At 45.4% G+C, this 68,787-nt stretch overlaps 2 protein-coding genes and 1 non-coding gene across 3 annotated transcripts; all 3 read right to left on the reverse strand.

The window, feature by feature from the left end:
• Positions 1–2,767: 2,767 nt before the first annotated feature.
• On the reverse strand, positions 2,768–11,163 carry ZNF594 (zinc finger protein 594). The gene is made up of 2 exons (XM_060133763.1): positions 11,051–11,163; positions 2,768–4,370 (listed from the first exon to the last, which is right to left on the reverse strand). Exon 2 carries the CDS (start codon positions 4,348–4,350, stop codon positions 2,869–2,871), a length of 1,482 nt encoding a protein of 493 aa, XP_059989746.1. The 5' UTR covers positions 4,351–4,370; positions 11,051–11,163; the 3' UTR covers positions 2,768–2,868.
• Positions 11,164–27,069: 15,906 nt separating this feature from the next.
• On the reverse strand, positions 27,070–42,933 carry SCIMP (SLP adaptor and CSK interacting membrane protein). Its single transcript, XM_060134662.1, has 5 exons — positions 42,802–42,933; positions 33,524–33,647; positions 31,466–31,529; positions 29,056–29,129; positions 27,070–27,245 (listed from the first exon to the last, which is right to left on the reverse strand). The coding sequence occupies exons 2-5, from the start codon at positions 33,639–33,641 to the stop codon at positions 27,070–27,072; spliced, it is 432 nt and encodes a 143-aa protein (XP_059990645.1). The 5' UTR covers positions 33,642–33,647; positions 42,802–42,933.
• Positions 42,934–51,968: 9,035 nt separating this feature from the next.
• Positions 51,969–52,094, reverse strand: LOC132512459 (U6atac minor spliceosomal RNA). The gene has a single exon (XR_009538186.1). It is a non-coding gene; the product is annotated as a U6atac minor spliceosomal RNA (small nuclear RNA).
• Positions 52,095–68,787: the final 16,693 nt, after the last annotated feature.

Raw genomic sequence — 68,787 nt, forward strand, 5'->3', positions numbered from 1 at the left:
TGTGTAGTCTTCCTGGTGGAGGGGACTGGTGCCTGTGTTCTGGTGGATGTGGCTGGATCTTGTCTTTCTGGTGGGCAGGACCACGTCCGGTCGTGTGTTTTGGGGTGTCTGTGAACTTATTATGATTTTAGGCAGCCTCACTGCTAATGAGTGGGGCTGTGTTCCTGTCTTGCTAGTTGTTTGGCATAGGGTGTCCAGCACTGTAGCTTGCTGGTCATTGAGTGGAGCTGGGTCTTAGCGTTGAGATGGAGATCTCTGGGAGAGCTGTTGCCATTTGCTATTATGTAGTGGCTGGAGGTCTCTGGTGGACCAATGCCCTGAACTTGGCTCTCCCACCTCTGAGGCTCAAGCCTGACACCCGGCCTGAGCACCAAGACCCTGTCAGCCACATAGCTCAGAAGAAAAGGGAGAAAAAGAAAGAAAGGAAGGAAGGAAGGAAGGGAGGGAGGGAGGAAGGGGAGGAAGGGAGGGAGGAAAGAAGGAAGGAAGGAAGGAAGGATAAAATAAAGTTATTAAAATAGAAAAAATTATTAAAATAAAAAATTTAAAAAGTAATTAAAAAAAAAGAGAAGGAAAGAAAAGAACAACCAAACCAAAAAACAAATCCACCAATGATAAAAGTGCTAAAAACTATACAAAAGAAACAAAACAAAACAAATAAGAAAACCCAGACAGTCAGAACTCTAAGACCCTAGGACAAATGGCAAAAGCAAAGCTATACAGACAAAATCACACAAAGAAGCATACATATACACACTCACAAAAAGAGAAAAAGGAAAAAAAAATATATATGTAAAATAAAAAAGGAAGAGGGCAACCAAATCAATAAACAAATGTACCAATGATAATAAGCTCTAAATACTAAACTAAGATTAACATAAAACCAGAAACAAATTAGATGCAGAAAGCAAACCCCAAGTCTACAGTTGCTCCCAAAGTCTACCACCTCAATTTTGGGATGATTTGTTGTCTATTCAGATATTCCAGAGATGTAGGGTACATCAGTTTGATTGTGGAGATTTAATCTGCTGCTCCTGAAGCTGCTGGGAGGGATTTCCCTTTCTCTTCTTTGTTCGCACAACTCCTGGGGTTCAACTTTGGATTTGGCCCCACCTCTGTGTGCAGGTCACCTGAGGGCATCTTTTGGGAAGTCTGAGGTCTTCTGCCAGTGTTCAGTAGATGTTCTGTAGGAGTTGTTCCACATGTAGATGTAGTTTTGATGTATTTGTGGGGAGGAAGGTGATCTCCACGTCTTACTTCTCTGCCATCTTGAAGGCAACCCCCACTGATCTCTTTCAGAGTTCTACTTAGACTCTCCAGTTCTCAAATAATTACAAAGCTCTGGTTCAAGATAAAACTACTCTCCTCTAATCACCTGACCTTTCACAGTTGTTGCTTTCTTCTAATTCCCAGAAACTCAGGTCACCTAAATGCTCTTCCCTGGTGCTCAGTCTAATCCTATTCCCAACACCCACTGTCCTTTCTTTGCTCTTTCATTTCCTGATACTCCTAATCATCACCATTCTTTTTCTGGGGAATACCTCACTTGGCTCTTGTGTCCTGGCCTTCAGCTCTTCTGTTGTCAAGTCATTTCTTTATTTTTTTCTTTCCTCTAAATTAATGTGGTGGTCCCCAACCTTCTTGGCACCAGGGACCGGTTTTGTGGAAAACAGTTTATCCATGGATCAGGGGTGGAGGGGGAGGAGGATGGTTCAGGAGGTAATGCGAGTGATGGGGAGCAGCAGATGAAGCTTCAATTGCTTGCCCGATGCTCACCTCCTGCTGTGCGGTCTGGTTCCTTACAGGCCTCAGCCCAGTACCCATCCATTGCCTGGAGGTTGGGGACCCCTGAATTAATGGATCATTCTAATTAGTATTATCACATATGCATAAGCATATTTTTATAAGGAGATAAAAGGGGAATATGTATAAAATATATATCTAACGGGAAGAACTCATCCCAGACAAAGATTTAATCACTCTAGAGTACCTAAAACAGATTTATACTTGTCACTGGACTAGGTAGTTGAGATTGAAATGGCTCCTTCCATGAAGAATTTAGATTGGGGGTTGGTGACAAAGTGATTTCTAATGATTTTATTAACAATGGAAGTCCCCTAAAACATTCTCAATTAATTTTATCCTGGGGACCATACTCCAGTGTCAACTCTGAGGCAGAAAAAAAGGCGATTATGTCCAAGAGCTTTCCCACATTACACTTATATGTTTTCCATCCAGTAGGCTCTTCTAATGTTTTCCTACCTTCAAAGAGTTTTCAGCAATAAAAACCTTCTATTGTGCAATATGATGTGGTCTCCATCAGGCTTTTCCTACGTTCATTAGATCTCTGTTACCTATTAGAATAAGTCCTGTTTGTGGACTCTCTTGTGTTCCCCAAGCTCCTTTCCAGTATGAAGTTTCTGATGTTTAAGAAAAGCTGTGCGCCCACTGAAGGCCTTCCCACAGTTGCTACATTCAAAGGGTTTCTCTCCAGTGTGAATTCTCTGGTGACTAACAAGGTGTGAGTTCTGACTGAAGGCCTTCCCACATTCAGGGCATTCATAGGGTTTCTCTCCAGTATGAACACGGTGGTGTTTAATGAGATCTGAGCTGCCCCTGAAAGATTTCCCACATTTATTGCACATATAAGGTTTTTCTCCACTATGAATTCTGTGATGTCTCATAAGGTCTGAGCTCTGATTGAAAGTTTTCCCACATTCTTTACATTCATAGGATTTCTCTCCTGAATGAGTTACCTGATGTCGGATGAGGTCTGAGCTGCCTCGGAAAGTTCTACCACACTGATTGCACTGATAAGCTTTCACTTCTTGGCGAATTCTCCGCTCTTCTCTAAGCAACTCTTCCTTGCTAAATGTTTTTTTCACCTTCCACAAGTTTCTCTCCAGTATGAAGTCTCTTATGTTTGAGAAAAGCCGTGTGCCAGATGAAGGCTTTTCTGCATTCCTTACATTCATAGGGTTTCTCACCACTGTGGATTCTGTTATGCTGGACAAGGAGTGAACGCTGCCGGAAGGCTTTCCCACATTCATTGCACTGATAGGGTTTCTCTCCAGTGTGAATTTTCTGATGTGTAACAAGGTGTGACCTCTGGCTAAAGGCTTTCCCACATTCATTACATTCATAGGGTTTCTCTCCAGTGTGAGTTATCCAATGCCGAATTAGATCTGAACTTCCCCGGAAAGTTTTTCCACACTCAGTACATTCATAAGGTTTTTCTTCCCTGTGAATTCTCTGTTGTTGGATAAGAGCTAAGTCAGAAGTGCAGGCTTTTTCACATTCAAGTTCCTTTACAGTATGTAGTCTCTGATGTTTAAGAAAGGCTGTGCGCCCACTGAAGGATTTCCCACATTTGTGACATTCATGGGGTCTCTCCCCACTGTGGAGTCTCTGGTGTTCTGTGAGGCGTGAACGCTGCCTGAAGGCCTTTTCACAGGTGTTGCACTTGAAGGGTTTCTCTCCAGTATGAATTCTCTGATGTGTGACAAGGTGTGAACTCTGACTGAAGGTTTGTCCACATTCATAACATTCATAGGGTTTCTCTCCAGTGTGAATTCTGTGATGGATAATAAGATCTGAACTTTGATTGAAGGCCTTCCCGCACTCATTACATACATATGGCTTCCCTCCACTGTGAATTCTCTGGTGCAGGACAAGGTTCGAGCTTCCCTTGAAGGCCTTTCCACAGTCTTTACATTCATAGGGATTCTCATCGTTATGTATTCTCTTATGTCGGGCCAGGTTAGAGCTCTGATTGAAGTCTTTTCCACATTCATGACATATATAAGGTTTCTTTCCTGTATGAATTCTCTGATGTATAATAAGATTTGAACTTTGATTAAAGTCTTTTCCACATTCACTACATACATATGGTTTCTTCCCTGTATGAATTCTCTGATGTACAATCAGGTTTGAGCTCCGATTGAAAGTTTTTCCACATTCCTTACATTCATAGGTTTTCTTTATATTACCAGTTTTCTGATGTTCAGTTACTTCTGACTTCTGTTTGAAGCTCTGGCCACAGACTTCATGTCTGTGGGGTCTTTCTCCTGCAGAAAGTATTTTTTCTCTTTCCTTACATCCATGGACTCTCTCTCCTGCAATGGCTTTCTTGGGGATCAGATTCACTTCCCTGATACCTCTCTCTTGGGAAGGGGGATATCCCACTGCATCCTCTAAGGGGCTTACCCAATACCTCAATAACCTGTCCTCAGGATCACCAGTTTCAACTAACCCCCATTCCTGGGAGATCTGTCTTTGGAGTCTTTCTGATACAGCCCTTGCTGAATCTTTTTCTTCAGAAATTTCCATCTTTGTCTTCCAATCTTTCATCTTATTTTTGGTCTCAGAATCTGAAATAATAAGTAGAACATTCTATAATTCCTAAAATACAAATTTTCACCTCTTTCCTACACTGGGAAGTCTCAGTGGGAGGAACAAGGAACTTGGAAGAAGACTCTTCCCTTCTGGAGCTGAGATTCAGACGTTTTTCAGAGGGATTATGGCTACCACAGGAACACACACCCTATTGGTGGAGAAGAAACTTGCCAGGGTGCAGGCTGGAGCTGGTGTGTGTGGGTGGCCTGCAGGGTGGTGGAAGAATTCACTGGAGGTGGGCAGTCTGGAGCTGGAAGTGGCCTGTTTGATGGGGTAGGAACCTGCTGGGCCCTGAGGCCAGGCCAGAATGGGTTCACAGGAAGCAACTCACTAGGGTGATTGCCACCAGGCCTCCCACAAGTTGATCTGCTGGCAGCCACACCAATAAATAAGATAAAATAGCACACCAGCACCAGGAAAAGAAGTTCCTTCCTTTTCCTATGGCCTTGTATTTCCCTCCAGCATCCTCTATTGACAAAATCTAAATGTTGTACCAGCTGGCAAAGGAGAAATCGTCCAGATCCAGTAACTTAAGCAAAGCAAAGAAGGGTAGATTTGGAGTTGAGATATGATAAATTAATAACTGATCCACTAACCATTCCTCCAAATATATCATGACAGTTAAACAAATATGAAACTATGCCTCAGAATAAAAATGCTTGGCTGCCATTTTAATAGAAATCAATTCTCCCTTTCTCAGACCTGGCATTTTTCTTTCTGGTATTCTGGTGGAACTGCCTCCTTTGTATGGCAATTTTGTATCCTCCTGCAACTGGAAGACAGATGAGTTTATTGCTTTTGAGTGTTCATGTCATCAAATCCCTGACCTTGCCCAGTCACAAAAACACATTTCTGAGCTCCCTGAGAGAGCCATTTCACCTTGGCCCGGGGGATTGGAATGCTCTAGTCAGTAATCTTTTTGCAATGAATAAGAGGAAACACAGCATAGAGATTAAGAGTGTGGATTCTTAACTGACTGTCGGACAAAATGCCTGGGTTTGAATCCTATCTCCATCACTTACTGACTGTGTGACGTTAGGCAAGTTGCTGCAACTCTCTGTGCCTGTTTCCTCATCTCTAAAATGGAGATAATAATAGTATTTACCTCATAGAGTTGTTATGAGAATTAAATATATGTAAAACATTTAGAACCATGCTTGGCATATAGAAAGCACTATGTAAGTGTCAGCTGCTGTTACTATTACTACTATTATCATTAATCATTACCCTTTATGCCCAAGAATTATCATTAAGTAATGTGTCCCTAGCACAAACCTCCATATCTAGGCTGGATTTTATTTATTTAACATTCAAATAAAATACTGGAAAGAATTGGGTTTGTCATAATTTTCCCTTAAAGTGATTTTTTTGGGGGTTTGTTTGATATATAGTGTTCAAAATTTAGAAACAGTTTAAAAGATGGAAAAGGCATTTCTCAAAACCCACTGAAAACAGTTAAAAGAATGACAAATGAGGTAAACTCCATCTTCAAAAAAAGGGTCATATACAGATGTCTCCCAAAGTCTCATATCCTGAAAGGCATGGTCAGTGATCTTCTAATTAGAGTGAAGAGATCTAGAGCCATGGTGGGAAGGCAGGTGACAGAAGCAGGGACTGTTCCATAGAGATCTAGTCTGACATATCAGAGTGGCAGGGGAAGATGCTAAAGAAGAAATGGTGCCGGCAGATCATTTAGGTTGTCTTCCACCTGGTACCTGGTTGAGGAACACTGGCAGCCGTGGACCAAGATGAAGAAAGGAGATGAGTGTGACTGTCAGACTGTGCTACAAAAGTCCAGTGATCTACAGGGCTTTTTCTGTGCCATGTTGATCTCCTGGAAACCAAAAGCTGAAGGGAGATAATGCCTGTAGATTTGATAAGGTGTTTGTGGCAGCAGATCTGTATGAAGGCTTTGAGGTGCCCTTGCTCAATTCCCTCTGCCTCTTCCCTCTTTCATAGAGAACCTGCTTCATGCACTGTTGAGTAGTAATCATTCAGGTAACTTTGTGGGATGTGTGCTTGAAAACAGGGGGTTGTTGCTTTAGGAAAGAAAGCAACATGAGTAACAGAGGGATTAGGAGCATACACCCAAGAGGAACAGCAAAGGAATTAATAGGACGACGCATCCAGCAGAGCTCTCCACTATCTCAAAGAAATTATAGACAAAACCACTGTTTAAATGAAAACTCAAAGAAGACATATAAGAGCTCAAAATAGAGTGTAGATTATAAAAGAATAAAAAGAAGTGAGAAGTAATCTGGCAGAGCTGAAGGAAAAAAGTGGAAGGGAAAACTAAATGCATTACGTAGATGAAACTCATCAAAGAAAAAAGAAAAATAATCATGATGAGGACATGATGAGGCCTGGAGAGATGACACAGAATGCAGTGGATATAAATATGATTATAGAGAAAACAAGTTGCTACAGAAAGATATTCAAATATATATATAATTAGTGTTCCTAAAGAAGAGAAAAGAACAAACAGAAGGAAAAAAAAAACATTCAAACATAACAGAAGGAAATGTGGCTGAAATAAAGACTTGAATCTATTGGAAGGATACAGTGTAGTCCATAGAAAGTTGATATACAACAGTCCACACCAAGGCATAGCCTGGTGAAGTAAGTAAATTTCAGGAATAAATGAACATATGAAGATCTGAGGCAGAGGAGCAAGTGATGGGCAAGAGGGAATTTCAGGCTGAGTTTATACTCCTCCGTGTTACACTCATGCCAGTGTATAGTAATGCCTGTAAAGTTCTGAAGAGACACAAAGTGTGACTTGATCATTTTTTACCTGGCAAGCTGTTCCCTCATATTAAAACAGGCAAATGTTCTCAAGTAGGTAGAAACTCAGGGAGTATGACAGGCAGCCCTTTTTGAAAAGAACTGCTGGGCAATGAGATATAGCCAGTGAAGAAGTGAGTGAGAATAAACACTCAGGACCTCAGAGAACATTGTAAAACAATGGATGAGGAGTGTTGAATAAATTTAAATATGGAACTGACATTAAACAATTGGAAATTATTTTTGTAGAATAGAGGAGGAGAGGTAGTGGGCGTTAAGTATAAATTGTGCTAATTTGCTTGTCTGTCATGACAGGGATCAAGAGATAGCATCTCAAGTAGAAATACATAATTTTAAAAGAAGATCCAAACCTTAATATGTTTCATGATCAGTTTTCCCCCATAATTTTAAAGGAATAATATTTCAAAATTACAGAGAAACAGACTTCCCTGCTGGTCCCGTGGTTAAGACTCTGAGCAGTGGTTAAGACTCTGCGCTTCCACTGCGGTGGGTGAGGGTTTGATCCCTGGTCGGGGAACTAAGATCCCACATGTCACACATAGCGCAGCCAAAAATAAAATAAAATAAAATTACAGAGAAACACTTCTTTTTTTTTTTGGCTGTGCCTCGTGGCATGCAGGATCCTAATTCCCCGACCAGGGATCAAACCTGTGCCCCCTGCAACCCGCGCCCCCTGCATTGGAAGTGCAGAGTCAACCACTGGACTGCCAGGGGAGTTCCCACTATTTCTATTTTTGATAAAAATACTACATGCTCATTATAGGAAAAACCAAGAGTAGAGAAGAGCACAGAGAAGAAACTAAAGATACCCAATATTTTGTTGTATATTCTCCCAGTCTTATTTCTGGGCATAAATTTTTTTCTGATACAAAAATGGGATCACAGTATACATGCCCTTATTGTCCTCTTTGCCCTACTTGTGATACTGGAGCTGGACCCTGGAAACAGTTCGCTTTTGTTGGCTGGCTTTGTCAATAGAGGGTGCTGGAGGAACACTGTAAGCCACACAAAGAGAAAGGGGTTTCTCTTGGTACTTTTGAGCTGTTTTGTCTTTTGGTGGGGCCCCCAAATCAACATAAGGGAGGCTTGAGGGGGTAGACCAACCAGCTCTGGCCTACCCAACCCTCCAGTGAGTTTTTCCACTACCCAGCGGGCCTTTCCTATGGATTACCTCTAGCCTGCCTGCACCCTTCAGTGAATTTCTCTGTCATTTGGCAGGCCGTGCCGACAGACATGCCCTCTGACAAATTTCTTTACACCAGCAGGCTGTGTTTCTTTGGCAACCACACCCCATCCAAAAAAGTCTGAATCTCTGCTTTGGGGTGGGGGGGGAGCCCTCTTCTAAATTTGTGGTTCCTTCCTTATTTACTTCTCCTTAGTCCTAGAGGTAAGACGGCTTCCTGCATTATCTATTTCTATACTCCTTAGTGTTTTCTTTAGATCCTTTTAGTAGTTAGCTACCTTTACCGGTTTCAAATATTCTTTATATTAAATGTCCGTTGTTTAAACTACTGGTATAGTTTTTGTCTCCTGACTGGATCCTGACCAATACAGATACATATTATCATTTCATTTTAGATCTAGAACAAAGTGAAGATGATACAAGAAGAATAGGAAGGGGGCTAAGAAAGAGGAAACAAAAATTTGTTTAGAAATAGTGCTAAAAGGACTCCTCTCTGTAAGAATAATTAGGGTCAACCTTTACCACAAGCATAGGTATGGTAAAGTACCCAGTCCTTAGTCCCACACAGCATTCCCTGCAGAGATGAATGGCATTCTCTGCTCAACATTTTCATCCAATTCCATAGGTGAAAGGAATAGGGAATAATTTAAGGAACTCTTTGCCTCAGAGGATGTCTGGAGAAGGGTACAGTATCTGAAACATAGGCTTGATCAGAGATGAGTCCTCCTCTACAATCCAATCCAGCTGAACTCAGAGCTTCTTGGAAAAGGGCATTGTTATTTCATATCATTCACTGATGTGTTCACCTAACTTACATTAACTAAGCACCCACCATATTCCAGACACTGTACTAGGTACTGGCAATACAAAGGTGAACATCCCTGCCCTCAAGGAACTTACAGTTCAATGAAGGGAGATATATGTGTAAATGGACAAGAAGATAGTGTGGCCAGTGCTGGAATAAGGTGAGCACTGTCCAGTATGGGAGAACCTGAATCAACGAAACATGGTAACTGCAAGTGGGGGAAGAAAGGAGTCAAGAATGACTTTCAGTTTTCTGGCTTAGGCAATGGGTGGGATATGGTGCTGTTTATGAAGACAGGGGTCAGAGAAGGAAGAGTAGGTTTGGAGGGTGGGATACTAGGTCCAAAGATCTGAAGATGAGTTGAGTTTTTTGTCATCTCTTGGTTTCTAACAGGAACCGAGCTCAGGGAGAGGCAAGGAGTTGTCAACTCCACAGATTAGGCTACACGCCCTTCAACAAAGAGCAGAAGCATCTTATCTTGTCTCCAAGAGTCAAAGCCATTGGGAATCCTTAATCCTCCAATTCCACTGAGCTCTTTAAAACCTTTTCTTGTTTTTTTGCTTTTCAACCGAAACTCAGAGAATTCGGGGTGTATAGAGTCTAAGTTAGAGGACAGAGCCCCTACTCGGTGAGACCAGCTCTGTCTCTTCCTCTAGTATCTCTGCCATGCAGGGATTCCACTGAGTGTGGACCTGAGGCCCAGCATCCTTTTGCGATTCATTCACAGCCACATCCTGCAACATCTTGAATTCCTGAAACAGAAGTTCCTGTTCTGCAACTACCCAATAAGGAGTTGGCAGCAGATACTCCATAGCTTCCCTTTCCTTTTTAAATCTCTACTACTTCCTGCATTCCCTTGGTCTCAGTAGATAATCTTGCCCCTCGCTTTAAAAATATGTGAGACCATGTGTAAAAATCACCTCACGTTCCTCTTTTTTTTCAATGACTCCTCATCTTTACTGTATTTTGTCTCTTCCATTCTCTAGTATTTATTGCTCTTTAACTGAGCCCCTATGATGGGCCAAGCACCACGCTAGGTGGTTAGAATATAATAATGAGGACAGAGTCCCTGCCCTTGACTAGTGTGTGGTGTCAATTAAATGTGTTAAATACACAATAAGGGTAAGTGTGGGTGCCGTGGGACCTCATGAGAAGAGCACAACCTGAGGGGGGTGGGATGGGTAAGGAAACTTCCTGAAGGAAGCAGCTTCTAAGGTGAAGCCTGAAAGACAATTTGAGATAACTAGACTAAAAGAAGAAGGAAGGGCTTTTCAAATTGAGGCTGAAGCATGTGCAAAGGCCAGGAGGTGAGAGAAGCTACGATGTGTTCATGGATGCACCATATGACTGAAGCCCAGAATACAGACAGTAAACGATGAAGCTGGGGGAGCGGCGGTCAAACCACGGAGGGCCATGTATCCCAGGCTAAGAAGCTTGGACTTTCTCCTGAAGGCAGTGGGGAACCCCGGAAGGGGTTAAAGCAGGAGAATGACATAATTAGATTTATCTTTTTAAAAGACTGCTCTGACAGCTTTATGGAGAACAGACTAAAGGGTGCAAGGCTGAAAGCTGGGATATTGCTTAGGAAACTACAGCAGAATCTATGATGGAGACAGTGAGGGCCTCATCACTGACAGTGAGTTACTGGGACTGGAGACATTTTAAAGTATATTAAAGAAGCAAAAACAGGGAGAATCGGTGCTGTCCTGAATGGAAGGTGTGAGGGAAAACAGAAGGCATTAAGGATGACACCCAAGTTTCTAGCTCGGACAACTGCCTAAGCTGGGTAGTGGGACCGAAAGAGTGGTGGTGAGGGGGAGGAGGTGGTGAATTCCACTTCAGACACGTTATATTTGACATACCTGTGTGGCATCCAGGAGAAAACTTCTGAGAAGCCAATGAATCAGTGGGTCAGGAACCCAGGAGGAAAATCTAGAATGGACACACAGATTTTGGAATCATCAGCATATAATTAGTATCTAAAGCAGAAAAGTGGCGATTACAGCTGGCGATTACAGCTTGGAGGCAGCTTAGAGTTCTGAACACAACAGGGCTTTGGAAGCAAGCAGAACCAAATTAGAATCCCAGCTTCTTAATCTCCCCCAACTATCATTTCTGCATATGTAAAGCAGAAATACCACTGATTCCAAAGTGTTATTGTACACATTTTAAAAAACCCACCCCGGGAATTCCCTGGTGGTCCAGTGGTTAGCACTCGGCACTTCCACTGCCGTGGCCTGGGCTGGGGAGCTAAGATCCGAAAGCCACGCGGCACGGCAAAAACAAACAACAACAACAAAAAACAACCCCCCCAAAAAAAAACCCCACCCCAATGTATATAAAGCCACACACCTCTACAGTGTAAGCCTCCCAAGAGTGTAAGCTCTGTGGGGATGGGGGTCTTTGTTCTGTACAGTGTTGGAACAGTACCTGGACCATAGTGGGTGCTCAATTAAAGATCATTGAATAGGGGCTTTCCTGGTGGCACAGTGGTTAAGAATCCGCCTGCCAGTGCAGGGGACATGGGTTCGAGTCCTGGTCCATGAAGTTCCCACATGCTGCGGAGCAACTAAGCCCGTGCGCCACAACTACTGAGCCCGAGCTCTAGAGCCCACGAGCCACAACTACTGAAGCCCGCATGCCTAGAGCCCATGCTCCGCAACAAGAGAAGCCACCGCAATGAGAAGCCTGCGCACCGCAACAGAGAGTAGCCCCTGCTCACCGCAACTAGAGAAAGCCTGCGCATAGCAACAAAGACCCAACTCAGCCATAAGTAAATAAATAAATAAATTTATTTTTTTTAAAAAATCACTGAATAAATGAATAGTAGGTTAACTCTCTTCCCTCTTTCCCTTGACTAATCCCTGAAATTCTTTTCTCCCTTGGCTTCCATAATGCATGATACTCCACCCACTCTACTTTTTTTATTGTCTTTACCCTTTCAGCTTTTCCTTCCTTCTAGTCCTCTCCTTTTATATTCAGTATCTCAATGACCATATCACCTCTGGCTTCAGTGATCACCTTTGTCCAGAATGAACCATAAATTTAAAACTCCTATTCCTCACCTACATTGTAGTCTATATTCACAATGCATCTCCAGTCCAACGTCTTATTGACAGTCAAGAAGGCTCAAATGCATGAAAATGAACTCAACATTTTGCTTCTAAATGTATTCCCCCTTCTTACTGTTTCTGCCCAAATGACCAGTTTTCATTGAACAAATATTTAACATGAGCCTATAGTGTCCAGGCACTGTTCTAGGCCCTGGGATACTCTGGTGAAGAAGCCCCTAATGGGGCTTGTATTCTAGGGCTTTCTAAGCCAGAAATGCAGTAGTTTTGTTTTGTTTTTAATTAAAAATACTTTACTGCTAAAAAATTCTAACCATCACCTGAGTCTTTAGTTAGTCATTATCTTTTTTCAACAGTAACATCAAAGATCACCAGTCACCATAACAAATATAATCATAATGAAATAGCTTGAAATATTGCAAGAATTGCCAAAATGTGACACAAACATGAAGTGAGCAAGTGGTGTTGGAAAAATGACACTGATAGACATGCTCAACGCAGGCTTGCCGCAAACCTTCAATTTGTAAAAAATGCAATATCCATGAAGCACAATAAAGCAAAACACAATAAATTGAGGCATGCCTATACTATTGTAGAATTATCTATTTCTCCTTTCAGTTCTGTCAACTTTTGCTTCATATACTTTGCAGTTCTGTTGTTAGATGTGTATACATTTATAAGTCTTACATTTTCTGGTTACTGCCACCTAAAATGTGATCCACACACCGGCCACAGTAGCCTCACCGAGGAGCCTGATGAAATGCAAATTCTCAAGCACCACCCAGACCTACTGAGTCAGTCTGTGTGGGAGGGGCCCAGCAATCTCTGCTTACCCAGCTCACGCTCCAGGTGATTCTCAGCTTGCTACAATCTGAGAAGCACCGCTCTGGGAGGCAAGTCATCTTGGACTCCTCTCTCTCTATCCCTTCTATCCGTACCTACTAACTCTGAAAACTGTTCCAACTCCATCTTAACCTAGAACCTTCTCACCCCATGCTTGGATTCTCGTAAAATCTCCGAACGTTTTCTGGCTCCAATCAATGCTGATAACACTGTCGGATGAAATAATTTTCTAAAGCACTGCTGACACCAATGATCAAAAATCTACCATGGGGCTTCCCTGGTGGCACAGTGGTTGAGAGTCCGCCTGCCGATGCAGGAGACACGGGTTCGTGCCCCGGTCCGGGAAGATCCCACATGCCTCAGAGCGGCTGGGCCCGTGAGCCATGGCCACTAAGCCTGCGCGTCCGGAGCCTGTGCTCCGCAACGGGAGAGGCCACAACAGTGAGAGGCCAGCGTACCGCAAAAAAAAAAAAAAAAAAATCTACCATGACTTTTCTATCACCCATTAAAGGAAATAATAGCTTCTTTTTGACTCACAGAACTGTAATATATCCTAGGGCTGCCATGACAAAATACCACAAACTGGGTGACTTAAAACAACAGGAATTTATTCTCTCACAGTTCTGGAGGTTAGAAGTCTGAAATGAAGGTTTTGGCTGGGTGGCTTCCTTCTGCAGGCTCCTAGGGATAACTGTTCCATGCCTCTCTCCTAGCTTCTAGTGACATCTGGCAATCCTTGTGTTCCTTGCTTTGTAGATGCAGTACTTCAGCCTCTGCCTCCACCTTCACATGGCATTCTCGCTGTCTCTGTCTCTTCACCTGGCCATCTTCTTATAAGGACACCAGTCATATTGAATTAGGGGCCCATTCTACTCCAGTATGACCTCATCTTACCTAGTTACATCTGCAATGACCCTATTTCCAAATAAGGTCACATTCTGAGGCACTGGGGGCTAAGACCTCAACATATCCTTGTTGGGGGACAAATTCAACCCATAACAATAGCCCCATTCTATGATTCACGAAAGAGCAAACCTTTGCTCTCGGATTCTCCCTAAATTCCCATATACTAGGCTTCTTCCCATTCTGTCCCTTTGCCCATGACTCTCCTACTTGTGATGTCCTTCCTACTCTCCTTCATCTACATCAATATCAAATGCAGCAAGAGGCCAGGCAGTTAATCAGAATGGGTGAAGCAGACAAGGTGATAAATGACAACTGATACTTTGCTGCTGTGTCCGGGAGGCAATGATTACTGGGGACTGGGGATCTGCAAATTTTGTACTGAGTCTAAAGGAGGGAGCTGCTACTCAGTTCCTCCCAATTGCACCATGCAGACATGTGTGCACTATTTGGCCACATCTTCTGATTGTCCAAGAGATGCTGAAAATCCAGATTTTTGAGTGAGTGGACGTGAAAGAAATTTTCTGATTTTAAAATGTTGGCCACTAATTAAAGTAAAAACAAACAGCATGAGTCAGGAAAATGTGTCTACAGGGAATTCCCTGGCAGTCCAGTGGTTAGTTAGGACTCTGCGCTTTCACTGCGGTGGCGGGGTTCAATCCCTGGTTAGGGAACTAAGATCCCCAGAAGCTGCAGGGAGCGGCCAAAAAAAAGAAAAAAAAGTGTCTACAGTCTACTCTGGCCCAGGGGCCATACTTTTACAACCTCTGGCTTACACAAATTCCTCCCACTGTTTCAGGCTCACCTTAGTTAGTACCTTCTAACTATTTCAATCCTTTTAATTCATATTCATGTGCATGCATTAGTTGATGCTACACAAGATGGAGTCCCTGCCTAGGGGCCTGGAAGACTTAGATAAACAGACACACACAGAACCAGGTAGTAAGTGTTTGTGAAGTAGACGCCAAACAAGCTAAAAAAAGATGAAAAGCTTAAAGAGGGAGGAAGGGAGGTGGCAATCCTGGAAGGCTTCCCAAAGAAAATGACTTTAGAAGCTACCCCTAAAAGAATATGCAGACGTTTACAAAGAAGAGACCAGACCAAATCCCTCCCTCCTCCGAACTCCCAACAGTACGAACATTTTAGATGAGGTATTACAACATGTCTAAACCATACAGTTCATCCCTGTGGTTCAGTCTAGTCTTCCCAAAGGGTCTGTCAGTTACTCCTGGAGCGCTCTAGGCGCCTGAGACGGCATTGTGCAAGGAACAGGGTCAATTCATGCCCTGGGTTTGATTCTGGGCCTGGGGGAGATACGGTTTGCAGTACTCACAGGAGGGAACTGGAACAGACTGGAAAAGGGGGACGCGGCGCGGGGGGGTGGGGGTAGGGGTGTGTGGTGTGTGTGGAGATGGGCGGGATACGCCGAGAACCAGGAGAGGGCCAAGGTCATAGAAGGCCTGGCCGCGCGCACCCGGCGCCTAAGTCCCGGAGGCCGCAGCCTCTCCCCGTTCGGAGAAATGAGGGGTCAGCGCCCACCTCCGAAGATCTGCTCTCCACCCCGCTTCCCCAGGGGACCCAGGCGCTGGGGCCCCCAGTTCTGCGATCGCAGCGGGGTCTCACCTCCAGGCCACCCCTAGCCTCCCGCACGACCGTGGCCCCCTGCACGGCCGCCAGCGCTCAGCCCCAGCTCCTCCCTCGGGCGCGGTGCCACCTCCCTGGACACCGTGCCCGCAGCGGCCGGCCACTTCCGGCGTGCTCCCCCAGGCGGCCGTCCCCCGCCCCGACGCCGGACCCGGCTGTGCCAGCCAATCCGCGGGCGCACCCCCAAGCCTCCTCCCACCCGCTCAAGGGTCTTCCCTGCGCAGGTTCGGCGTCGTTCTCTCGGTCTCGCGCGAGCACAGTTCTGTGGGTCCAGCGCCGCGCAGGTTGGTGCACCTGCAGGCGCCAAGTAACGTATGCGAGGCCACCACCGAGACGCAAGTCCTCCAAGGGGTCCTAGACTCGCCCACGGCTGGCTTCGGGCCAGTCGGCCTGGGTGGGGGACCCTGTCAGATAACCACGCTTTTGTTCTAATTTTTAATTTTTTTTTTTCCCTGCGTGCTTTTGTGGTCTCATTCATTGATGCCTTCTGTTTGCAGTGCCCTCTCAAAGGCTTGGTAGTACAGAGATGGACAAGGATAGCGAAATGTTTAAAAGGGCAAGTTCTGAAGTGAGAACATCAAGACACTCAGAAAGTCAGACAAAATCGCTGACCCACCATTTATGGGCTGTGTGACTTTGGGCAAATTACCTAACCTCTCTGAGTCCAATTTAATGGATTATCCTACTTTTCCTCACTGATTTTTGTTTATTTTACTTTTATCTATTTTTGGCTCCACTGTGTCTTTGTTGCTGGCTGTGGGCTTTCTCTAGTTGCTGGGAGCGGGAGCTACTCTTCCTTGCGGTGCACGGGCTTCTCATTGAGGTGGCTTTGGCTTCTCATTGCGGTGGCTTCTCTTGTTGCAGAGCACGGGCTGTAGGCACACAGGCTCAGTAGTTGTGGCACAAGGGCTTAGTTGCTCCGCGGCATGTGGGATCTTCCCGGGCCAGGGCTCGAACCTGTGTCCCCTAAGTTGGCAGGCGGATTCTTAACTACCGTGCCACCAGGAGGTCCCTCCTCACTGATTTTTAAATGCTGTTTTTATCATTAACTAAATTCACACATGTACTTGGTTATGTATTTGAAGTACTTTCTGTCTGCTTATCTGTTTCTCTCTCTCTGCTTTGATAATAAACTGTTATAATTATTGTGAGCTTTTAAATATGTTTTAAAATCTGGTAGTAGTCCTCTCTTCATTTACTCTTCTTTTTTCAGAAAAAAATTGTAACCCTGAATGTTTTCTTGTATTTCTTATATTACTTTTAAAAGAACAAAATAGTGTTTTTGTTTTTTTGTTTTGTTTCAAGAACCAAAATCTGCTTAAGCCAGAAGAATGAAAATGGAGGAGAGAGGGAAGAACAGTAGATACATTTTTGTTGTGAAATGTAAAGTCGTTGAGGGTGGTTTGCTTTGGCTTTTTAGTCATTTTTTAAAAAGAACAAAAAACTGTCTGATCTCATCTGGGTTTAACATGCTGCGCCTGTCAGCAGTGTGAATTCATTATGTAATTCATTTGCTCTACAAATACGTATGGCGTGCTCGCTCTCTGCCAGACGCTGGTGATGCAATGAATGTTGAGCAGACCCAAGGCTGTCTCATGGAACTTAACGTCATGAAGAGGAGATATTTAAACAATTCCATGAATAAATATAAAATGTTAACTGTAGTGAGTGCTATTCTGGAGAGTACAAAGTGCTGTAAGTGTTTATAAAAGAAGATTTGACATACACAGGAAGGTCTGTGAAAGCTTCCTGGAATCAGGCTCTCCCTGAAGAGTTAGGCAGATGAAGGACAAGAAAGTAACAGAAACCCACCTCTACTTAAACATATGTGACAGGAAAAAACAAAAAAAACACACACAAAAAACCATATGTGACAGGAAAGTCTAGGGTGTTGACTGGCTTCAACAAAGGCCAGAATTCAAGGATTTAAGCACTGTCATCAGGACTCTTTTCTCTCTATTTCTTGATTTCACTTTTCTCTCTGTTAACTTCATAGATTTTTCCCCCCACATGGAGATAGGTTTCAGTGCCCAGGATTGCAGAAGGGCATCTATAGAAATTACAGAAAAAGGACTCTGATAGGTTCTTCTTGGATCACATGTCCAACACTGGATCAATCACTGTATCCAGTAGATAAGGTACTTTGGTGGATCAGCTTGGGTTACACGTTGGGATAGGGAAAGGGAGCCATGTTACTGCTAGACCCATCGGGGGATGGAAAGAAAATCAGTTTTTTGGTTTCTTTTTGTTTTTATCAGAAAAATGAGACAGTTCTTAAGACAGGCAAAGTAGCAGATGTCTACTGTGGGAGGCTGCAGGGGAGAGCATTACAGGCAGCAGGAACTATCTATGTAAGGCCCTGTGGCAGTGTCTGAGAAGCTGGAGGCCAGTGAGTGGATGGTGAGAATGAGGTGAGCTTGGAAAGACTGGGCCACAGAGTGTCTGGAAAGCCACATGTAGGCTTCTTGGCTTTATCCTAAGGGTAACAGAGACCTATTAGGGGTTCAACAGGGCAGGGTACCTGGGTGTGAGATGGGGGAGCCACCATCCCACTGCACCTGCATGAAAGACCTGGAGCGGGAACTACCCAGCCCAGCCCAGCCCCTTATGAATTCCTGACCATAGAAACTGCGAGAGAGAATGAGAGGTTGTTGTTGTTTTAAGCCAGTTGTTTTAAGCCAGAATTTGGGCGCGATTTGTTAAGCAGCAATAGATAACCAGAATGTGAAGCATCTGTCACTATCATGTAATTTTCTTTGTATCAATTTTCTTTGCTATATTCTCATTCGTTAGTGGTGTTGCTTGTGATTCAAGTCATTTCCCCCATCACTCTTATGTACTTTGTGCAATGCTTCTTCTTTTGTTTGTTTTGTTTTGGTTTTGGTTTTGCGGTACGCGGGCCTCTCACTGTTGTGGCCTCTCCCGTTGAGGCGCACAGGCTCCAGACGCGCATGCTCAGCGGCCATGGTTCACGGGCCCAGCCGCTCCGCGGCAAGTGGGATCCTCCAGGACCAGGGCACGAACCCGTGTCCCCCGCATCGGCAGGCGGACTCTCAACCACTGCGCCACCAGGGAAGCCCAATGCTTCTTTTGTTGGAAGATTTGTAATTTTACTTTGTAATAAATTTTCATTGTACAGTATTTTAATTTTATTATACAATGTTTACATCACCTGAGGGACAAGATGTTAACTAGATAGGTGGGAACAGACATGGATATTAAGTCAGGAGGGATGTTTGCAAGGGGACTAACTGGAAGTTGGGTGAATATTTTCCTGTTTTGACGAATTTTCCCTACCCAGATTCATAACTGTGGATATTTAGATAGTGAGTATTTGAAAAATTAGGACTCCCTGGTTATCATCTTTGGGGCAGGGCTGTTTCGTTGGTGATGAAGGGTAAGGACCCCTGAATCCCTATATTGGAAGGATTTTTGATTGCCTTTGAAATCTTCATAATTCACCATGACTTCTTTGACATAGTTACTAACATTCAAGAATCATAGAGATGGAAGACACTCTGGAGATTATAGCCTTCTATCTCTTTTTTTGAGCATAATCAACCTTCCTTCCTCCCTTTCATCTTCTCTCCTTCCCTCCCCACCTTCCTTCCACAATATTTATTGAGATCCCTTATGTGCTAGCCATTGAGGATACAAAAGTGAACAAAAACGGGTATTGAAAAAAGGCCATGGGACTTCCTTGGTGGGACGGTGGTTAAGAATCTGCCTGCCAATGCAGGGCACACGGGTTCGAGCCCTGGTCTGGGAAGATCCCACATGCCACGGAGCAACTAAGCCCATGCACCACAACTACTGAGTCTGCACTCTAGAGCCCATGAGCCACAACTACTGAAGCCCGGACGCCTAGAGCCCGTGCTCTGCAACAAGAGAAGCCACCGCAATGAGAAGCCTGCGCACAAGGAAGAGTAGCCCGGGCTCGCGGTAACTAGAGAAAGCCCCTGCACAGTGACGAAGACCCAACGCAGCCAAAAATAAATAAATAAATTTATTTTAAAAAGAAAAAAAGGCCATGGATGTTTGTGTTTTCTTTATCATGAGCAAACGTTTATTGGGCCGTTACTATGGACTGCTGTTTTTTTTCTGCATGCAGTTTAAAAGAATCTCTCACTATGTAAATCAGAGACCAAGTAAAAGCAAGAAAAGAGGAGAGAAAGGAAGATATCTTTAAGTGAAGACAATAATCTATTAATTTGTTTTAACCATTGATTTTGCTGTTTGGTCTGAGAAATGTTAACAAATTTATCTAAATTATCTTAAGAAATTCCTCCAATTTCTTACATGCAAATTACAGGGGTAACAAAGAGATCTACATTAATTGTCTCATTTCTAAAAAGATATTTAAGTAAATAATTCAATTTTCTGTCTGAATTACAGAATACCTCCAAACAAAATCTGGGCAAAATATTCAGTTATTTTTTTCTTAACACCAAAGGCCATTTTGCCCATAACGTGTGGACTTCTTAATGCACCAGTAGGTGGCAGTAGTTTGCAGCCCGTGGTTATTAACAGATTAAAACACCTTAAATACACTTTTATTTTTAGACAATAGAAAGCCTCCTAGTCTCCTACAAGAATCATATGGCTTTTGGCTATTCCTACCCTGTGAACTAAAAGTCTACATCGGTGAAAAATGTCCACGAAATACAGTACAGTTAAATTTTAAAGCAAGTACCACGGTTAGGACTGAGTACTTTCACTGAGGAGGGCACAGATAATATTTGCACTTTCTCCCTCAGTATCTCTGTCACTTCCTTCACTCCTTACACAAATACTTACTGAGCACCCACCATGTGGGTCACTGGAAATACGGGGGTGAGTAAAGCAGCAATAGTACAGCCCCCATGGACCTTGTAGTCCCCTGCAGATGGACAGATATGTAAGTTCCACTTTCATATTACAACAAACAATACTAGAAAGGACATTTTTATACATGTTCTTGAGTTTCTCTTGGGCAGTGGTTCTCAAAGTGTGGTCTGAGCCATGAGAGCGAAACTATCTTTTTTTTAATTTATTTTTGGCTGTGTTGGGTCTTCGTTGCTGCATACGGGCTTTCTCTAGTTGCGGTGAACGGGGGCTACTCTTCGTTGCAGTGCGTGGGCTTCCCATTGCAGTGGCTTCTCTTGCTGCGAAGCACGGGCTCTAGGTGTACGGGCTTCAGTAGTTGCAGCTCGCAGGCTCTAGAGCACAGGCTCAGTAGTTGTGGCACACGGGCTTAGTTGCTCCGCGGCATGTGGGATCTTCCTGGGCCAGGGCTCAAACTCGTGTTCCCGGCATTGGCAGGTGGATTCTTAACCACTGTGCCACCAGGGAAGCCCAAGAGAGCGAAACTATCTTTATAAATAATATTAAGATGTTATTTGCCCTCACTTATGCTTGCTGTCTCATGAATGTACCATGGAGCCTTCCAGAGGATACATGATGTTGATTTGCAACACACTGACTAAAGAATCAGATATGAGAATCTGGATATTTTTTATTAAGCCAGACATTAAAGAGATTCACAAAAAACATAACACAATGCCACTCTTCTCACTAATTTTTTTTTTTGGTTTGGGAAAATGTAATTATTTTAATTAAATTTTATTTACATTAATATGAAAGAATTGTTATTTTAAATGAATTTATAAGTATCTGAAGTCTTTCTCACTTTTACTTTCCAATAAGGTAAATATCAATAGGTATCTTCCGCATAAATGGAATCTCTTTGGTGTCCTCAGTCATTTTATTTATTTATTTATTTTTTTTGTGCGGGCCTCTCACTGTTGTGGCCTCTCCTGTTGCGGAGCACAGGCTCCGGACACACAGGCCCAGCGGCCATGGCTCACGGGCCCAGCCGCTCCACAGCATGTGGGATCTTCCCGGACCGGAGCACGAACCCGTGTCCCCTGCATCGGCAGGCAGACTCTCAACCACGGCACCACCAGGGAAGCCCCCTCAGTCATTTTTAAGAGTATGAGGGAGACCTGGTACCAAAAAGTTCAAAAGCCACCGTTCTAGGGTGTGCATTCTGAAGTAGGGTTGCTGGGTCATATAGGATGTCCACAATTTCAATTTTGCTAGATGTTGCCAAATTGCTCTCCAAAGTGGCTAAAGCTGACCTTTTTAAAAAATCCATATACAGTTGTTGTTTTTGTTTTCAGGCAAATATGAAACTGTAAAGAATTATAGAATTGTTATTGAGCTAGGCTAATGATACAATAGAGATTTGATATATGAAATATTGAATATTTTTTCTAAACAACAGTGAGAGATTCAGGGTAATTTTATTTTTAGTGTACTTAGAGGAAGAAACTTTTCTTGGCCACTGAGAATAGTGTTGTAGAGTGCCAACATTAAAAGTATCGAAAATTTATTTTTGTTTGGCACCTCATGGGAGGTAGATGTGTACAAGTTATGCAAATAAACCTTTTTTTTTTTTTTTACCATCAGGGGAATTTCAATTTTCTTAAATACTACCTTCTGCAGTTTTAGTTAAAACCTAAGCCATATTCCACTGACACTCAATTTGTAAAAAAAATACTGAGGCATCTAATATTAGAAAAGTAATAATTCAAAAGCTGTTAGTTCATGGGTCATTTTGTGAGAGTTTATTTTAAGCAATTCAGGGTGCTTTTTTGATGTAGAATATTCAAATTGTACAAGCATAGTTGATCTAATACTTTAACTGCCTTAAATTTTGGCAATGAGATGTGGGTAAGTATACAAACTGACTTTTACAGTTGAAGGACCAAGATGCAACAATATTAATTGGTTGTTTCTTACAATGGTTTTGCAGGTAGTGATTTGTACACTCCACTCTAGTAAAATGCACTGTGACCACAGTCAGCTGCTACCTACCTGTCTATTTATGGTGGAAGGTTTTCAGCAACCAAGAGTTAACCTAGGTGGGATTTCATTCTGCCACACGGCCATGACAGAGCATACAGAGAAGGTGGATGGGCTAGGTTAGAAACTGAAGCACAATTCAGGAGACATGTCTGAGCAGTAATAATACTGTTGATGCAATGCACATCACAAGAGCAAATGGAAATTGGTTTTTTGTCTGTTGTTAGGAGATTATCCAGCTACTAGTGCGGCTACCTGAGGGTACTGTGTCTTCAGCTGAGAAGAAGATCTGCTGTATCTATTTGTGTCAATAGCCAGACTCACAGCAGGTAATGGTCTCTAGAGTTGTTGATCCAGGTGTGAATATGTTTGAAGGTGTAATTCTATGTGGCGTGTCCTTTCAAGGGGAAGATAAACTAAATCTGCTGGTTTTAGACTTTTGGATTACTGACTTTATCTGAATGACTGCAAGTAGTAAAGAACTTAGAAATCATCTAATTCAGCTATTTTTCTGATAGAAGAAAATGAGACCTAGGGAGGGTTGCACATTCATTTGAAAGATGTCTTTTTAACACTCACTCTGTTGAGGGCAGACACTGACCTGATCATGAATAAGTAGAGTGAATGTGTAATTTATCATCCAAGCCAGGACCCATTTTTTTTTTTTTTTTTTGCGGTACGCGGGCCTCTCACTGTTGTGGCCTCTCCTGTTGTGGAGCACAGGCTCTGGACGCGCAGGCTCAGCGGCCATGGCTCACGGGCCCAGCGGCTCCACAGCATGTGGGATCTTCCCGGACCGGGGCACAAACCCATGTCCCCTGCATCGGCAGGTGGACTCCCAACCACTGCGCCACCAGGGAAGCCCCAACCAGGACACTTTTGAGAGTGAAATGGGGTGCTATTAATAATTATGGCAAGGCATTAAACAAAAGCCAAAACTCCTGGGCAGGGTCTTCCCTGGTGGCGCAGTGGTTAAGAATCCGCCTGCCAATGCAGCCCTGGTTCGGGAAGATCCCACATGCCACGGAGCAACTAAGCCCGTGTGCTGCAACTACCGAGCCTATGCTCTACAGCCTGCAAGCCACAACTACTGAGCCCGTGTGCCACAACTACTGAAGCCCAGGTGCCTAGAGCCCATGCTCCGAAACAAGAGAAGCCACCACAATTAGAAGCCTGCGCACCGGGATGAAGAGTAGCTCCTGCTCGCCGCAACTAGAGAAAGCCCATGCACAGCAACAAAGACCCAACGTGGCCAAAAATAAAAATAAATAAATTTATTAAAAAAAAAAAAAAGGGTTCAATCCCTAGTCAGGGAACTAGATCCCACATGCATGACACAACTAAGAATATGCCACAACTAAGGAGCCGGTGAGCCACAACTAAGGAGCCCTGGAGCCGCAACTAAGGAGCCTGTGTGATGCAACTAAGACCTGGTGCAACCAAATAAATAACTAAATAAATATTAAAAAAGAAAGATCCTGTGAAATCCTGATATATCTAATTATATCATCCAAACTGGAAACAACTTTGTTGGCAGAAAACATGGTTTTATTACAGGTGCCCTGTAAAACATCGCAACCAAGTTACACACACCCAGAGGAAAATAATTTGTTTTTGTCAGACTGGTAGGTTTTCCATCAATGATAAACATTCAATAAATATTTATTAAGTGCCTACTATGTACCAGGGTTTGAGATGGACACTGGGAATATAGCAGTGAGCCAGATAGCTTCCACCCCAAAGAACCCCCAGATTAGGAAGGAGGATGGAAAAGTAACTAGGCAATTATAATGCAGAGCTAGAAGTGTTTCTTTAGGGCCAAGTACAGGGGGAGCAGTGGGATCCCAGAGGAGTTCATTCATTCATTCAGTTGATCATCATTCAGCATATTTATTGAGCATCTACAATGTTCCTGGGCACTGTGCTAGGAACAGAGAAACAGTGGGGAAAAGAGAGACACAGCCCCTGTCCTCATGTTGCTTTCAGTCTGGTGGAGAGAAAAGACAGGTAAACAGGTAGCTACAGCTAATGCTATGAGAAGGGAGCCTCTAAGAGGGCACTAAACCCAAATTCGGGGTGGTGAGGTAAGGCTCTAAGCAGAGATGGGAAGGATCATAAGGTGGGGAAGAATGTTCCAGACCAAAGGGACAGTACTGTGCATAGTCACAGGGGCAAGAGAGGCCACGGACAAAGTCATTTTAAGTGGATGGAGCAAAAAGCTGGTGGAGTGCAGTTGCAAGGTGGTGGGAAAGGAGAGCATTGGCAGGAAATAACCAGTGACCAGAGCCTGACAAATCTTGTAACCCAAGAGTTAAGGAGTTTGGGCTTTTTCTGATGATAATGTGTAAAGAAGAGATTTAAGCAGGGGAACGAAGTGGTCAGATGTTCACTTAAGAAAGTCACTGGCTGCCATGTAGAAAGGGGATTGGAGGGTGAGACGCCAGGGGCAGGAGACCAATTGGGAGGCTGTTGAAGTTCATTGGCAAATGCTGGCAATGACCTAGGAACATCCAAGGAGAACATGGACTGATCAGAGAGCTACTTGAGAGGCACAATCAACAGAAAGTGGGGAACGCTGGAGAGAAGGACTCCAGACATATGCTAGTTTCTGACTTCAACAATGAAGAAGATAGCAGAGCACCAGAAGTTTGGAAGTGGGGATAGGTAATCAGTTCTTTTCAACGTATGTTGACTGTGCAGGGCCTATGGGAGAGGCATCCGGAGATGTCCTGGGGGCCACTTGGTCTGGAACTGAGGAGAGAGCGCAGCTGGAGCCTGCGACTGGAAGTCTTCATAATAGAGGGGAAACTGAGCCCCTGGGTGTCAGTGAGGTCACTCATGAATGTGTGGAGCGAGATGAGGGTGGGGACGGGGACAGGACCCTGAGAAAGACTGGCATTGAAGAGAGGCTTCAGAGGAGGCAGGCTCGCAAATAAGGCGGAGAAAAGGCCAGTCAGGCAGGAGGAGAACCAGGTGATGGCGGTGGCCAGAAACCAAGAAGGAATTAACACGTATCTGGTATTTACTTTTACCTTTTGGCATAGATGTGGATGGTTTACAGACAATTTACAAGGGGAAAGCATACATGTGAAACCCTTCTATCCTTTAGCCTTTTTTTTTTTTTTTCTGTAATTTAAGAAACGAGTCCTCTCTTTGGCTCACGGAATACCAGAGTTCCCTAAGGCCATAGTTAGAGAACCACTGGCCTAAAAGGAGGTATTATAAGACGCTGGAAGTTTCCTTGGAGTCTAGAAAGAGAGAACTGGGGAGGAAGGACACGTCCCCACTGCTCCTGCAGTGGTTGAGGGCAGAAGCTTAAATATGGCAGGAACATACTTTCCATCTCTTGAGGAGGAGCTCAGTCCAAGGGTCACCTTTTCACCATTCATAGTGCTCTCCCTGCAAGCCTGTTAGCTGGATTTCCCAGGGGTCGCTTAGAAGTCAGCATCTTGTGAGTTTGGTTAGAAAGAAGTGTCAAGTCCTCGGGCTCTAGCAGATCAACCTGAAGGGACCAATGATGTTCAGGGCCTCCAAAGCTGACATGGGCCTTGGCGACCCCTTAGGACGCTTGTTTAGCAGGACAACAGCCCAGCTCCCCGGACATGTCATTAGATGCAGCATATTGTATTGGAGTTTCTGCTTCCCGGCTGCTTGGGGACAGGGATCTGGCAGGGAGGGTCTTGACGCTGTTTGCCTTGAACTCTACACAAGGGAGGAAACAGTAATGAAAATATCGGAGGAGGGTATTTAGCCCCCTGAACTCTCATCTTGAATCTGCCACGTAATCACCCCTTTCTTTCCTGTTCCCCATGATTTTTCCTGGGGAAACCTACTTTCCCTGTAGCTCCCCCAATATACAAAATGAACACCTCTATGGGTAACTTCTGTCCTGTGGTCTGCAAGGTGACTTCTGTTCTTTGTTGATTGTTATGGTGCAGCTGGCGAGCAGTGGAAAAACCCTGGCTGGGAACTTGGGTCTCTGTGGTCAGTTTGGCTGACATCATAGCGAGGCCCTGGGGTTTGGGATTGTGTAGGTGGTGAGGGTCCACAAGAACAAAAACACTCCCCCACCCCTGAAGGACACACAAGGCGCGACGGGTGGCTTGCGCACAAGAGCGCTTAGCTGTAACTACCACCCGTAGCCGCTCAGTGTGGGAGATGGGGCGTGGGGGGGCAAGACATGTGCTTGGTGAGGGCTGTGCTGGGGATAGGAGCCTGGGAGGCTCTGTACAATCAAACACCAAGTTTTAAGATCACTTAGAACCACACAAACAGGGGAAGAGTGCCGGGAACTGAGTGTCTCCTCACGGGTGGGGACGGCGGAACCCAGTGGTCCCCCGCCTGGAACCTCACTCAGCAGAAGCTCAAGGACTGACTCCTCAGAGCTGAGCATGGGCGTCTTTCCTCTGGCTGCGATTATCTGATCACTGATGCTTCTTCATCTACGATTCAGGAAGTGCTTATCTTACAGAGCTCGTACCATTACCACTGGCTTTCGGACCCGGATACCTACTGAAGTTCGACCATTCTTGACGGTTTAAAATAAGCTGTGTGAACGAACCCTCTTCTGCTTGTCAAAAAGAAGAAGCGGTTGTTTCAAGATGATGGTTTTCCATATGTGCAGGGTTATCAACGTCATCATAGTCATCTTCAGGCTCAATATAGCTTGGGACGGCCATTGTCTTCTTATTTCTAACTTTAGGTACTGATGCGTATGCAGCTGGTGGCCGACTTGGGGTTTCCTGTGGGGCTAGAATACACAAAAAGGTATTAAATGCAAAGCTATTGTGTGTTTATATATTTTTGACCAAGTGGCTCTGCATGATTTTCATGGGTTTCGGTGATCCTCCCACTTCTTGGTGGACCAGATCCCCATTTTACAGAGAAAACTAAAGCCCAGACATGACACAGTCTCAGGCTCACCCAAGTGAGTAAGTGGCAAAAATTGGTCAGACATCTTGACTCCCGTGTCTCTTTGCCTGACTGCACTGCAGTAGGAACCATGAAACAAGTTTAGACAAGAAGCTGACCAGAGCTAGTAGCCAAATGAGTAGTGTTGTGTTTATAGATACTAATTCTCATAAGGAAGTGATACAAACCGTATTTCCTTTTGGGCACATCCCTCACAGTGACTTACACTGCTTTCCATAACTATCTATAATTGCTCATGTCCACAATCCCTCTGCTAAGAAGGAGGTGGGCAGTGGTGTTTTCAAAAGGTGGAATTAGTGGAGGATGGGTACATAGCAAATGGACTAAAGTGGTAGGAAAAAGATAGTGAAACAGCTCAGCTCCACCTTTGGTGGGGCCTGGAACTGCCTCACCGCAATCTCATCTTTTCCTAAGAGAACCTGAAAAACAAGCACCATTTCATTTCACACAAAGTTCTGCAGTTAGATCCAAGTTCATCTTCAGGGTCCAGCAGTCACTAGCTGTGTGGCCATGAGTAGGTCGCTTAACTTCTCTGTGCCTCAGTGTCCTCTTCTGTCAGAGGGACATAATAATGTACCTGCCTCATAGAGGTGTTGAGAGGATTAAATGAGATAGTACCTATAAAGTGCCTAGCATGGGACCTGACACACAGTGCCTGATCAATAAATGTTAGCTAATATTATTATTTATCCATTCAGTTAAAACATTTTCATCCATTATCTACTAAGCTCCAGGCACTGTTCTTAGTGGTGAGTAAACAGTGGTGAACAAGACAAGAAAGGTACCTATTTCCTAGAGTTTATATTATAATGGAGGAGATAGATAATGAACAAATGAAGGATAACTAAATAAGCCCATTTAGGATTATTGCCATAAGCCTCATAAGGAGAATTAGCAGGATTTCTTTATATAGGGTGGTCAGGAATGGCCTCTCTGAGGTGGTGACATTTGAACTGACACCTGAAAGGTGTGGTAAAGCCAGCTCTGTATACAGCTTAAGGAAGAACACTCCAGTCAAGGGAACCAGGCAGAGTTTTTCTGATAGGACATCTGAGAGGCCCAGTGTTCCTTTATACCCATGCTGCAGGCTGGAATTTGAATATGAACTCACACATTGAATACTGGAAGCATTGGTACTTATTCTGCCCCCTTAAAACTTAGTTCATCTCTTTAAAACAGGTTGCTGCCATCTGCAAATTCCAGTGTTATAGACTGAATGTGTGTGTCCCCACAAAATTCATATGGTGAAGCTCTAACAACAAGTGTGGTTGTATTTAGAGATGGGGCCTCTAAGGAAGTAATTAAGGTTAAATAAGGTCATAAGGGTGTGGCCCTGATCCAATAGTATTAGTGTCCTTATAAGAAGAGACACCAGAGAGCTCTCTCCCCTCCATGTGAGGACACAGGGAGAAGGCAGCCATCTGCAAGCCTGGAAGAGTCCTCACCAGAAACCAGATTGGCTGGCACCTTGATCTTGGACTTCTAGCCTCCAGAACTGTGAGAAAATTACTGTTGTTTAAGCCACATTGTCCATGTTATTGTTTTATGGGCAGCCCAAGCTGACTAAACACCAAGATAAATTTATTATTCTACCCTGAATGAGACTGTTATCAGCAAAATACACTCACAGGCAACTTCTGGAGAAAGCACACCCCTGGGTGGCAGAGGGGGTAATTGAACTGAGAATTGATTGGTAACATTCCTGGAAGAGAGGAAGAAGAGAAGTCAGTGTTTGGTTTTGATCATGCCTACTGATTTAAAAGAAAACGTCAAGGAAAGTGGATAGAGTTGAACATTCAAATCTTGGTCCCTGAAAACTGGAAGCATTTCCTTCCCTTTCTAGGTCTTGTATCCCATTTGTAACTGGCACTCTAAAGAAACCATTTCCTTTAGCCCAGGGACCAGCTGGATTTGAGGGAAGGGAGTTGAAGTACTATAACTTAGAGCTCATCTTCCTGTGTTCATCTGAGCTGGATTAGAAGGGGGAGGTAAGCACCAGGTGTATTTTGATTTGAAAAACAAATGTACTCCTAACGCTAAATGTACACACACCATGTGACAGCAATACTGGGTATATATCCTGCTGATCACCAAAAGATACGTTATAGAATGTTCATCGCAGAGTTATTCATAACAGCCCCAAACTGCACGCTACCCAAATGCCCATCAGCAGTAGAATGGATAAATTCATCATGGTTCACTCCCACAGTGGAATACTCTATGGCAATAAGAATGAACAATCTAGGGCTTCCCTGGTGGCGCAGTGGTTGAGAGTCCGCCTGCCGATGCAGGGGACACGGGTTCGTGCCCCGGTCCGGGAAGATCCCACATGCTGTGGCACGGCTGGACCCGTGAGCCATGGCCGCTGAGCCTGCACGTCCGGAGCCTGTGCTCTGCGACGGGAGAGGCCACAGCAGTGAGAGGCCTGCGTACCGCAAAAAAAAAAAAAAAAAAGGAACAATCTGCGACTACACACAATGAATCTCACAAAAAAAGGCTGAGCAGAAGAAGCTAAACACCAATAACACATACTGTCTAATTCCATGTATATGAAGCATAAAAAACAAGGAAAAACGAGCCTATACTATTTCAGGTAGTGGTTATCCTTGGGGTTTAATGGCTGAAAGGGAATATATGGGGCTGAAGAGCTGGTAATTTTGTTTCTTGATCTGGGTGTCACCTACCGGCTCTGTTCAGTTTGTGGAAATTCATTGAGTTGTACCCTTAGCATGTGTACTTTTCTGTTTATATTATACTTCAGTAAGAAGTTTTAATAAAAAGATAGAGTCCAAGAAAGCTTCCTTACCCAGACCCCCCATCCACTCTCTGTACTCTGATTTCCAAACTGGTACTAGATTCTTCTGAGTTTTGGCCTCCTGTATGTGCTTAAGTCCCCTGGAATGCAGAAGCGTTGCTGGAGTGAGTGGAGAAGGGGACATGTGGCTAGAGCGCCATCAGTGACCTCACTCCACCCCTCCGTGGCTCTTCCCGGGAGAGGAGGGACATTTACCTGACTTGGGGAAAAATCTAGCTTCTCCCACTTTCTCCTCTAGAGCCGGCCTGACTGCCTAAAGTATAGATTCTGCTTGAGTCTTTGCCATTCAGAGAAAGGGCCCTGCCCTGTAGGGGAGACCTGAGGCTGTCCAGGGCTGCCTATGTACCATGCAGGAAAGTCTGCCTGGTTTTGAATTAGGAAGCAAACTTGGCCATGGAGAAGAGCCACATTCTGCAATGTCAGTTTTATCCTCAATAAAGGCAATACTTTGGTTACCTAACTGCAGGATACATTTGTCTGACTCCTCAAGGGGATCAGAATTGGAGGGGAAGAGATCTATTATTTGCTGAATCCCTTGAGCCTCAACGAAAGTCACTTTAGAATGACTTTATATTTTTGTTTTTTAATTTATTTGTATTTTTAAGAAACATTATTTATTTATTTTAATTTTTACTTAAAATTTTTTTTGGCCACACCATGTGGCTTGCAGGATCTTAGTTCCCTGACCAGAGATTGAATCCAGGCCCTCGGCAGTGAAAGTGCAGAGTCCCAACCACTGGACCGCCATCAAATTCCCTGTGCCTATGTTTTAAAGGACTGGCCCTTGACCAGCTTCTGGGAGATAATCTCTAAACCCTTGGAATATCCTGCCTGATAAGAGTGTCTTTGTATTAAGGGGCCTTGGGCTAGCCAGATAGTTTATGCTAACAATGTGACTGATGGTGAATGCCTGCTGTGTTTGCCAGGGACCCCGGGTATTTCTGTATCAGTTTGGCCTCAGGAGACTGAATTAGCCAGAACACAGCGCTGGACCTGTGACCTCTATCAAACTAGACGAGACTTGGGAGGACTTGGAGAGCAGAGAGAGCCAGGTGGTGCCCTGCACCCCCAAAGCCCTGAGGTCTCTCCCCTTACAGTGGGGAGAGTTGGCAGACACAATATTTCCCTGGAATTTAAGGCACACATTCTTAGCGCGGGCGCAAGAATGGAAGTGAACAGGTGGTTCTTGAAATTAAAAAGCAGAAGTGTTCCCCCCCACTTACTCATACATCGTTTCTTCATCTCTCTGCTTTTGTTTCAAGGGCTTGGCAATTTCGCGTTTCTTGCCTAAGGAAACAAATAAGCATATTCATTTAGGAAGAATTATCAAAAGTTGTGATTTTTAGAGTTTAGAAGAGATCAGAGACCCGGCAGGTTCAGGACATATGGGAGAAGAACCATTCAGAGGAAACAGACTTAGGGACACAGAGCTCATAAGTGATAGAGCCAGAATTTTTTTTTATAGATGTAGTTACATTTTGTTTTATTTTATTTTATTTTGGCTGCGCTGGGTCTTCGTTGCTGCATGCGGGCTTTCTCTAGTTGCGACAAGGGGGAGCTACTCTTTGTTGTAGTGCGTGGGCTTCTCTTCGTGGTGGCTTCTTTTTTGGCGGAGCACAGGCTCTAGGCGCGCAGGCTTCAGTAGTTGCATCATGCGGGCTCAGTAGTTGTGGCTTGCGGGCTTAGTTGCCCACAGCATGTGGGATCTTCCCGGAACAGGGATCAAACCCGTGTCCCCTGCAAATGGCAGGTGGATTCTTAACCACTGGACCACCAGGGAAGTCCTAGAGCCAGAATTTTACACAGGCCGTCTGACCACAGAGTCTAGGTAATATCCATTGTGGGCTGTGCCTGTTTCCTCATTGCCTAGTACTATATCTACCTAGCGCATAGCTGGCATTCAGAAATACTGGTCGAGTGAATAGCCAAAAGTATGGTTGGGAGGAAATGAGATAAAGAATGGGAAAAGCAGTTTGTAAACTGTGATATGCTGGACATGTAAGTTATTATTAATTATAACCTGCTTGTTAATAGGAGTGGGTCAAGTTAAAAGAGAATAGGTAAAGATTTTGTTCAGGATCATATTTTTGTCCATATCTAAAAATGAAATGTTTAAAAAATGTATAGAGAACAATAGGGGCTAGAATACACTTTTTGTATTAAAAAAGACTAATTACCATCAAGGGGTGGAGGGGAAAGGACATTGAACAGGCAGCCCAGTGAACCTGCGTTCTGGTTCCAACTCTGCTACCAATTCCTAGGAGACCTCAACCAAGGATCTGCCTGTCTCTGAACCTTAATTTTCTTATCTCTAAAAAGAGATTGAGAAGAATGACAAAAAGTTTTCACTTCTTGAACAGCCCTGACCTTTCAGCACTGGTTCCGCAGGATTCTGAGGCTGTGCCCAGATGCAATGGGAGGACAGTGCCTTGATCATGGAGGGGTGCCTGCCCAGGTTGCCCCAGGGCAAGATGGCTGTACCTCTCAGTGTATTTACCATCCCCAGGTATACTCCAGGCCTAGGTCATTATGTAAAGGGATAGGATCTCAAGAAAACACACCATTGAATCAAGGGTTTCATGTTTCTGGAGATGAATGGTAAAGTAGAAACCCACTTGTAGATCATCTAAAGTTACATTTATCCTCCAATAAGCTGCTTATTTATGTCCAAGAATGCTAAGAACCTCTATCCGAGGCAGATGTAATACCAGAAAATTCAGAGTGTGGTCTTAGAGTAGGCAATCATAGTGGTCAAACATGTTGATCATGGAATGAATCCATTTTTCATGCCTCAAGACATTTTTTAGACCACTTTATTGGGGAATGATTGCCATACAAAAAGCTGTACGTATTTCATGTATGCAACATGTATACAACTTGACGTGGTTGGAATCAAGACAGTTTTTGACATTCCATGGACTTGTACTCCCTTTCAAGTCCCAGAGGTAGGATGCTGTGATTGGCAGCCACACTGAAGAGAGATAGCATTAGTGCACAGTGTGCCCTGAAACAGACTCTGCTTTCACCCAAACTGATGGAGCTGGAAGAGTTCTTGGAGATTAGATAACCTCCCTCCCTTCACTATGCAGAGGGGGAAACTGAGGCCCAGAGACACAAATTAGTGGCAGGGCTAGGACTCAAACACAGAATGCATGATGCTAAATCCAGAGTTCAGCCTATGCAGGCCCAGAACTAATCTTTTGCCCTGAAGAAGCCCTAATACGCTGATAACCACCTCTCCCCTCCCCTACCTCCACCTGCCCAAATGAGATGGTCATTACCTTGTCTAAACAGACACCTACAGACACAGAACAGGAAGATGCTCAGGCCCACGCAGACAACGATGATGGCCACAGCCAAGATGATCCAGAAATTGTCCCTCCACCAATCCATTGCCATGGGATCCTGAGAAGAATGGAGAGAGAGGAGTGAGGCATGAGTGAAAGGCTTCCTGGGGTGGTGGGGGCAGTTATCTACCACGTTGTGCAGCTGCATCTGCTTAGGGGCCAGGCAGGCGCTGGTTCACAGTCAAACCCTGCTGATTAGCAGCTGGGAGACCTCAGGCAAGTGACTTAACCTTCTCCAAGCTTCAGTGTCCTCATCTGAAATATGGGAGTGATATTGTCTACTACCTTGCAGGGAATTTACAAAGATTAGAGGTAAGACATGTACTTATTAGTTACTCCAGAAACTGTAGACATAGTCACTGTTCTTTCTTATACTGTTAAACATGCAGCAGGAAGGGAAATGCCATTTAAAGCAATAACTCTCTGCAGTTGTTTTTATATTGAAGGGGCAACATAGACTTAATTCATAAAAGGGGAGATAGAATTTTGAGAGCTTTTTTGTTTTTTGAGGTGGGGGTTAGAAAAATAACCTTGATGGGTCTCTTTGAGTGAGGCACGATCAGAGGGAGAAGGTAAAGATGCAAAGCAAACTGAATTAGTAACAGGAACTTGGGGGCTAAAGCCTGACTGACTAGAGAGGAGGAGAGACTGGGAAGAGGGTCAGAGCAGAGGGAGAGGTCACGAAGAGAGTAGGTCTTAAATGTTCTCCCCACAAGAAAGAAAGAGTAATTGTGTGATGTGATGGAGGTGTTGGCTATAACACTATGGGGGTAATCATTATACAATATGTAAGTGTATCAAATCAACAGGTAGTTCGCCTTCAAGTTATGCAATGTTATGTGTCAATTGGAGGTGTTAGCTAACACTATGGGGGTAATCATTATACAGCATGTAAGTGTATCAAATCAACAGGTAGTACATCTTTAAGTTATGCAATGTTATGTGTCAATTACATCTCAATAAAGCTAGGGAAAAAAAAAGAAGAGAGCAGAAAGTTGGAGCATCAGTAGAAAGTCCCCTTGGTGGAAAATGACCCATGCGTTTGTAGGAAAGTTACATCTAATATTCAGTCTTCAATTGTTGCCTGTAAAATGCTGTGCTGTGATTGTCTTTTCCCATCAAATCTTCAATAAAATTAGACAACAGAAGCTTGTATGAACAGAACCTGGGGAGAAATGACATGTGTGCAGTGGTTTTTCAAGCCGGGGTGACACACGGGCAAGTAGAACAGCAGCTGCCAGGCTCCGAGTGACGGTGGGGAGCAGGCTGCAGGATGGACTCCTAGGAGGGACCTCCAGGAATTCAGGGAGAGCTGGGGGCGGGGCTGGGCTCCGCTCATCTGTGGAATGGACACTTTGCTAGTTCATGTGGATGTTAAAATAAAAATGATTCTTGGGGTTTCCCTGGTGGTGTGGTTAAGAATCCGCCTGCCAATGCAGGGGACATGGGTTCGAGCCCTGGTCCGGGAAGATCCCACGTGCCGCGGAACAACTAAGCTCGTGTGCCACAACTACTGAGCCTATACTCTAGAGACCGCGAGCCACAACTACTGAGCCCACGAGCCACAACTACTGAAGCCCAGGCACCTAGAGCCCGTGCTCCGCAACAGGAGAAGCCACTGCAATGAGAAGCCCACGCACCGCAACAAAGAGCAGCCCCCACTCGCCGCAAATAGAGAAAGCCCACGCATAGCAATGAAGACCCAACACAGACAAAAAAAAAAAAAGATTCTTGAGGCCTGGGAGATATCCAGACGTGTCCTGGTTAAATGAGAATCACCTTCCTGTGTCACCATTTAGCCAATGGAAACTCACCCATGCATGTTCATGTACTGCCATTTCTGATTCATGCTTTTGAGCTATTATTAACATCAGTGGGGATCCAGGCAGGGGGGCCAAGGAACAGGGGCCAAATTAGGCTGCTGCTAAAGCCATTATTACTACAAAGACCTAATGACTTGGCTTACTATTTAAACATGTGTTTGTATTCCTGGCATAGTGTTTTCATTTATTAAGTTGTTATGTAACGATTTGGATTTTTAGTTGCAAACATCTTTTCTTTTGTGAAGGTTTGGTTTGATCAATATAATGTTCTTTGGCTATTCAGAAAGTTATATATGGCAAACCAATCACATGTAACTAGTACTCTTCTATAAACATGATTCTGCAGCTTACTTTTTTGTTCAACATTATGTTTTTGTCATTTATTGATGTTGGTAGACGTGCTGGGGATTCACTCTTAAGGGAGAGAAGTGTCATCTACCGGGGGTATCACCCCCACAAAGCATGCACTCAGCAGATGTTTTCTTGTAGATCACCTTCTCAGGGTGCACAAAAGAAAGGAAGAGAGGAAGAAGACTAAAGGGAAAAAGGAAGACCGTGGAGAATGGAACCTTGGCTCTCAGCACGGGCCTGTGAAATTTGGTTGTGCAGAGCCCAGTGTGGTTAAAGGGCACTGGACTTAAGAAGATGCCACATATCAGAAGGCAGCCTCTTTGTTCTTCAAACCTAAATTGGAATCTCACCTTCTTTAGCTCTAGGGAACCAGTTAGATAAATAGATACATAGAGGGCTTCCCTGGTGACGCAGTGGGTGAGAGTCTGCCTGCCAATGCAGGGGACACAGGTTCGTGCCCCGGTCCGGGAAGATCCCACGTGCCGTGGAGCGGCTGGGCCCGTGAGCCATGGCTGCTGGGCCTGCACGTCTGGAGCCTGTGCTCTGCAACGGGAGAGGCCACAGCAGTGAGAGGCCCGCGTACCACAAGAAAAAAAGATACATAGATACATGGAATGATGGATGGATGGATGGATGGATGGATAGATAGACAGATGGACAGAAATTTCTTCCCTCCGTTTTCTCCTTATCTTATTTATTTATTTTTATTGAACTATAGTTGATTTACAATACTGTGTTAGTTTCAGGTATACAGCAAAGTGATTCAGTTTTATATATATATATATATATATATACATTCTTTTTCATATTCTTTTCCATTATAGGCTATTAGAAGATGTTGAATATAGGTCCCTGTGCTATACAGTAAATCCTTGTTATTTATCTACTTTATATATAGTAGTATGTATCTGTTAATCCCATACTTCTAATTTATCCCTCTCCTCCTTCCCCTTTGGTAGCCATAAGTTTGTTTTCTATGTCTGTGAGTTTGTTTCTGTTTTGTAAATAAGTTCATTTGTATTATTTTTTTAGATTCTGCATATAAGTGATATCATATAATATTTGTCTTTCTCTGTATGACTTCCTTCACTCAGTATGATAATCTCTACGTCCATTCATGTTGCTGCAAATGGTGATATTTCATTCATTTTTATGGCTGAGTGATATTCCATTGTGTATATATATCACATCATCTTTATCAATTCATCTGTTGATGGACACTCATTCTCTTTTCTCTTATTTAAATGTCTCCTCGTTCTTCGTCTAATTTTCCCCTCATATTTTCTATCTCTTCATCTTTTTCTTTTACTCCCTCATATTTTCTATCTCTTCGTCTTTTTCTTTTACTCTTGAAGGATTTCTCCAACAAGAAACATAAACATACTCTTTAGAGCTATAGAAACCAGACATAGAGTTAAAAGCTGTGCATCTGAAGAGTATGACTGGATGGGAGGAGGGAAGTGGGAGACCAGGCAGCTGTGACTTTTCACTATAAACCCTCTGAATTCCTTGATTTTTTTAACTTTTGCATTTACTTTGATAACATTGAAAAAAGGGCCAGTTAACCATATAGCGTAGCTTCCCATTGTTCAGATTTCAAGTTCAAAGAAATTGTATTCTCATCAGATTCTTGGGGAAGAAAGAGGAAGTAGGATGGTGTCAGAAAGTGAAACAATGGGTCACTTTTCAGAACTATGCAGAATGGTAAGCATTCTGCAGTTTTTTTCTTACAAATCAAATGGATTTGAATTGCCATCAGGTGTTTCGCAAGTGTTCGGTGCGCCAAGCATTCTGCAAGAGCTTTCTCGTTGCTCACCTCATTTCATCCTCACCACCATAGGCTTTTCTAGACAGGGGCCTGAGACAGAGGTGAAATGACCTGCCCCAGGTAGGAGGGAGGGCGGAACGCTTTCTCTCTGTGTCACAGGGCCTTCCTCTGTTGATGTTAGTCATGATGCCTCCAAATCATCAAGGAAAGGCCAAATGGGGGTCAAGATACCTTACTTTGAAAGGAGCACTGATGTGGTAGTGATATGGTGGGGTGAGGGCCCAAGGGATTCCCTAGAATGAATGATCAGGGCCCACAGCTGAGAATGAAAGTCCCAAGTTCCCCACAATCTACGATCAGAGAAATAGCACTCTTTCCCATGGACTGCTGACAGAGGCCTTTTCAACAGAACCAGGAAGAGCTTGTCTTCTTGGAAGAATGCAGCTGAGAGAGGGGGCCCACGAGAACCACATCCCGTTCCCAGTTAGATGTTCTCTGGACTACCAGGCTAGTTTAATAGCCAGGGTGTCCCCAGAGAGGGGACAAGAGCTCTGGGGAGAGATGGCAGGGAGTACAGCCAGTGGGGAGTGTGTCACAGCTGCATGGTCAAGTTCAGGTCCTGTAAAGGTATGGAAGCTGAATCCCACCTGTGTTGCCAGGTCTGGAGTAGATAAGGTTGTGGGGTGCAGACCTCCTGAGAGCTACTGAAGCATGGGGCAAAGAGGTGTTTGCATGAGAGGATGCTGGCAGCCAGCCCAAAGATGCAGCTGAGTCTCTCAAGGGACCACAAGGGACCTCTCAAGGGCCAGTGGTTGAGTCTCCACCCAACACCACAAACTTGATCGGCAGCAATGGTCCAGTGAGGGGAGACTTCCTGGGGAAAACTGTCTGTCCCTGTCTTTCCTCCTCAATCTCATACCAGGGAAGTAGATGCGGGGAAACTAAGGAGCTGAGACAGCCCTCACTCCTCTCTCTACTCCCCTCCTTGGGCAAAGGGGGGAGATTTGAGTCAAGGATAAGAGGGAAGTTTTCATTTTTATTTATTTGGCTGCACTGGGTCCTAGTTATGGCACGTGAGCACTTAGCTGCAGCATGTGGGATCTAGTTCCCTGACCAGGGATCGAACCTGGGCCCCCTGCATTGGGAGCGTGGAGTCTTAACCGCTGGACCATCGGGAAGTCCCAAGACGGAAGATTTTAAATGAGCATGACTAAATTTTTAAAACTGAAATGAGTCTGCTTAGTAATCAAAAGTAACTTAAAAGTTTTGGAATTGTACTGAAATGTCACTGGGGGAGGCGGGAGCCCAGGCAGCAGTGGTCATTAGAAACAAAGTGTATTTGTTTGCTATGGCTGCTCCAACAAATTACCACAGATGCAGTGGTTTAAAACAACACAAAAGTATTATCTTACAGCTCTGGAGGACAGAAGGCCAGCATGATGCCACTGGGCTAAAACCAAACTATGGGCAGGGTTGGGTCCCTCCTGGAGGCTCCACTAGAGAAGCCGTTTCCTTGCTCTTTTCAGCTCCTGGAGGCCACTTGTGTTCCTTGGCTTATGGCCCCTTCCTCCATATTCAAAGCCAGCAATATTGCATCTCTCTAACAGTTCTCCCCTGGCCACATGTGACCTCCCCTTGCCTCCTTCTTCCACTTACAAGAACTCTTGTGATTACATTAGGCTCACCTGGATAACCCAGGATCATCACCCCATCTCCAGGTCAGCTGATTAGCAACCTCAATTGCACCTACAACCTTAGTTCCCTTTTGCTATGTAATCTGACATATTCACAGGTTGCAGGAATTGGGATGTGGACATCTTGGGGTGAGTGGGGCACCACATGAACCACTTCATCCTCATACAGCAATAAGATTCTAGTTAAAGTTGTTCCATGGGTTTATACATTTTAAAATTTCTTTTTTTTTGCTTCTACTGATGTCTCCAGAAGGAAAAAAGGTCAGTGATAATTCTGCCATCTTTGACCAGAAGTCCACCACAGAGCGCCCGTTGTTGCTGACCCAGTGAAGAAGCAGTGGAGACCTGCCACAAGGCTGGGGACAGACAGGGGTCTCTTATGAAAAGAAACATTTATCAGCTTGGTGTCAGCCTGGCAGAGTAAAAAGAGCACAAACTTTGGCATCAGACAGAGCTGAGCTACAATCTTAGATTAGTCAATCTAGACTTAGACTAGTCTAGTTAACTAGACTAGTTAAATCTAGTCTTAGACTAGCTGTGTTGCCTTTAGCAAATTGCTTAATCTCTCTGAATTCTCTCTTTTTATCTGTAAAATGGGGGTAATAAGAACACCCGCAGTACCAGGTTATAATAAGGATTAAGTGATAACTTAATCCTTAAGTTATCACTGGTTCTCAACATTGTCCTCCCATTAGAATCATCTGGAGAACTTTACTAAAACAAACAAACAAAACCCCAGTGGCCAGGCCGCAGGTTGGGAACTTCAGATATTCCTCAAGCTCTTGCCCTGGGGTCTGACACACCAAGGCCCTCGATAGCTAATAACTAAAAGCAGCTCCCATAGTTCTCTTACTCTTCCTTCTTCCATTTATGGTGTCCACCAGATGCTCCCCCAGTTGACAAGACTGAGGTCAGGCCCTGAAGCTCCCTGACCTCCTCCCGGCAGCCAGGACACCTCACCTGTACTGTGGACTCAGGTCCTCACCCTCCCATGGCCTGGGACCTGCTGACCTACGGTTCAGGGCTGGACCAGCTCTGGCCACACCGCCCCCCCCCCAAAAAGTCTGAGGTCATATGAAGGTTCTCAAGGGTGGACTTGGACTCAGAGATAAGACAGGGCCCTGTGAGCCAGAGTGGGGGCCCATGGTACAATATAGACCAGAAGAGGGTAGGATCCAGTGTGGCCCCAAAGCTGGGGCAAGAACTTGAGGAATATCAGAAGTTCCCAACCTGCGGCCTGGCCATTGGGATTTTGTTTGTTTGTTTTAGTCAAGTTCTCCAGATGATTCTAATGGGAGGCCCATGTTGAGAACCAGTGACATACATGTTATCATTTAATCCTTATTATAACCTGGTGTTGGGGGGTGTTCTTATCACTCCCATTTTACCATAATGGAACTGAAAGCAGAACCCTCAGTCAAGAAATTCCAATATTGGCAAGACCTCAGCTTTTAGCTGTGACTTGTTCCAAATCATAAGAACCTCAATAGGAAAACGCATTTTAGAAAAGTAACGTACATTATGTGCTACTTTACCATGAGTTCAACCACTCTATAAGGCAGGTCATAATTATAAGCCCATTTTACAGATAAGAGAATAGAAACTTAGAAGAGCTCAATTAACTTGCCTAAGGTTGCAGATCTAGTAAGTGGAAAAATCAGAAGCCAAACCCAGGGCCCTAAATTGTGACCACCAAGCCAGACCTTTGGGAAATGTATTAAAATGCAGATACCAGAGTCCTATGTCCCTACTCTATCTACTCCCAGTACCGATTTGTAGGTCTGTTGTGGGACTCGGGAATCAGCATTGTTAGCAAACACTCCAACTGGTTCTCAGACCTCGGGGAGGAACACAGCATCCAGCCAGCCTGCAAAGCCCCCAGCTGGGGCAGGTGAGGAAGCTGGAGGCTTGTTCCCTGCAACATTCATAGGCAGTAGCAACAGCAGTCGAGTAGAATGAAAGCACTGAAAAAGACTCCTTGGGCTTCCCTGGTGGTGCAGTGGTTAAGAATCTGCAGGGGACACGGGTTCGATCCCTGGTCTGGGAAGATCCCACATGCCACGGAGCAACTAAGCCCCTGCGCCACAACTACTGAGCCTGAGCTCTACAGCCCGCGAGCCACAACTACTGAGGCTGCATGCCACAACTACTGAAGCCCACGCGCCTAGAGCCCGTGCTCCACAAGAAGAGAAGCCACCGCAATGAGAAGCCCGCGCACCACAACGAAGAGTAGCCCCCGCTCGCCGCAACCAGAGGAGAGCCCGCAGGTAGAAATGAAGACCCAACGCAGCCAAAAATAAAACAAATAAATTAAAAAAAAAAAAACTCCTTGAACCCAAAGACCTCTCCTGTTTGCTTGTCACAGTGATGATGGAATTCCATCATTAAATCACTCTCTTCAGAGCAAAGTTCCACACTACCTCCTCTCCCCACTTCCCATTTGCCTGGGTGTGCCAAACACTGAGGAAGAGGAACTGATTTTTACTAGGGTATGAATGACTTCAGTGGAGCCTCAGGATTTCCCCAGGGCGCTGGCAGGAGCAGGGGCATCCTAGAATCCTATCCAGAGTCCTTAGAGGATAGTCATAACCGAATATGACATAGGAATGAAGTTCCTGCCGGACTAACAAGACCCAGGAAGACCCTGTTGTCTGGCCATAGTCCTCCCTGCTTGTCGGGCCCCTCCCTGCTTCACAGATGCTCGCCGCTCCAGAGCTAGTGTCCTGCACTCTCTCCCCCGCTTTCTCTTTAATCATCCTGTCCTCAGGACAGACTCTGCATCTCATTCCCTCCTCTGATAACAGCTTAAAGGGAGCTCTGGTCAGCCTGATGAAAGCCCAGAAGGAAAGGGAAGCCTGAATTTCAAGAAGGGAGGAAAGTGAGCTTGTTTGTTTAAAATGCAGAGAGTCAGCGTGTTTATATACTGTGAAGGTGTCAGGAAAGAGGACAAAATGAGATACAGGGATAGAAGAGAGAGCAGGAGCTACGTTCAGGGGCCCAGATGGAAGAATCCACTTTTAAAAGGGAACAAGCGTGGAGAGAGGGCTGTGCTGCTCAGGGGAACCAGACTGGGTTGGGGGCAGGAAGCTGAGAGCTCATACCGAAAGCTCCCATTCTCTCTGAATTAGGAAGAGTCAACAGGCGGGATGCCGGGTTGGGGGAGGGGCAGACATCCTTGCCTCCCCGCAATATGTTATGATCAGTATGCTAAATGCATTTTTCCTCCATCTGAGCCTGCCTACTCTTACTGTAACAGCTGTCTGTTGGCTTATTTGATGTTCATTGTCTGTCTCCCACACTGGCCTGTGAGCTCCAGGAGAGCAAGGGCCTGGCTGCTTCCTTTTCCACTCTTTCTAGTGCCTAGAACATCACCTGGAGCACGGTAGGCGCACCATACGTCTCTGAGAAAAGGAGTTCAGCCTCTCTTCTATACGACTGAATGACTGATGCCCCAGCCTCTTCCCCTCTTTCCTCCACCGTTGGCAGACTTCCCCTCTAATGACGCAGAGCAGTAGGCGGTTTGGATCCAGGGTCTGAAATTCAAGTACTGGGCATCCTGATTCTAAAGCACCTCACCTGGACACGCGACCTTGGGCAGGCTCCCTGCTCTCCTCCTGCCTTTGGCCGTGGGCGTCAAGCAGCTGGCTGGGAAGCAGAGGCCAGGCAGACGTTGCAGGGTGGAGTGGCAGCTTCTTTCTTGTCTCTGCTTGTACTCCAGTAGCCTAAGGCACTCGATTCTGCGTAGTGTCAGGGTAGGAGAGCAGGCTAAAAGCAAACCACCCCCCCAGCTCTGACTCTCACTTCCCCAAAAGGCATTTCCGGGGACTCAGTGACAGAAATCACATTCACTGTCCATCACAGGGAATTCTGGAGACTTTGGGTTTATTCAGGAATCTGCTTTTTTTTTTTTTCCTTTAACCAGGTTCCTCTAAGATGTAGAATTTACAGTGTGACAGCTACACATATATTCACATAAATAAAACGCATTTAAGGGCTTCCCTGGTGGCGCAGTGGTTAAGAATCCGCCTGCCAATGCAGGGCACATGAGTTCAATCCCTGACCAGGAAGATCCCACATGCTGTGAGCAACTAATCCCGTGCACCACAACTACTGAGCCCACGTGCCACAACTACTGAGCCTGCGTGCCACAACTACTGAGGCTGCATGCCATAACTACTGAAGCCCGTGTGCCTAGGGCCTGTTCTCCGCAACAAGAGAAGCCTGAGCACTGCCACGAAGAGTAGCCCCCACTCGCCACAACTAGAGAAAGCCCGCGCACAGCAACGAAGACCCAACGCAGCCAAAAAGAAAAAAAAACCCAAAAAACAAAAACATGTTTCGCAAAATGTCTTTAGGACACGCAATGCACTCCAACTAACATTTTCTCACCTATACTAGCCCATTTCATGAGAAAAAGTCCTGAGTGTAAACCCCTCAATTTATTTCAAAATGGTCATGCCCTGTGTATTAAAAAACTCGAGTTTTTCTCATGAAAAAGAAATGATCTGAAATAGCCGTGAGTCCCAAAAGGTGTGGGTAGAATGCATGTGTTGCGGGTGAATTAGAATTTCAGAAAGTTGGAGTTGGAAGAAGTCTCTGTGGGAAGAGGCAGACTTGTAAACAGCTTAGCAGGAAGATGGGGAGACCTGAATATGAATCCAGCTCCTCACTCCCTGCCATTAAGGGCTTCGTGGACTTGGACACAAATCCCTCTGCCCGAGGCCTGCACTGTCCAAGACAGCAGCCACTGGCCCTGTGAGGCTATTCCACTGAGCACTGGCTAGATGGCTAGTCGAGGCCGGGATGTGCTATAAGTGTGAAAAACACACTGGTAAAAAACAATAAAAAAAATAAAGAAAATTTAAAAATTTTTTAAAAATTTAAAAAAATTTAAAAAAATAAATAAATAAAAGAAATACACACTGGATTTCAAATATTTGGTACAGAAAGAAGAACATAAAAGATCTTACTAATAAAGAACCTGCTGTATAAAAAAATAAATAAAATTATTTTTAAAATCTCATTAATAAATGCTTATCTCAATTACATGTTGAAATGATAATATTTTGGATATAGTGGGTTAAGCAAAATGTATTATTAAAATTAATTTCAGCTTCCCCCCCCTTTCTAATTTTTCCCCCCAGTTGAAAATCCCCCACTCGACCCTCCTGCTCACGCTCAAATTCTTAGGGTTACCATCTGGGCATTACTATACTTACTGGTGTCAGCTCAAACATTGTAACACTGTGTAAAAACAGAATGGAATTCCACAGCAGAATGGATAAATAAGCTGGTAGAGTCATACAATGAAATGCTACCCAGAAATTTAAAAAAATGAATTCCTGATACACACAGCAGCATAGATGAATCCTGACAACATTACAGTAAGTGAAAGAAGCCACATTTGAAAGAGTACAACCTGTATGAGTCTCTGTGTATGAAGTTCAAGAACAGACTAAACTACTGTGATAGAAATCAGAGTAGTGGTTTCAATGGGGGCAGAAAGGATCTGGTTGGAAAGGGCACAAGGGGATGGAAATGTTTACATCTTGTTATGCAATTGTCAGATGTACTGAATGGTACATTTAAGACCTAGGCACTTTATTGATAATTATACATCATCAAAAAAATAAAAATAAAAAATAGAATGAGCTGCCTTTCAAGCACTTAGCTGGCTGGGTAGGGAATGAAGTTTGCTGGTAGGAACTGGTTGGAGACTGTTGAATTCCTCTGGGTACTGGGGCAGGTGGGGGTCTGGAGTTCTGGGGGAAAATGGGAGGAGGAGAGGAAGGGGAGCCAGGTGGATGGTTGGAAAGTGGGAGAAGCATCTGGTGGAAGATGATCAGGAATGGAGTGGCCAAAGGGCCAATGGCATTTTTTTTTTTTTTTTTTTTTGCAGTACGCAGGCCTCTTGGTGTTGCAGCCTCTCCCGTTGCGGAGCACAGGATCCGGACGTGCAGGGTCAGCGGCCATGGCTCACGGGCCCAGCCGCTCCGCGGCATGTGGGATCTTCCCGGACCGGGGCACGAACCCGTGTCCCCTGCATTGGCAGGCAGACTCTCAACCACTGCGCCACCAGGGAAGCCCGGGTCAATGGCATTTTAAGAACAGGGCTGGATTATGTCAGTTTGCAGTGGTTTGCATTGCTGCATTAGAAACTTCCCCTATGGCCCCCCTCCAATCTTTAGTAAAGTCTACTGCAACTGCCAATGCGTTGGTACACAGTTTTGTTTTGGTGATGTGAGGAGTGAGGGAATGACTGAGTTTCATCCCTGGGTCAGTGCAGTATGGAACAGAGGCTCACCCACAGGGGCTCGGAGCCGGGCTGGCCATGTGAAAGTGGAGGCCTCCTGGGGAGCCCACAGAAATCTGTAGGAGGGCTTTGGACTTCGCAGGGCATGGAATGAGGGTTTGAGCTGCTCTCCACCTAGATCTCAAGTGTCTGGGAGATTGTAGGTAATACTGAGGCTACACTTGCAAGTCAGCTTGAGCAGTGCTTGCCCGAATTCACCTCTTGTTCCCAGACTGTCACTTCCCAGGCTCAGTGAGGCCAAGTTCCCCCCTGACCACTTCACTGTCGTCAGCACCAGAAATGGCCATGTGGTTAGTTGATGGCCACTTAAAATCCACTGTGGCTGCGGAAGGGCAGGGCAGTGTAGTAAAAGGAGTTCAGCCTCTCTTCTCCCTCTCTCTATCCTTCCATCTCTGTGAAAGGCTAAATATAAGGCCTAGAGAACTAAGAAGGAGAAGGCAAGCCAAACATCCTTTTTTGCACATGCGGCCTTCAGTATGACAGCTTATCACACCAGCTCTCAGATTAATCTTGTCATCTGGTTTATTTCATTACAGGGTTTGACTCTGTTTCACACTGAAATATTGACACATTCACCCATCATAGTTTATTGCTCCCCTGGCCACAGTTAGAAACTACATCTATTTGCTAGCAAAAAATGAAAGATAATCACAAAATCCTATCCTGGCAAAGCTGTAGTGAAACGGACCCTCCCACAGGGCCAGTGGTACTACACATTGATTTCTTTTTTAAAAAAATTTATTTATTTAATTAATTTATTTTTGGCTGCGTTGGGTCGTCGTTGCTGTGCGCAGGCTTTCTCTAATTGCGGAGAGCAGGGCTACTGTTCGATGCAGTGCACGGGCTTCTCATTACGGTGGCTTCTCTTGTTGTGGAGCACGGGCTCTAGAGCGCAGGCTCAGTAGTTGTGGCACACGGGCTTAGGTGCTCCGTGGCATGTGGGATCTTCCAGGACCAGGGATCAAACCCATGTCCCCTGCATTGGTAGGCGATTCTTAACCACTGTGCCACCAGGGAAGCCCTATACATTGATTTTTATAAATTTATTTATTTAATTTTTGTCTGCCTTGGGTCTTCATTGCTGTGTGCGGGCTTTCTCTAGTTGCGGTGAGCAGGGGCTACTCTTCGTTGCAGTGCGTGGGCTTCTCACTGCAGTGGCTTCTCTTGCTGTGGAGCACGGGCGCTAGGCTCGTGGGCTTCAGTAGTTGTGGCACACGGGCTCAGTAGTTGTGGCTTGCAGGCTCTAGAGCGCAGGCTCAGTAGTTGTGGTGCACAGGCTTAGTTGCTCCATGGCATGTGGGATCTTCCCAGACCAGGGCTCGAACCCGTGTCCTCTGTATTGGCAGGTGGATTCTTAACCACTGCGCCACCAGGGAAGTCCCTACATCGAATTTTTAAAATTTTTTTGGAAAGAAAATAGTAATACATTTGAAAATGGGCTTCCCTCCATCTTATAACATTACTGGAGGATGTGGCTGGAGACGGCTGGGAGAAAGCACAGAAAAGCGAATTTTGATTGTTTAGTGTGTGAGAGTAGGATCCTTCTTTCTTTCCCTGCCACCCAGCCTTGCTGTGAGGCATAAAGCAAACACAGTTTCAAAAATTTAGGTATCACATTTTATAAGAGCTTCTGCTCCCTGCTCCCGAATAGGTTGATATTCTAGTATCTTTGAGATGTTCTAGGTGATGTGAGCCTTCCAGAGCTGCAGATCATTCAGGCTTCTTAGTAAGTTTATCCCAGAATTTCTACAACCCAGGAGTCCTTTCCTGGGTCCAACCAAATCGCCTCTTGCTGTTGCTTACTTTTTCTTATTTGTTTGGCTCTGAGAATGCGGAGGGAAACTTGAACCGGTCGCTTAGGGGCTCTTTGGCAGGAATGCTGGTGTCATGTTAAGTAGATGGAGGGGGTCAGGGATGCTGGTGCCTGATGACAGCGATGACGCCTGTATGTCTATGTCTAGAATGTACTTACATCAAAATAAAACATAGATAACTTTCCAAAACAGCTACACCTGAGGAAAAAAAGACTGGCAGGCAAGACAGCAAACCCTTTACTGTGATTATTGTGAGGTGGTGGGATTTGGGGTCATCGTTTCCCCTATTGCTCGGCAGTTTTCTCATTTTCAGAAAGGGAAAAAAAGATGCTAAAAAAAAAAAAAATTAAAAAGAAGCTCCCAGGCTTTGAATTCTCCAGGCTCAACAATCCCCACTTTCGATGCTTCCTCAGAGGTCCACCCATGCAAAGCGACCAGGAAAGGGAGTGGCTGTAGGGACAACTGATGCATGAGAAGGTGGAAGTGAAAAGGACGAAGCCGAGCCCAGGTCTCCTCCGCAGTCATTTTTTCCAGGGGTCAAGAGCAGACTGCTCAATTGAGATCTGACCCCAGCCCAACACACCTTGACCTTGAGGCCTCTGAAAGGCAAGATGCCTTAAAGATAAATCCCTGAATGCCAGAGACACAGTGACAAAGACACCAAGGCTGGTGGTGTTCATCCACGGGTTTCAAGATGTAGCCCAAAGTTCACATAGTCAATGCCTCAACTCCCACCCCACCTCCAGCACAGACCAATTAGTGTCCTCTCACAGGTCAGTTACCCCAACTCGCCGTCAGAATCCAGAGAACGATAACAGCCCTCTCGCAGTACACACCTCTCACTCTCGGTCATTATGTCATTTCATCCTGAGAAGTAGGCCTCTTCATGGCCCCACCGTACACACAAGGAGATGGAGGCCCAAGGAGGTGAAGTGATCCCAGGTCAACCAGCCAGCCACCAGCAGGGTGGGCTCTTCAAGGCCAACGTTTCTCCAGCCCCACCCAGTGGTCATACCAAGGCCCTAGGCTACATGTAATCCCTCAGCCCAAGCCCAGGTGGTCACTTGCACTGACACAGGCCCAGGTGCTTACTAAGTTGCAGGAGGTCCAGCTGTGAGCAGCTGAGGGACCAGCAGTGCTCTGAGTCATGGCCAGCGCAGCTGGGGAGAAGTGGTTCCTCGCCCACAGGCTTTCCACCCACCCGAGCCATGACTGCCAGCCTGACCACACTTCCCCTTTCTGCTCAGCCCACCGGGGAGAGGCCCAGGCACCGTCACCAGGCAACCAATCCCTCTTCCAAGAAAGCTGACTCCTGAGGCCTTCCAGAATCTTCTTGCTGCCCCTGTGCTCCTGTAAGTCCCACTGGCGGACCATCCTGGGGTGGAATGATCAGGCCCCAGGGCGGAGGGGGTTAGGGTGGGGGGGTCCCCACAGATGTATCTGCCCTGAGCAGCCCGGAGCTCCAGAAAAGCTAAAGGAGCCTAACTCCCACCCAGGCTCAGAGACAGATCTGGGTGAGAAACCAGTTCACGTGTACCAACGCCGTCCCACAAGGAAAACAGCTCTCACAAGCCCCGGGAGCCCTGGCACTGCTGACCCAGCTTCTGCTCAGGGAGGCGAGGAGAGCCTCCTGTTTCTGAGGGTGTGTGACAGGCTGCATCAAGAAATGGGTCCAGTTGACCCCTGGACTCAGTTGCCTTCCCACAGCACCACCTCTGAAATGGGGGCCGGCGGTGGGGAAGCCAACCCACTGTTTGGTGGACTTGACTGTGCTGACTGAAATGAGTGGTCACGTCAGTAAAAAGAGCCAAGCTGGCGTGCATTGCGTCTGCTCGGGGTGAACAAGTTATGATTATTCTCAGCCATAATGATGATACCCTGGGATGTCTGGTAAACGTTTAACAACAGGCTCTCGGGAGACAGAAAGATTCCTGGTTTGTAGTGTTTGCTCATTTCCATGATGTAAATATCCCCACGGAGGCCGATTTCAAGCTACCAACAGGAGTCACTGGACTTGGCATTGGGAGGGGACGCACACAATTGGCTGCTCACCACAGAACTGATAAATCCCATTAGGGAGCAGCTGCTGGGGACTAGGGCCCGAAACTGGTGCCCTTATCTCACCCCATCTTCACTTACCTGGAAGATTATTGTCTCCATTTTACAGGTGAGAATATCGAGGCTCTGGGAGGTTACATCATGAATCAACACTGCACAGCCCGGGAAGGACCTTCAACCCAGATCTGTCCATTTGCAAAGGCTAGGTTCTTTCTTATTAGGGTCGATCCAAAGCTTAGCGGCTCAAAAACCTCTCTAAGAGCAAATCGTCAATGATCTTTTGAGAAGTGAATAAATGCTTCTGTGGGTACAAGTCATCTTCTGCTACCAAGGTGGTCAATCCTTGGTTCGTGTTTCACTGACTCATCCAATAAGCGATTTTGCTAAGGCTTCGGGACGGCAGTGTTCAGCTGTGATGCAGTGAACTTGATAAACCTACTGCTTCTCACAATGCACTTGTCACAGCACGTCCGAGTGGGGCTGTTAGGAGATCCAAATGCCAGACTCAGTCTGCCAACAACTTCCTATGTGAACCCCTCCCCTCCCTGAGCCTCAGTTTCCTCATCTGTAAAATAAAAGAGTTTGATAAACATGAAGGTGCTTCAGAGATTGTACCACAAATCACTCTTCCGTTATTGTCTGCTCTCCGCCGCTGGGACAGGGCACCTCCTCAACTATCCTCCGCAACCCGGGCACCCAGCACGGTCCTGGGCACAACAGAAAATGCCTGATAGATACGTGTCGACTGAAAAAAGAAGCCAAGTAGTCTACAGGGAAAAGAAGTGAGTTACGTACTCCAAAGGAGGCAACTTCATTCTAGCAAACTTGAGGGCCTACTTTGCCATGTCCTGTGCTGGGTGGTATGAGGGCCAGAGAGAATAATCAGACCTAGTGCCTGTCCTCAGGGAAGCCTCTCAAGGTGTAGGAAGAAGGTGGAAACATAATATAATGCTGGCGAGGTTCAATGCCCTTCGCTTTGTGCCAGGCCCTATGCTCACGTGTCTCTGCTCAGAGCTGAGCAAGTTGTCCCTGGGGGAACCCATGTTCTTCAGGACAGAAGGGCATGTAACTAATTACTATTGAAAACAATGAATACTGGTGCCATGGGAGCACAAAATGGGAGGGCTGAGAGGGCATTCGAACTGGGCCTTGAAGGATGTGTAGGAGCTCACCAAGCGGAGATAATATGGAGAGACCAACCCAGAGTGTTTGGACAGCAGCAGGGGATTGTGTGTCTGGTGGGGAGTGAACGTGTTGGCAGAGGGAGGCTGAAAGCAAAGTTTAGGGCCCCCACCAGGTCATTTGGACCTACCCACTTCCTTGCCGTCCACACTCTTCCCCTGGCTCCACCACTGTCTTCCCACAACAGGAGGAGGACAGGAAGTCGGGGTGGTCTGTTTGGCCTTCCTTGCGCACATCTGAAATGCTGCCTGCTGGCCTGGGTAGCTAAAGACATCCCTGCAGGGGTCGAGGCACCCTCTGGTGGTCATCTGTGGAGCTTTCCTCTCCTCAGGATTCAGCTTCACCCTGTGGTTCAAAGTATCAAACTACCTTAAACTGAAAGAAAGGAAAAAAAAAGCAACAGTTTTTTTTTTAATTTATTAATTAATTAATTTATTTTTGGTGCATTGGGTCTTTGTTGCTGTGCGCAGGCTTTCTCTACTTGTGGCGAACGGGGGCTACTCTTTGCTGCAGTGCGCCGGTTTCTCATTGCGGTGGCTTCTCTTGTTGCAGCACGGGCTCTAGGTGCGTGGGCTTCAGTAGTTGTGGCATGTGGGCTCAGTAGTAAGCGATAGTTCTTATTTTGGTCAGGCTGGACCATACCTTGGAGGTCAGGGTGGACAGATAAGATGTTCACCACTTAAAGCCATAGAACCGGAGACCATCAGAATAGAGGAGACTCAGAAGGGAATCTAATCCATTCCTCGCCCCACGATTCAGTGTCCTTGTCAACATCCTGCCAGGTAGCACACAGCTTCTGCTGTGTTGTTTCTTCTCCCTAAGGCATCCAAGCCATGTATAAAATGAAGGTCTTACCCCTTGTACCACTTCACAAGTGTCAGTTAACCCCTGCCATGAGCAACAACTGAGGTCAAGTATGTATGGGGTCATATGGACAGAAATAACTTATCTAGAGGCTGTGATTTCTGCCTTCTGATCGCTTAAGTGCTGACACAGGGAAGAAATTTCCACTTGTATTGTGTGGCATCAAAACAGAATCAGAACCAATGGGTGGAAGCTCTCATTGTGGAAGCAAAGCCCTCGTGGTGTCACCTGGCACCTTGGAAGGAGTGGTCTCTGAAGGGTGGAGGCCCCGAAGCTGAATAGTGTTTGATACCTTGAACCATAGGGCATAGTTGGGCAACCTGGTACAGTGGAAAAAGCACCCAATTTGGCAAACTCAGATTTGAGTGAGATCCTCCCCAATACAACTTGAGTGGCTTTTTCCACTGAACCAGGATGCTGGTGTCCTGAAACAGGGTGGCATGACTTGGATGGAAAAACTCTTTTATTTATGGTTTTAACCCTTTCTCCTTCCTACATTCTTTTTTTTTTTTTTTTAACAGTGGTTAGATGCCACGAAGTAAGTGGCAATGCCTTAACCGTATGCGTGTTGTTAGGCCCGAAGGCCTCTTCCATCCTTGTCAAGGGGAGTGCTAACCTTCTCTCCTTTCATACAACACCCTACATTCTTATTGAGCCCAACAACTTCATCACCCTATGGTTCAAAGTATCAAACTACCTTAAAGATTTAGTTTTTAATTTATTTTTGGCTGTGTTGGGTCTTTATTGCTGCACGGTGGCTTTCTCTAGCTGCGGTGAGCGGAGGCTACTCTTCGTTGCGGTGTGCGGGTTTCTCATTGCGGTGGCTTCTCTTGTTGCAGCACGGGCTCTAGGTGTGTGGGCTTCAGTAGTTATGGCTCATGGGCTTAGTTGCTCCGAGGCATGTGTGATCTTCTCAGACCAGGGATCAAACCCGTGTCCCCTGCACTGGCAGGCGGATTCTTATCCACTGCGCCACCAGGGAAGTCCCTCAAACTACCTTAGACTGAGAGAATGGGGGAAAAAAAAAGCAACAGTTCTTATTTTGGACTAGACTCTAGTGTTTTCCCATGAAGACTTATAAACATTGTCCAGTCCATGCAATGACTAAACAATCTGCGCAAGGCCTTGCTGCATGTACCCTGCCTCTCGGGTAGCTTTCTTGGGAACTCACCCAGCCTGAAATGCAAACAAGTGTTGGTCACTGGAGCAGGGGCCTCCCTTGAGTTGTCTAACTGCCTCTGAGGTTGCACCTCCGTGTGCACATCCTCCATGTGAGATGAGAGGTGATTGTGCATCTGCACTCGGGGGTGGGGGATAGGACCTCCGGAGAAAAGCAGCAATGATGCTGCATGACACCTTGTGTTAGTACTCATTTATTTGACCAAATATTTATCGAGCATCTCCTATGTGCCGGGCACTGAGTACAATGGTGAACAGACCTAGTTCCCATCTTCTGGTGACTTACAGTCTAGTGGGGATAAAGACAAGTGAGTAGATTATTACAGTCCGGATAACTGTGTCAGTGACACACACTCTCACAATAGAGAGCCCTGACGCTTGGGAATTTAGGATATAACGGTGGCATTTCAAATTATCACGGGAAAGAAGCGTTATTCATTTCATGGTACTGGCTAGCCACTTTGAAAAACTACCTAGCTAGATTCCAATCTCACTTCTCCCAGGAGAACACATTCCAGGGTGTTCCAGCAAAGATTTAACTTTAAAACATGAACTTATAGGAGTGTCAGAAGAAAATACGGATCATTTTCTTTTTAAAATTATCGAGAGCGGGGAAAGACTTTCTAAGTTTGCTACAAAGCCAGAAGCCATAAAAGAAAAGTGATAAATTGGATTATATTCTTAAAAGGTTTCTGAAGGATAAGAGAAACCAGACAGATGACTGAACAGGAAAAAATATTTGTTACATAAATAGGGAAGGATCGATGTTTCTAATTGAAAAACGTCTTTTATAAGCTAATAAGATGTAAAATAAACATGTCAATAGAAAAATGGGCAAAAGGCAATTCATGGAAGAAATACAAATAGTTGGCAAACGTATGAAAAATGATTACATCTCACCAATAATAAAAGAAATGTATACAACCATAATTTATTATGATGAGAATTTAAACCAGTACAGCCTTTCTGAAGGGCAGTTTGGCAACATGCATCTGTATTAGTTTTCAAGGGCTGCTGTAACAAAGTATCACAAACTGGGTGGCTTAAAATGAAATTTACTGGGGCTTCCCTGGTGGCGCAGTGGTTGAGAGTCCGCCTGCCGCTGCAGGGGACACGGGTTCGTGCCCCGGTCCGGGAAGATCCCACATGCCGCAGAGCGGCTGGGCCCGTGAGCCATGGCCGCTGAGCCTGTGCGTCCGGAGCCTGTGCTCCGCAACGGGAGAGGCCACAACAGTGAGAGGCCCGCGTACCGCAAAAAACAAAAAACAAAAAACAAAAAAAATGAAATTTATTGTCTCATAGTTCTGGAGGCTAGAAGTCCAAAATCAAGGTGTCAGCAGGACCACGCTCCCTCTGAGATTCTGGGTAGAACGTTTCCTTGCCTCTTCCAGCTTCTGGTGATGCCTGGCAACCCTTGGCTTACAGATGCGTCCATCCAATCTCTGCCTTTGTCATCCCATGGCCATCTTCACATTGTCTTCTCTTTCTGTGTGTCAGTGTCTGTGTCCAAATTTCTCCTTTATATCAGGACACCAGTCATATTGGTTTAGGGTCCAACCTAACGACCTCATCTTAACTTGATCATCTGCAAAGACCCTATTTCCAAATTAGGTCATTCACAGATGTTAGGGGTTAGGAAATTGACATACGTTTTTGTAGAGGGCCTCGCCACGCGGCTTGTGGGATTCTTAGTCCCTGACCAGGGATTGAACCTGCGCCCTCGGCAGTGAAAGTGTGGAGTCCTAACCACTGCACCGCCAGGGAATCCCCTGGCATACCTTTTTGAGGAACACAGTTTAACCCATAATAGTATCCAAATGTAAAATGAACATACCTGTGACTCAGCAATCCCATATTTAGAAATTTACTCTCAGGAGATACCTAGACGAAAAGCAAAGAGGTTCAGGATAGCATTGTTTATAATACTGAAAAATTAGAAGCAATCTAGTAGTCAGTTGTGTATTGGTTAAAAATGTTATTCTATACAATAGTATGAAACCAATAGAAATGGAGATGTAATTCTATATTTATGGCCATAGATAAGCAATCACAACACATTGCATGAATGAAGCAGATTATAAAGCAGCTTGTGTATTGACTTCGTAAACTTGTACACTTAAATCTAAGTCAAGAGAGATGTACCCCAGTATAACAGTGGCTCCCTCTGAGTTGGTGGGATTCTTAGAGATTGAAATTGTCTTCTTTCCATTGTCAGAGGATGTTTGGATATGTTTATAAGTCACAAAAACAAGAACTCCACTTTAAAGGGCTCTTACCGGGGTATGGGAGGCCAGAGCGTGTGGGTGGAGCGGGGAGTCGTCTTGAAGCCCACCGTGTTGCTCTGTTCTCCCCCAAAAACAACAGCCATGCAGGCCTTGCACCTTCTCCCCAGCCCCCATGCCTTCTCTGAGGTCACTGAGGGGAGATCTTCCCGGCCCAGATGGAAGGCCAGCGTGTAGATATTTGGGGGGTGTGGTGGGCAGGGGGCAAATGAAAGGGGTCCCTGCCCACTTCTCTTCATTTCTAGAGGCGAAGAGCCCCATGAGAGAACCCTTGAATATGTTGCCTTATATGGGCAAAGGAACTTTGCAGATGTGGTTAAGTTAAGGACTTGGAGGTGGCGAGAGTACCCTGGATGATCTAGGTGGGCCCCAGGTAATCACCAGGGTCCTTCCAAGAGGGAGGCAGGGGGCCAGAGTCAACAGTAGGAGATATGACCTGCAAGGAAGAGGTTGGAGTGATGGAGGAAGGGCCCGAGCCCAGGAAGGCAGGTGGCCTGTAGGAGCTGAAAGAGGCAAGGGAATGGATGCTCCCCTGGGACAGCTATGTGGAGACAGCAGTGATTTCAGTTCTCACCCTTGAACTTTACTCCTTCTCTTGATTCCCAAATGCTAGTTCATGAGCCCTGCTACCACTCAACTCTGACTGGGGCTCAGGTTGGTCCTGCTCTGTTAATAATACCTAGAAATTGTATGTGTCCTGTCAATTCAATGTGGTTATCTCTCTGCCAGGCATCCTCCCCTAGATATACTTTGCAGTGGTTTTAAAACATGACCACAGAATCTTTTTTTTTTAGGGGGGTTTGCGGGCCTCTCACTGCTGTGGCCTCTCCCGTTGCGGAGCACAGGCTCCAGACGCGGAGGCTCAGTGGCCATGGCTCACGGGCCCAGCCGCTCAGTGGCATGTGGGATCTTCCCGGACCGGGGCACGAACCCGTGTCCCCTGCATCGGCAGGCGGACTCCCAACCACTGCGCCACCAGGGAAGCCTGACCACAGATTCTTTGACACTCCTCCCACTGAGAAGGGGTCTCTGTCCCCTCTACTTGAAACTGGGTGACCTTAGTGACTCATGTGTCAGCCACAGCATGTAGTGAAAGTGAGGTTGCGTAACTTAGGAGGCCAGGTCAGAATAGGTTTGCAGCTTCTGCCCCGTCGTTTTCCGGACACTCGCTCTGGGGAAAGCCAGGTCCCCACCCCCTCCACCGCTGCCCCCATGCCTCCAGGGGGAAAAGATAACTCTCCACTTTGTGCAAACATTGTACCTGTCCATCTCTCTATCACAGCTATAGTGGATGCCTGTTATTTTGTCTTCCCAGGCCTTCACCCCTTCTTCTGTGACTAACAGCCCTTTCTTTTGGAAAGTGTCCCCCTCTGCCCCTGTCCCCTACATCAACCATGTTTTTCCAGTCAGAGCTGCTCTTGTTTCCTGCTCCAACTGTTGGTTCCTGGACCAACTGCCATGATTGTTTGGTCCAGGGGTGAGCACCTGGCACAAGGTGTCTTAGATTAAGATGCCCCGGATGCAGACCCTGAGTAAGGATTTGAGTGCAAGTAGTTTATCTGGAGGCACCAACAGGGGCATGGGAAAGTGAGATGGGGGGAGGGAAAGAAGTTAACACAGGGAGCAGCAAAGAGTGGGTTTCCACTGTGAGTAACTGGGACTCAGTCCTGCTGGGAACCATGTGGGGAGCACTGTAGACATTTCCTACCCAGGGGGCAAGGGAGCTCAGGTGTCTACCAAGTCCAGTGAGCCATCGGTTGAGAGCTGGTCTCCTAGACTTGAACTACCCAAGGTTAACTTCCCAGCATTTCCAGCCTGAGGCAGAGCTCACTCTGGTGGCCAGAGAAAGGCCAGGCCAAGAGTCACAAGCTGTGGGCAGGAAGCTTGTTGGGTCTGCAGGGGAACTGTGAGTGCCAAGCAGAGGGCTGGGGGTGGGGCACCAACAGCATCTGCTGTACAAGGCGAGCCAATCACAGCACTTCCCTGGGACTTTGGAAACTGGACCAGAGAGAGAGAAGCAATCTTCCTCCACTGGAATGTGAGGTTCAGGAGTTGTAGGTGGATCTGCAACGAGAGAGGAATAAGCAACCACACACAGAGAAACAGAGTTGCAGCTGTCACACATCTGTCTTTCCATTTCTTCATCCATTCTTTTACGTCCTGGTAGCATTTGCATCCCTGGCTCAGTTGTCCCTAAGGCCCAGTGGCCTTCCTTCCCTTCCCAAGGCTTGGTCCTTTAACTCTTCAAAGATCTAATTGTATGAGATCCTCCACATATTCCCCAGTCCTTGGGTTACATATCAGCACATGAAGGTGAATGGTTTACTTAGTTTCAAGGATATGGACATAGAGATGTATCAAAGGGGCACAGAAAGGGCATAATAATGACTAGAAAGACCTTTGTCACAACATCCCAAGGAGCAAGCATGAAAGGGTGGTACAAAGCACACAGGAAGCCCAGAAGGAGCCAGAGACACCCCTCCCCAGGCAGGCTGCGTGGAGGAATATGGGGTGTATGTTTAGCAGTTCAGGATCACTGAGCATTCCTGCCCTGATGGGGATGTCCAGGCACGTCCACATGAGCCTCACTAAGCCGTCTACAGTAAGCTGAATGAAGACGTCCCAATCCCCAGAACGTGTGAATATGTTCTTTACACGGTAAGAGGACTAAGTTAAGGATTTTGAGATTGAGAGATGATCCTGGGTTATCCAGGTGGGCCCAGTGCAATCACAGAGGTCTTCCCAAGAGGGAGGCAGGAAGGTCAGAGTCAGTGGTAGGAGAAAGGGCCATGGAAGCAAGCGGGTGGAGTGACAGAAGAAGGGTCACGAGCCAAGGAAGGCCAGCAACCCCTAGGAGCAAAAAAAGGCAAGGAAAAAATTCTCCCTGAGAGCGTCCAGAAGGAACCAACCCTGCCAACCCATTCTAGACACCTACGTCCAGAACTATAAGAGATTAAATTTGTGTTGTTTTAAGCCACTAAATTTGTGGTAATTTGGTACAGCAGCAACAGGAAAGTAATATTCCTCCAGCATCCCCAGAATCCTACCAAGCCTTCTTGTTTATGTCTAAGCCAGTTCAAGGATGGTTTCAAGGTCATTTGCTACCCAAACAATCCTGTCAGAACATCGGCAAGCATCACCCGGACAGATGCCTCCCCCTCACACTGTCAGCTCCTTCTTTTTACCTCCTCCATTCTGTTCCACAGAACCTTCTAGGTGGTGGCTTACAGCTGTTGTTTGTTGTTTGGTTGAGAACTAAGGGGGTTTGGTGGGAGGAGGAAGGTTTATTTTTAAAAATCACACACGCACATACACCGAAGTTCAGTCTCTGAGAAGCTGTGAAATCTTGTCCAATTTCAGCTTTACCCACAGGAACCCACCCAGAAAAGTATTCAAATTAGCAACTCTTTCCTTTTTTTTTTTTTTTTTAGATTTAGATAAAATGTAAATAACATAAAAATTTTTAACCATTTTTAAGTGTACAGTTCAGTGACATCAAGTACATTTACACTGTTGTGCAACCATCACCACCATCCTGCTCCAGAACTTTCTCATCATCTCAGAGTGAAACTCTGTCCCTGTTAAACATGAACTTGATGCCGAAAACTCAGCCTCTGTGCACTGGTGCCGAACCAAATCTCGGAGACAGAGTTTTGCATGAAGTAGAAAAGAATAGCTTTATTGCTTTGCCAGGCAAAGGGGGACACAGTGGCTCATGCCCTGAAAAACTGTACGTCCCAACCCGGGAGGATTTGGTGAGGAGTTTTAAGTTTTATAGCAATGGTTCAAGGGTGGGGTTTGCTGATAAGGATCAGGGTGTGTGTAGGGCCTGCATTCCTTTAATCTGTTCTCAGGTAGTCTCTTGATGAGCTTCTCTGGTTCTTTTAATCTGGCCTCAGGTGGTCTTCTCTGGAATGAAGAATGCTAACATCTTCCATTTGTTGGGGGTTTTAGTTCTGTAAAGAGCTCAAAGGAAAAAAAAAAAAAAGAGCTCAAAGATATTGTTAAGAGTATCCCTTGGGGAGGACCCAGGACCCTGCCCCAAGGCTGCACCATTGTTTCCTGGCTGCTCCTCCCTTGTCTCTGCATCCCCCTCCCTTCCCTGATTAGCAACTGTTTGAAAGGCTTTTGTGCCCAGGAGCCCCATAGGGTCCAGCTTGGTTTCAAACTCCCCATTCCCCCTCCCCCTCAGCCCCTGGTAGCAACTTTTTCTTGAAAAAGGCTAAAGAATGTTAAAACCGTCAAAAGCCAACCATTTTACCTGGCAAGCCAGGCTCTGGAACTGTTTTAGGGCAAAACTACACAGAAACCTTCAAGGCAAGCCTCCTCCCACGACTCCAGAAACTTTGCCTTCAAGACAAGATCACCAACCACTTGTGCTGCTGCACATGGGGAGCAGGACACAGAAGTGAGATCTCCACCAGAGGCCAGAGGGCAATTGAAGGGGAAACAGGTCACTCTGGTTGTTCCCCCTGATAGGGTACCCCTCCAGGTCTCAATGCCAGAGATCTGGGCTTTTCTGGGTGCAGGGCCTACCCATTTTAGTGTTAAAAGATGATTTTCAATGAAAGATAAAATCATGAATCTCATGCAGATATAAAAATGAGCACCTGTTCAAGTTTTTATTCTACTAATTAATCAATGAGGCAACCAGGCAGATGTTAGAGTAGGTTTAAAAGAAAATCCAAAGGACAGATTTATAGATTAAGAGTGTTGAAATAAATGTGCAAATGGGAGCCAAACTGGTTTTTCCATAGAGAGGGTCAGGTGGGAGGAAAGTCGTTCCAACCTCTACAGGATAGGACAGAATTTCCATATCCGTAGATATGAATTATTTTTGTCTTGCTATCAATTATCTCTACACTTTACAGAGAACCGGGATCAGAAAACTCACAGGGATAGCCTCTAGAGTTTAGACAGTGCATAGTTTCCCACTGAAACATTTTTTTTCTCTACTTGAGAGGCGAAGGAATTAAAAAGAAGAGCAGATCAGTGGAGCTTCTGAGAGAAGAAGGGCCTCAGGAGTAGAGAAAAAAGTCCACATACTTCTGGAAGATACTAGAGCTTCAGTTGTTAAGTTGTTACCCATTGCCTGGGACACCGCTGAATTTTGCAGTGAAACTCTGATGTCAAAGAGCTGAGGGTTTGCTTCAGCGACAGCCAGGAAGGGGAAACCACAAAGCAAGGCTGGACCCCAGAGCCTTCATGGGCAGGGGACCCGCAGTGTTGAAATGAAGGCAAAGCTGCAGGGGAATGGCACTAGGGCCACACAGGCAGTCTGACCAAGGCTGGTCCTCTCAGACCAGGTGCAGCCTTGGGTGTTCTCCATGCCAGACTGGCCCTGAGGCCCGGGTGTGAATGGAGGGGTGTGCATTCCAGAAGTGGGAAGGGCAAGGTTACCCCTAAAGGTGGAATTTTGAGAACGTGAGGGAATTCCTGCCTGTGGGCATGGAACAGTCTGGAGTCCCTATGAACACAACATAGGGAACTCTGCTTGTGATTGCTGCCCTGGCACCCCCAAAGCTGAGTGGGGGGAAGGAACCACGTCAGCACCCACTGAACTGAAGAGATTCTCAAGAAATTAAATCCTGGCTGGTCTGGCTAAACCCTTCCTCTTCCTCCCTCCAGCCTCTTCCTGGGATTCTCAATGGAAATGATAAATTGCTGAAAGTCTGGAAACATTCTCACCTCTACCACCAGATGGCGCCACTCACCACTACACTGGCTAATTGTTAAACCAGGTAAGAGGTTCTCACACTTACAGAGGAGCTTGGCGGGAACCCAACCCAACCTGCTCCCCTGGCGCAGCACAGAAACCATGGGAATTTCTAGTCTTTGGGCTCACGGGAGAAGCAGAGGAAAGCAGATACTGCCTGGAGAGCTGAGAACCCAGACAGGAAAAGAAGATCCTGATGAGGACTCTCTCTCCTATCCTCCTCACCACACACTGCTCTTATTTTTTCTATTGTTTCACTTCACTTTCCACAAAGTTTGAAATTCCACCCATTAAAAATTCATTGGTTCGGGGCTTCCCTGGTGGCGCAGTGGTTGAGAATCTGCCTGCCAATGCAGGGGACACAGGTTCAAGCCCTGGTCTGGGAAGATCCCACGTGCCGCAGAGCAACTAAGCCCGTGCACCACAACTGCTGAGCCTGCGCTCTAGAGCCCATGCTCTGCAACAAGAGAAGCCACCGCAATGAGAAGCCGGTGCACCGCAATGAAGAGTAGCCCCCACTTGCCACAACTAGAGAAAGCCCACGTGCGGCAACAAAGACCCAACGCAGCCAAAAATAAAGAAATTAATTAATGAAAAAATAAAGATGTGGTATATATATATACAATGGAATACTACTCAGCCATAAAAAAGTATGAAATAATGCCTTTTGGAGCAACATGGATGGACCTAGAGATTATCCTGCTAAGGGAAGTAAGTCAGAAAGAGAAAGGCAAATTTCATATGATATCACCTACATTTGGAATCTAAAATATGACACAAATGAACTTATCCACGAAACAGAAACAGACTCACAGACGTAGAAAACAGACTTGTAGTTGCCAAGGGAGAGGGGGGATGGAGGAGGGATAGACTGGAATTTTGGAATTAGCAGATTCAAACTGTTACATATAGAACAGATAAACAACAAGGTCCTACTGTATAACACAGGGAAATATATTCAATATCCTGTAATAAACCATAATGGAAAATAAAATAACATCCCTTGATGAAGAATGACCAAGCATTCAATGAATCAGGAAACTACAACTCATAATGGGAAGAAGCATCAGTCAATCAAAACAGACCCAGAAATGACAGAGGTGATGGAGTTAGTGGACAAGAGCATGTTAAGTAGAAATGTAGAAGATATATATGATTCAAATCAAACTTCTTGAGATGAAAAATACACTGAATGGCATTTACAGCAGATTAGACACTGCGGAAGACAAGATTAGTGAACTTGTTACGGTAAGAGAAACTATCCACAAAGAAACAAGGAGGAAAAAAGGCTAAAAGTAAAGGAACATCAAGTGTGAGATAACTTCAAGAAGGCTAATATACACGAGTCCTAAAAGGAGGAGGTGCAGAAAAAATATTCAAAGACATAATAGGCACCTTTTTTTTCAAATTTGATGAAAACTATAAACCCACAGATCCAAGAAGCTCAATGAACCAAAAGCACAAGAAAAATGAAGAAAACGACACCAAAGTACATCACAATTTAAACTAGCAATAAAGAGAAAATCTAAAAGCAGCCAGAGGAAAAAAGGGCACAATACGGCTAGAGAAACACATATTTCAGCAATCTTCTCGTTGGAATCAAGGTGATCTAAAAGATAGGGAAAAACATTTTAAAAGTACTAAAAGTAAACAAAACAAAACAAAAACAAAACAAAAAAACCCCCTATCAATCTAGAATTCTATAGAATGACAAAACAAATGCTAGAATTAATAAGTGGGTTTAATAATGTTGTAGGATACAATACAAAACTAAATAGTATTTTTATATTATAGCAATGATCAATCAGATATTGAAAATTTCCAAAACACCATAAAAATATTAAATGCTTGAGGAGACATCTGACAAGGACCAAGGACATGTAAGACCTGCACATTGAAGACTACAGAAAAATTGAAAGAAATCCTAAATAGAGAGCTATATTATATTCATGGTCAAAAGACTCAATATTGGTAAGTGTCAATTCTCCACAAATTGATCTACAAAATCAACACGGTTCCAATCAAAATCTCAGTGGACTTTTTTAATAGAACAAGCTGATTCTAAAATTTATATGGCAATGCAAAGGATGTAGAATGGCCAAAATAACACAGAAGAAGAACAAAGTTGGAATTACTTAATACTACCTGATTCAAGACATTATAAATCTCGAGTAATAAAAACAATGTGTTATCAGTACAAATACGTCAAATATACAAACAGATCTGTGGAACAGAATACAGAGTCAAGAAATAGACTTGCATGTATATGGTCAGTTGTTTTTTAACAAGATGCAAAGGCAATTCACTGGAGAAAGGGTAGTTTTTCATTTCCTTAAATAGGTCATGGAACAGAATAGAGTGTTCAGAAATAGATGTACACATATACAGTCAATTGATTTTCAACAAAGGTACAAAGGCAATTCAGCGGAGAAAGAAAGAATAGTCTTTTCAAAAAATAGTGCTGAAACCATGGGACATCCATAGGTAAACAAAACAAAACAAAACAACCTAAAACCAAAACAAACAAAGAACCAAAACACACAAAATGAATCATAGAGCTAAATGTAAAACTTAAAATTATACAACTTCTAGAGGAAACATAGGAGAAAAATCTCTCTGACCTTAGGTTTAGCAAAGATTTCTTAGATACTACATCAAAAGCACTATCCATAAAAGAAAAAAAATCGATAAATTGGGCTTCATCAAGATTAGAAACTTCTCCTCAAAGGATAGTGTTGAGATAATAAAAAGATAAGCCAGAGACTGGAAGACAATATTTGAAAATCATATATCTCATAAAGACTTGAGTACAGAATATATAAAGGACTCTCAAGACTTAATGATAAGAAAACAAACCATCCAATTTAAAAATGGGGGACTTCCCTGGTGGTGCAGTGGTTAAGAAGCCGCCTGCCAATGCATGGGACACGGGTTCGAGCCCTGGTCTGGGAAGATCCCGCATGCCGTGGAGCAACTAAGCCCATGCGACACAACTACCGAGCCCGCATGCTGCAATTACTGAAGCCCGAGCGCCTACAGCCCGTGCTCTGCAACAAGAGAAGCCACCGCAATGAGAAGCCCGCGCACCGCAACGAAGAGTAGCCCCCCGCTCGCCGCAACTAAAGAAAGCTCGTGCACAGCAACGAAAACCCAACGCAGCCAAGATTCAATAAATAAAAAATAAATAAATTTATAAAAATGGGGAAAATAACATTTGAACAGACACTTCATCAAAGAAGATATACACGTGGCAACTAAACAATTGAAAACATCTCCAACATCTTTAGTGGTTAGGGAAATGCAAATTGAAATCTCAATGAGATACCTACACACCTATCAGAATGACAACAATGAAAAACACTCACCATTCAAGTCTTGGTGAGGACGTGGTCGATCTGGAACTCTCGTACACTGCTGGTGGGAACGTAAAATGAAACAACCACTTTGGAAAATAGTTTGGTAGTTTCTGAAAAAGTTAAACAGGCACTTACCCTATGACACCCCCTCCCTGCATGAATCCCCTAGGTATTTACCTGAGAGGAATGAAAGTATATGTCCAGGCGAAGATTTGTACACAAGCACTCAGAGCTGCTTTATTTGAGAGTCAAAAACTGCGGGCAACCCAAATGTTTGTCCACAGGTAAATGGGTAAGCAATGCAGTACATTCATACTATGGAAGGTATTAAACTCAGCAATAAAGAGAAATGCCCTGTTGATCCATGCTACGGCAGGGATGACTCTCAGAATACTTGTGCTGAGTGAAAGACTCCAGACAAGAAGGAGTGTGTACTATCTGAGTCCATTTATGCATGAGACACCCACAATTGCAAGCTATTCTACAGCGACAGAAAGTGTATCAGCGGTTGTTGCGTGGGGTGGGGGGAGAAGTGGGAAGAAGGGATGAAAAAGGACATGAGAAATTTTGGGGGGTGATAAATATATTCATTATTTTGATTCTGATGTTGGTTTCTGGGATATATATTTGTGTATATGTCAAAACTTAACCAAATTGTACACTTTTTTTTTTGACCGCGCTGTGAGGCTTGTGGGATCTTAGTTCCCCCACCAGCGATTGAAGCTGGGCCCTCAGCAGTGAAAGCGCTGAGTCCTAACCACTGGACTGCCTGGGAATTCCCCAAATTGTACACTTGAAATATGCAGTCTCTTTTATGTCACTAATACCTCAGGAAAGCTGTTGCAAAAAGAAAAATCTGGGGGGAAGGCTGAGTGTCAGAACATGGTGGACTTTGAAAGCCAGACTGAGGAGTGTGGGTGACCCTGAGGTGATAGGCAGCATTGAGTGTTTCAGATGGACTTTGGTTGTAGGAAGCCAACCCTTGTGGGCAGGGTCTGGAATAGCCCGGAGGGGTCAAAGCCAGGGCAGGAGATCCTTGTACAGTAAAGGCCCCACCAGAGGGGTGGGGACGGATTCTAAAGATAAAAGGAAGGAGAAGCAACTGGATCAATGATGATTTAGGGCTCATTCCCTGGCTCCCAGGGCAGTCATTTAATAAACCAAATCTGGGCAAGAAAGGCCTCTGGGACTTAAAAAAAAAAATCCTGCATGTCTGCTTCTTTCCGGTTTCTCCCTCATGGATGGCGTCCGGTGACCGCAGCTCTCTCTGCTGACCACAGCTGGACGTTACTGCCTGTCAGACACTCACTCAGCCACAGCTCACCCGGCAGGAAGGGGCCCGAGATCCTGCCCTCCAGGGCAGTGAAGGAGCCGATCAACTGAGCCACTCTTCCTACTGATCTCCCAGGCGCTGCCTTTCCCCTGCCCAAGACAGGCACTGATTTCTCCCTCAAGTCCTGGTCCCTCTTGGGTCTGACCTCCATCTTTCCAGCTTTCATGTAAGCCACACATTTTCATTTCTGCCCTACGTCTTGCTTGAATGAATCCTGGGTCAATGCCCAGACTTCCTGCCCCCTTCCTCACTGCCCCCCGTCCCACCTCAGTTTACTCCCAAAATGCCACAGCTGCCACTGTGCCCTGATTAATGGATGACCCCATCAGGTGACAGAAATCTAAATATAACTGTGGCTGGCTGCCTGGCTGGCTCACTCGCTGTGTGTGTTCAGGGCAAAAGACCAAGACGTGAGCCTTCCCCAAGCCTGCAGATCCAGGCTCTCGCTGCAGGGAGAGCGCTTAGGGCACAAGTTTGCAATCCGATGACAGGGAGGGAAAGAGCAGGTGTGAGTGTAGAAGATAGCGTGGTCCAGAGAAAGGTGGGGGTCGAACTCAAACCTCGAGGCAAGGTGAAGAGCCTTGAAGAGTGACTAACATCCCTAAGGGATGGATTCCTGCAAGGTTCATCCTCCCCAGTGGGGAATCTGCAGGAAGCCTTTGACTGACATCCTAATAGTAAACGCTGTCTGAACTCCCTCCCCAAACCAAGTGTTTCATTCTTTCATCTAGTTATCCTTGCAGCAAATATTCATGGAAGCCTCTTCTTTGAAGCTCTGGTTGTGGACCTACATCCTGCTTTCAAGAAGTGGAGACCAAAAAACAAACCCAGAAAGAGCAAACACTATGATAAGGGCCCTAAGAGGCCTGGTCTTCAGCCCAGATCTAGGAGGGGATGAGTCAGGGAAAGTTTGCTGGAAGAGATCGTATTTAGACTCAATCCAAAGGGTTAGAAGGAATAAACGGAGAGAAATGTGTGAGGTGGGACCGATGACCTTGGAGATACCGTCAAGGAACTATACGTACTGATAGTTTGGCTATTGGGCGCTTGGTGAAATGGGATGAGGTGTTGAGGCGAGGTGAGGTGGGGTGAGGTGAGGCACAGCTGGGATCCTGTTCTTGAAGGCCTTGTATGAAATGTAGGTTGTATCCAGCTAGCAGCAGGGAGCCACCCAAGGTTTTAGGCATGTTGGAAGGATCATTCAGAGTCAGAGTGGAATGGAGGTAAGTAAGTTGGGGGGAGGTGGGGAAATCAGCAAGGAGGTGATGCAGGCATACCAGGTGTCAGAGGTGAGGCCTGAGCTGGGCACTTGCGGTGAGAATAAGAGGAGAGACATGAAGTGGGTAGAATTTGATCTGGACATCAGCCCCAGGGCCCTAGGAAGGGCAGGTATGATCATCCCCATTTTATAGGCAGGAAACTGATTCTCCTCCATCAAATATCTTAGAACATATATTTTTGGGGGGCACCTATTTTGGGTCAGACATTGTGCTGAGGGATTAAGAACAGTCCTGGATCTACTGAGAAATTTGCTCTCATGAAATGATCTCCAGATTTAGGTGATTCTACCATTAACAACACATCTTTGAGCACATGCTACCAATTATTCCATTATTTATAATTACTCAAACTACTGTTATTATTTTTTCAAAACTGACCATACACTCAGGGTCAAAGGCATTAATTATTGTGGATATAAACATGTATTTCAAATATCCTTTTTGATAATTTCTCTCTCTCTTGTTAATTTGCCAGATTTTTGTCAGATCTGATGAGTTGATCGTTGTTTTCGCTTCATAACATGTCCGTAGAAGGCCTTCTGCCAGGAGTAGGAGAGGTGTTGGGTCTGCTGTTTCCTTGTTTGAGGCTTGTACTGGTTTTATTGGTTTATCTCCAATCTGTGTATCTTTGCAAGGCACGTGTCCAGTCTTGGAGAGCTGGTTTAGTGCAGAGTGGATAATATCAGAAAACCTGTTTCACTGGGCCCACTTAAGCTGCAACACATCACAATAAGCTGGAAGCAAAGATTGTAGTTGCCACTCTGCTCCCCCTCCCCCCGGCCCCCAGAAGCTGCAGGTGGGCCTGCCCACTTCTTTTATTTTTTTTAATATTTTATTCAAGGGTTTCCCTGGTGGTGCAGTGGTTAAGAATCCACCTGCCAATGCAGGGGACACGGGTTCGAGCCCTGGTCTGGGAAGATCCCACATGCCGCAGAGCAACTAGGCCCGTGAGCCACAACTACTGAGCCTGCGTGTCTGGAGCCTGTGCTCCGCAACAAGAGAGGCCGCGACAGTGAGAGGCCCGCGCACCGCGATGAAGAGTGGCCCCCGCTCGCCGCAACTAGAAAAAGCCCACGCGCAGAGACGAAGACCCAACACAAACAAAAATAAATAAATATTTTATTCGAGTATAGTTTATTTATTTATTTTTAAAGTTTTTATTTATTTATATCTTTTCTGCTGCGTTGGGTCTTCGTTGCTGAGCGCGGGCGTTCTCTAGTTACGGCGAGCGGGGGCTACTCTTCGTTGCGGTGCGCGGGCTTCTTATTGCGGTGGCTTCTCTTGTTGTGGAGCATGGGCTCCAGGCGCACGGGCTTCAGTAGTTGTGCGGCTCACGAGCTCGGGCTCGCGGGCTCAATAGTTGTGGCACATGGGCTTGGGTGCTCCGGCATATGGGAGCTTCCCAGACCAGGGATGGAGCGCGTGCGCCCTGCATTGGCAGGCGGAGTCTTAACCACTGCGCCAGCAGGGAAGTCCCCTCCCCCCTTCTACCAGGACACCTGGTGTATCCTGCCGGACTTGTGGGGATCTTATCTATGCACCAAGAAGCCAGGGCCAAGTTGCATGTGTGATGTATTTCAAACTTTTCAGGTTTGATACAAAATCACACTCAGATCAGTTTGAAGGTCCCTGGAAATAGAAGCCAGGTCCATAGCAGCTGTTCTTTCTTTCTTCAAAAGAGGAGAAAGCTCTGATGTAGCCTACAGGAAATATCCAGTCCCTAAAGGGGTCCTTGATTCTCCTGCCGAAAACCCTCCAATGGCTTCTCACTGCATTGAGAAAATATCCAAATCCTTCACTGTGGCCCTCAAGTAAGGGCAACTGTATTATTTGTTGTCCAAACCCAAACACTGTTGAGAGTGAAAAAGGCCGGACAAACTTTAAAGGGGCCAGGCAATAGGAAAACTGGGATGAAAGGCCTCTCTGGAACATGACCCCAAGCTCTCCATCCGCATGTCCTGCAGCTCCCCGTCCTTTACGAAGCTCCAGTCACTCTGGTCTTCTTTCTGGTCCTGTGCCAAGGTTTTCTTCTTTTCAGGGTCTACATACTTGCTGGTCCTTCCAGCGTTTTACATGGCTGAGTCCCTCGCATCGTTCCTTTCATTTGTTTATTTATTTATTTGTTTATTTTTGGCTGCGTTGGGTCTTTGTTGCTGCGCTTGGGCTTTCTCTACTTGCGGTGAGG

This window comes from Lagenorhynchus albirostris, chromosome 20 (assembly GCF_949774975.1).
Source record: "Lagenorhynchus albirostris chromosome 20, mLagAlb1.1, whole genome shotgun sequence".
Lineage (NCBI taxonomy): Eukaryota > Metazoa > Chordata > Mammalia > Artiodactyla > Delphinidae > Lagenorhynchus > Lagenorhynchus albirostris.

Excerpts from the sequence above, each read along its gene's own strand:
- SCIMP (XM_060134662.1), bottom strand. The coding sequence starts at position 33,641 with ATGGCAATGGATTGGTGGAGGGACAATTTCTGGATCATCTTGGCTGTG. Across the intron at positions 31,530-33,523 it reads TAGGTGTCTGTTTAGACAAG|GCAAGAAACGCGAAATTGCC; the intron begins GTAATGACCATC and ends TTGTTTCCTTAG. Across the intron at positions 27,246-29,055 it reads GCTTTCTCCAGAAGTTGCCT|CCCCACAGGAAACCCCAAGT; the intron begins GTGAGTGTATTT and ends TGTGTATTCTAG.
- ZNF594 (XM_060133763.1), bottom strand. The coding sequence starts at position 4,350 with ATGAAAGATTGGAAGACAAAGATGGAAATTTCTGAAGAAAAAGATTCA.